The 72,089-nt window shown below is 39.9% G+C and overlaps 1 long non-coding RNA gene across 1 annotated transcript; it reads right to left on the bottom strand.

The window, feature by feature from the left end:
• Positions 1-39,125: 39,125 nt before the first annotated feature.
• On the bottom strand, positions 39,126-42,353 carry LOC137163662 (uncharacterized). Its single transcript, XR_010922768.1, has 3 exons — positions 42,187-42,353; positions 40,086-40,327; positions 39,126-39,252 (listed from the first exon to the last, which is right to left on the bottom strand). It is a non-coding gene; the product is annotated as an uncharacterized lncRNA (long non-coding RNA).
• Positions 42,354-72,089: the final 29,736 nt, after the last annotated feature.

Raw genomic sequence — 72,089 nt, 5'->3', positions numbered from 1 at the left:
CACATAGAATGGATCAGCACAAAAGTGACATACTACTGCATATGTCATATTTAGCAGATAAACGTTTATGACTACATCTGCAATATGACAACTGATCCACCCCCATAGGCTGCAGAAGAAGCCAAAAAAATCCCTAAGGTCACTACCAATCTGACCTAGGGGAAAATTCCTTCCCAGCCTCACATCTGATGATCAGTTAGACCCTAAGCATATGAGCAAAAACCAACCAGTCAAGCCCCTGAGAAAGAAAATTCTTGATGCCACCATAAAGCCCAGGTGCTTCCTACACAATGTCCCATCTCCTGCTATGGACATCCCTAGTGTTTCAGAGGAAGGAGACAAGACAGAAAACAAACCCCACAAACCACCCACACAAGGCCGAACAAACAAACAAAAAAACGCAATCACAGAATACATTGTGAGGCAGGGAGTGGATCCCTTTCTCACTTCTGGACAGCTGAAGCTTGACCGTTTAGGAACATAACGTTATTAAAAACAAAAGTAAACAAGCACTATCTAAAAACAATATACATGTTTTAATGCTTACATTGTAATTAAGACTTAACTTTTAATCTCTATTACATACTAATACAAATCAAAAGAAAATAGTTTTTGACTGTAAGTCTAATTAGAGGTATTTCTCTTTGATATATTTCAGTAGATAAGATTATGGACTTCAAAAGATAACTATTTTTTGAAGGAAAACATTTGCACAATGCCACGTAGTGAGTTAGTTAGTTATTTAATAATTGTTCAAAGTTATTTTACTGCAACTATCATGAAAAAAACATCCAGGGGGCTGATTCGGTTGCTGGTTAAAAACTGACAGATTAATTTATATTCATGCAGCAGTTCAGAGAAGGCAACAGTAGTGTGTGTAAAGTGGTAGTCATCATTTATCTAAGCTAGGAACAGTTTTGTATTGACCTTGCTTACTTCCCAACCTATGACTGAATGATTTCTAACTGGCTCTATCATCAGGATATGTGCTAGCTAGTGAAATCATGTAACATGGGAGCAATAATGAGAATAATCTGACAGCAGATCTTTAAAACCTGAGGCCGCAGCACAGCATCACACTAAGAGATTGCAAATTTCACAGGATTCTTAGCTAGAAATTATGTGTGATTTCTCCCCCCTCATACCCCCATGAGAAACCACTGACAGTTTCTTATACTTAATTCATTTGAGAGAACAGCATGTGGCAGCTATGCCAATTTTAAGGGAAATTTCATTTCCATAGTAGTCAACAACACTAGCATTGCTCCTTACATAGTATTGAGTAAGTGAGCATGCATTAATGTAATAATCCACACTGTCTGACAATATAGTTACCAGATATTTTATTTCTATAATTCCTGAAGGAGCTCTGTGTGTAACATCTGGTGGACAGGTACAAGAACTGACAGCCAATTTAGCTACTTCCCCTATGTGATGGCTGAGCTTGCTCCTTTTATGAAGGTATCCATAATCTGCAAAATAAAAAACAATGTTTTGGCAACGTTTTTTATGGCTGTGAAATATTCATGGGTTCCAGAATTTTCTTTTATCTTTTACATCTGGGTCAGAAAAGCTCTGCTTGAAGCAGAAGCACAGATCAAGGAAAGGCTGAGTTCTGTCTCTCGCACCTGCACCCTTTTTATCCTCACTTCCCTCCTCTCTTTTGTTCTGATGACCAGAGATAGGAGGGAAGCAAGAAAGTGATGGATGTCTAGGTACCCAGCCTTTTCCTCTTCCAGCCTCCAAGAGCAGGGTCTGGCACTGATTATGTTGTGGCATCAACTCCTATTACAAATGTTGTTGCCTGACTATTTATGGCAAACATTGGCCTCAGACAATGGTTGACAGAGAACATGTTCACTTCATGAGGAAAGTAGAACAAGGATGCACAGAACACTAGAAACTAGGATAGCAATGCATCTTGAACAAAAAAAAATTGTAAAAAAAAAATTGATTGTTTAACTGGAAACCCAGGACATGTCAGCATCATAAAAGAAGTTCAGATTAATAGATTTTAAGGACAGAAAGGATGATTATGATCATCTAGTGATTGACCTCGTGCATAACGCAGGTCATAGAGCATTGCCCAAAAATATCTACAGCAAGCATATAACTTCTATTTGAGCTAGAGCATATCTTTTACAAAGACATTGAGTCTTGATTTAAACACTTGAAGTGATGGAGACACTCATATCTGCAGAACAGGAGTTTAAGTATGTGCTAAATTTGTCCCAGTAGGAACTCACTCTTTTTACATTATACACCAGTGGTTGATCTTTTACCCCTTTTTAGTTTTAAGATTAATTTGGTAACATTTACTATGAATGAAAGTGAAATGCTGATGACACTAGACAGAGTAGGGCATAAAAGGTCATCAATCGTATAAACTTCCAGTGTAACTCAAGGTGCATCTACACTTACAGTGGTGTGGAGAGTACAGACACTGCATGCTCAGCTAGTATGGGCATAAACAGCAGCATAGAAGGTGATGCATGTTTTAGGTGAGTAGAGCAGAGTGCCCTACATGCCTTAACCCTAGGGCATATACACTATATGTCTCTCACACACCGAAGCAGTATCTTTCATATCCATACTGTTATTTTTAGCAATGTAGTGTCTCACTGCTTCCCCATTTCTGGAGCCTTTCCCTGCCACCTCCCTCCCCTCCCCGACCAGAGTATTTCCCCACTGCCAGAGCCTTTCACTGGTTTGTGTAGCTACACTCCGATGACAGATGTGAATGCAGTCTGCCTTTCACTGTGGTGTGTAGTTACACATACGCTGCATGCCACCATAAGTTTAGACAAAACCACTGTGCACCTCAGTCCTGTTATTCCAGTACTTGTCTTCACCTGAGGAGAGTCCACCAACTGTACTGGCTTTAATAAGCCACTTCATGGTTTCAAGTGGACCAACATGTACTGGAGACAGTATCATAATATGATAATGTGACATGATTATGAAATCACATTTTTATGTGTGAAAGGTAAGAGAATGAACTCGGGCTACCTAATATACATTATATTAGTGGAACTGATGTAATATATTGAAATCTGTTGGCTTGAGGTACAAATACATTTACATGTGAACTTCTCCATGATGCAGAGGCAATTATATACGATTCTAGCATAAAATATTTTCAACCAATCCACTCAAATACTTTCCCTGAATTTACAGATATTATTGCTGTCGGGTCAGTCTTGTCTCTGAATAGGTTGATCACATTAAGAACTAGTCTATTGTTGTGGGACAGATAATTCTTAATGATTCCTATTTGACTGAGATGGAAGAAGCTTGACATAGCATCATTACATCTATAAAAGTTTGATGAGTGTTTTATAATCCATGTGAATTAGGGATACATGTTGACGATTTGTATAGACTCATAGACTATGAGGTCAGAAGGAATCATTATGATCATCTAGTCTGACCTCCTGCACAATGCAGGCCACAGAACTTCACCCACCCACTCCTGTAACAGATCCATAACTTAAGAATGAATTACTGAAGTTCTCAAACAATGATTTAAAGACTTCAAGGTACAGAGAATCCACCAGCAAGTGACCTGTGCCCCACGCTGCAGAAGAAGGCAAAAAAAAAAAAAAAAAAAAAAAATCCAGGGCCTATGCCAATCTGCCCTGGGGGAAATTCCTTCCTAACTCCAGTATATAACTCCAGGCCTTTACCTGGCTTGTGAATCATTCTGATGAACAATTATTAAATGTGAACTAACTTGCTAATAGCAAGCTATTACTCACATAGTGAAACATCACACAGAGTAGGAGTTGTGACTGGAGCAGAGTTGTATGTCATAAGACCCGAGTAGGAGAAAACTGAAAATTTACTCATAGAGGCTCAATTATTCCCATATCTTACTTCATTGATAGTTTCACCATTGTGTATCGGAGAGCAGAACTGGGTACATCAAGTGCTAAATTTTTCTTTCAGTTTGGCAATCAAGAACATGTATCATATGGAGTTACACCTGAATATGAAGGCCTCATTTCAAAACTCCCATGTGCAATTGTGATAGAGACCTCTGGCTCCTGCCTCTGCTTTGGTCCACAAACTGCTCAGAGACCTGGTGCTGGTCAAACACCTTGTGTAGTTTATTTACAATGTGGGTTCCTACCACCTTAATACTATATACTGCTCAGCTCCAACAGTCCTAGGGAGCCCCCAGCTCATGTAACAATCCTTTTCTATTTCCTTCCTGTGCCTAATGGATTAATTAGCCTTCCAGCTCTGCTCCCCCTACAAAATAGGCCCCCACTTAGTTTAACCAGCTCCATTCTGTGATTGGAACTGCCATGGCCAGAGTGCGGTCCCATCTGTTCTTGCCTAGCAATATTTCCTTTTCATACATGAAAAGTCCAGAAAAATCTCAATAGGTATTTGTTTTTAGATACAACAATAACTACTGTTACTTCTGGAGCTTGGCAAACAATTTTCTGTGAATCTTCTCTTTGAAACTGATTATCTTAGCCTATATTCAGACGACTTTTGTGTTCATTTTTGGTGACCATTCTAGTAAATGACCAAAGTGGTTGGAATATTTGCCAAACTAGACCATATTAAGAGACTGTCACAAAATGAAAAATGAATATTGAATTCATAAACTCAATAATTCACACTGTAAATCTCAGCCAGTGCTCAGCCAGTCAGGGAACAGAACCATGCTATGTTTCCTGTGTGTCTAATCAAAATAGCTTTGGCCCACTTTTGCTCTCATTGACAGGGGTACAACTTCCATTTACTTCTAAGGGATGCTCTCCACCCATTTAATTAATGACAGACTTGGGATATTTAAATATTGAATATCAACTACCTGATACAATTAACTTCTTGTGAACAAGCAACATCAAGAATTATTTACAGAAATTATTCTGTAAATAAAGAATATATTGGGAGAAATCAAAGTCTGTTTGAAGACAAAGAAGAATGGAGGTAAAATAAGCAAGTACATTATTTGTTACAAATTATTCATTCATTACTAGTTATCCCCTCTTCTAAAGATAGAGGGAAACTGTAGGGTCTCAGATATCATGAAGTGGTAACTGTTGGCAAATGTGAATGTTTAATGTCACTACAGTAGATGGTTTTAGTTACAGGAATATTTTATATAATATATTTTTACATGTCTTTGTGCTTATCTGCTGATTTGCTAATGGATAAAATACAAATTTTACTTGTATCCGCAGGTCTTCTATTTACTAAAGTATCTTATTAATGCACAACTTTTGTTTGTTTACAATGAGAACAATACAAAGAAGCTGACACTTCTTAGGTTGTGTTTAACAAAAATGTTAATCACTTAATAAGGTCACCTTTTTTGAAAAATAACTTGCAGTGATTACAGACTTAAAGAAAGGAAAAGAAGTGAAGCATGGAATATGCAAATGAAATTTACATTAATTACATTTCTCTGCATGACAAGTACTAATGATATTATTTGGAAAAGAGGAGAGTTACTCCTGAACTGGTGTTTCACTGCTGACTTTAATTGTCATGGTAATTTTATAATGAATCTTAATGATATTATAGTCACAATACCAGCATGTCTTTCAAGTCTGAGTGCAAAAATAATTCACTTTCTGTTAGATTCAAGACCTCATTATTTTTTATGTATCCAACCATTACCCAAAACAAAATACCCTTTTTTCCCTCAGAAATGAGACCAAAAAGAGCTAGATTCACAAGGGGGACTTAGGCTGTCCTGCTTTCTAGTGGATTTCACAATCTTAAGTAAAGCATCTAGGCTCCCTATTCACTGGAGCCAGCATACTAAACTACCTAAACTGGCCAGTAGAGAATGCTGATAAGGGTGTGGCCTAAGCCTTGCCCCTCAAAAGGGGTTACGCTTGGATTCACAGCTGTGAATTCTCTCCTGGAATTAGGTGTCTAAGTCAGGTCAGCCCTCTCTCAAGAACAAAACCATGAGTAGGAGGAGAAAGTGGTGTTGGTGGGCTTCCTCTTATTCCATTCCACACTCACAAGGTTTTTCACCATGGCTTCCCTTAAGATAAGGCAAAACATTATATATGGAATTAAGATATTTCTTTCAATTCAGGTAAAGACCTAACCAGATTTTAAAAATGTCTCTAGGTACCTTAGACAAATACATGAAGCACAATCATAAAAATAGTAAAACCAATAGCATATCCTTGCCCCCCAAATTGGAAATTACCAATCAGGAAACAAACATGTAAGGACAAAAGTGTGCCACCCAAATCAGAATATTGTACCATTCTTCATCAAACCCTTCCCCAATGTGTGGGGAAATAGATGGGTTGTGCCAAATGCTCTGAAAGTCAGCCAATTTGGACCAAAGTGTGAGGGGGTAGTGAATTGTAAAGTCAACGAATCTTCCTGCAGACTACATTTCTGGCAACCCCCTCATTTTTAAACTGAGGACCTCTGGCTGGAGCGCACCACTGAGTGCACATGCAACAATATCATAAGGGGATAAAAATGGTCTCTAAATAGTCATGTTCCATGCCATGTAGGACACGTAATATTCCATTTGAAAACCAAATAACAACAAATGCAGATACCAGAGCATTTGTGTAATTTGTTCATAGTGGCAAATGTTGCTTAAATAAGTGAACTACCACCTTCTGCACCAACTTCATTCTCAATGCATCTGTGGGGTAGCCCCATGTACAGCATGTTGTATAGTCTAATGTAGAGGTCAAAAAAGTATGAATGACTGTTGCAAGATCTGCATCTGAGAAGAAATACTCAGACCTTGGAGACAGCTGTATATGGAAAAAACATCATCCTGACTATTGACGTTAAGTGAATGTCTAACAGACTCTCAGATTGTGAATCCAAACAACACGAGCCAGACACATACCTACTATCAAAGGGACGTATCTTCAAGTTCCTTCTCCCAACCTACTAGCATCATTTCTGAATTATCAAGATTAAGCTTCAGCCAGCTAAACCTCAACCAAACTTCCATTTCAACTAGCCACTGGCTAGATTTTCACCTATATCAATTGGATCAGATGAGACAGGAATAATAGAATTGGGCATCATCTGCATATTGCAGATAAACCATTCACAAGAAAATTCATGGTGATGGTATTTGAAATTTATATTAAAATAAATAAATGGAATGTATTTTGGAACACATACAGATTTTATATTAACGCCATATATGGTGATAGCATAACAAAGGAGAAAGTGAAGATACATATATCTAGAGACTCAAATAGATGCTATGTTACTACAGAAACAATAATCCTTTCCCGTCTGTTCACTCAAAATAATGAAATATCAATTTTTATCTTTGTCCCAAGGTGCAAAAAAGTGTTTTATTCTACAATTAACTGTACACAATACAAATGTAAACATTATAATGTACAAAGGTGGTATGAAAAAAGCAATCAGCTTATCGCTTTCCTTTGCCAGGATTGTGGTTATAGATACCTTTATTCTCTGAACGATAATCAGTTCATGACTCTTACACTTAGTGTGGATGATCTCAGTACTGATTTTGACCTGATGAGAAGACTCTATTTATTCCACCACTTTGGTGTGCGTGGAAGATGGGGTTTCTTTCATTGATTCAGATTATACTGAGTTAGATTTTTTTTGTTAAATAACTGTAGGCGTTTGATAACTAGGATTCTATTTGAATTTAGAGAGCCTTAAGCATTTATTTCCTTACCCTTTGTATTATATCACTTTTCACTGTAGTTATCCAACATGTAGTGACCCTGGATAATATGGGAAGTTCAGGCTAAACATGCAAAGAGACGAGTAAGACTGTTTTCAAAAAATTCCTGGATTTTCTGATACAAAGAGGTATGAAATGAATTGCCACAAAGGTTAAAAATATATTAATAGAAATTCCTTGTTATTAAATACACACTGTGAATGAAAACTGGTTAGCCAAGACAAATGCCTCCTCCATCATGCTAACTGTTATGTTGCTATATATTTTTTTCTTCTAAGACATTGCATTCTGACTTTTGGAGAATATACTTGATTGACAGATGTGTTAAATGCTGTCAGAAACATGGATTAGGGTTAAAGGCATCAACAGCCTTTCTGTATTTTGATTAATATCAATTTAAGAAATATTCTATCTGATGGCCAAAGAAAGCAAGCCTTATGTTATTAAAGTTTATTAAAGTTTTATTAGAATATAGGTACAGGAGTTTTTCATCTTTTTTATCTAAATTTAACATTTTTGCTTTCTGTCTTTGTGCTCCATCTCTTTGAATGAATGGTCAGGTTATTCTATTCAGTTTCTTTTTCCCACAGATTTTCTTTGTAGAAACTGGACTAAAACATGTATTATTAAAAGAAATGGCAGCTGACCATCAAAGCGGGGTATACACTGAAAACCCAAGTCTGTCTGGCTGTCAATGACCCTTCAAGCATGTGAACTATTTATGGTACTTTGGATATCAGGGGACTATCATGTTTTATGTTTTTATGTTACTCAGAAATACCAGCTATAGGCAAATCTTCTCTGTCCTAGTGTAGTTCATTCTCTAGTTACCATGAAAAATGCATGCTGAAGGAAAATTGCTTCTTTTCTACTTTAGAGCCAATTCTAGCAGAAAAGGCAAGTGGCCTTCTGGAGTGTACATACCCCACAAAGCCATGTATTTTGGCTGCACAATAGGCTAAATTATTCCAGAGTGAGTTTGGCCTGATGGGTAAAGGAAAACAGCTTCGCATTCGCATATAATGATCTCCTCACACAGACAACTGAGTCTGTTACTCTTTATTTTGAGTCCTGTACTCCCACTACTGTGGCAGACAGATCATGAAAGTTACCACTATAGATACACACAGGAATTCCTGTGGGAAGAGGAAGGATGAATCCCAGCTACTTTTCTTTTGGTTAGAAAGATTTGTCTCTTAAAAGCACAGGCTCATCCCTCTAGTCCATTCCTAGCCCATCTATCTAGATCACTTCCAGGCAGTTTGTTTAAAGTGGAAATAACAAAATTGTAACCTTCAATCCCAAACGTTATTGCTTCTGTTGCATTTATCATAGCCATGCCAAAAATGCAGCATTATAAACCAGTCCTGCTTGTCTTATACACATTGTTCTCAGGCAAAACTCCCACTGGTTTTAAAGAGAAGTCTACCTGAGTAAGGAGTCCAGGATGGGTTTTTAATCATGACTCTAGGACCCAGATAAAGAAATTAATAAATAAAATAAGAATTAATAAGGGGCTCAGTTGTCCCATTTAGGCATGTTCTCTGGTTGAGCCCTGTAATGTATTTAAATATTAGTAACATAATATTTTTCTGACTTATTTAAATAATTAAAGAAGTCTCCAACCTTCTCCAAGGTCAAGAGAAAATGAAACTATAGCTTGAGTAAAGAGATTAAGCAATTTTTAGTAAGTTAGCTAGGTTTGCCTAAATCTGGGCCTGCAACAGGTCAAACTTTTGATGGTAAGAATAGATAAAGTACTATATTTTCTCTCAGAAAGACTCTCTTTATGTTCCTAATTGTAATTAGAATCAAAATACCTATTATTATGGTCACAGAACTGATCAAATGCCCCCTGCTGGACAATCATCAGGGTCCTCTTTGTGGATCCAAACACTGGCTCCCCCATGCTTCTAAACCCACTGAGTTTCAGCAGCATCCAGGTGCTGTCTCTGGCACTGGCACCTTAGGGTGTGGACTCCCTGTCTGCTACCGCTACTCTGAAGTGTGGCGCTGTGGTCCAGCTGCTTCAGGCCCTAAGCCTACTGAGCACAGCATCTTAAGACACCCATTCCTAGAGCTCCACCCTCAAGAGAACTCCAGTTAACTGTTTAGCTCTTCAGGGACACAGGACAGTTACAACAAAGAACTCAACGCTCTGCAAAGTAACTCCTTAAACACACACATGCTTTCTCCCAAGAGAACACCTAGAGACTTACAGATCCAAGCAAAAACAAAAAAACCTGCAGCAAAACCCCTCCCTCCAGTATCCTCACCTCTCTGAGAGCACATCAGGCTTTTGTCAATCCTTTCAGGGTCCCAAGATCTTTCTCTTGTCCTGCTCAGCCTTCAGATTCTCTCTCTCTGCAACAATCTCTTGTTAGTTTGTTCAGGTGCAGCAGCCAACAGGTTCCCCATAGCTCAGAAAGCATGTGTCTTTTTAACAGCACCTTGGATCCCTCTTACTTTATTCTCCATTTCTGCTGGAGAATTTCCATTGTTCCAACCCCACTCCCTGCAGACAATCTGGTGGGGAAACCAATCACCTGTAGCTTGGCCAATTTCTTTAGCATATCCATTGTTCTACCAGGACAGAGTCATTGTACATTAACTATTTTTTCTTTTGTCCAGCACTGGCTTCCAGAAAGGAGTGTGTGATACATGATGTGGTACCTGTCAACAAATGGCTGATTCAATTCACATTGAAGGATAAAGTTATACACAAAATTCATAAAATGAATCATTATTCATGAGTGGTACAAAGATTGTCCATACCATCACAATTACTCAACAACACACTGTAGCCAACAGGTAAATATATGGAAGGTGGCACTTCTGGATCAGTCTCCCAAAAAATCTGCATTTATGCCAGCATACCTCTATTTGTTAGTGGTGACCCGAGTAAATCCTTTGGCAGTGAATGGCTATTGCAATAATCCCTTTGGCTCATTCCCTTCAGCTTTTTAAAATATTTTAAATGTAAATATTTGGAATTAATCACATTGGTAAATGCTGCATAAGGCAATCCCCTGCCAAACTGTATTACAATCAAACCAAAATAAAAATTTCTTTCTTCTTATTTTTTATATCTATCTATCTATCTATTTTTTAAAAAAAGAAGTGTCACAAGGTGACTGGCTTCTTTAAGAGGGAGCAGAGCAAGTGCACCTGTGACTGGTCAGCTGACCCCAATTAAGTTTAAAAGAGAGCACCTGGGCCTTGAGGGATGTGAGATCTGGAGAATCTGAGCCAAAGAGCTGCAAGAAGTAAGATGTTTCTTGGGAGAGGCCGCCAGAGGGGAGGCAATGAACCGCTAGGGAAAAAGGGCATTCAAGAAGTTTCAAGGCTTGAATGACATTGCCATGAGGCTCAATAAACTTGCTATAATTGCATCGCAGGCAGGATTCAGGTGTGTCTAAGGGTATATCTACAACTGAGCTAGGAGGTGTGATTCCCAGCTCTCGCACAAGGGTCTATACTAGCGCCTAAAAACAGCAGCATCTACATCAGCACAGACAGCTGCTCAGGCTAGCCATGCCAAGTTCAATCCTGCCTGAACCACTGGGTATGTAGTTGATGGCTAGCCTGAGCCTGAGCCTGATCCTCCACCCATGCTGCTGCAGACACACTGCTATTTTTAGGCACTAGCATAAGCAGCTGAAGCTCAGGTACCTCAATGTGAGCTGGGAATCCTACCTCCCAGCTCAAAAGCAGATTATCCTAAGACATTTACAGGGCCCTCATAACCATAGTATCTGAGTGACTTACAATTCGTGGTGTATTGATCCCTTAATCCAAAATAGAAACAAAGATTACATTCATATTTTGGAGAGAAATACATTTGCTGTTTGGGAACTTTGGCAAACAATAATGCATGAAGGTTTTTAAAAGGGGTAGGATTAAAAAAACCTGAGGAAGCTGGTCAAAAATATCCTAAAATTAAAAAAAAGTGAGAAAATAAAAATCCTAAAATTCATAATGGAAGCTAATTGCCATAATACAGTTACTGAAAATAGACACAGCCATAAAGATTAAAGGAATCTGGAAATCAAGAAACACCAAGCATGTTAAATAGCACAGTTCAAGAGTTATTTCTTAAGAAAATTAAAATCCAACCCTATTGAAGCCAATAGGAAGGAACATAAACCATGGCAGGTAAAATAATAGGGAAGTGAGATGGTTAAGAAGAAATTCCAGCTCTGATGCAATTGCCACTCAGAATGCCACTTATCAGCATCAATGAGTGGGGGAAATTGATGGGGCTAGTGGTGAAAGGGGGACAGTCCCAGTGGCAAGGCAGGGAGATATTTGCCAAGGGACAATAAGTAGCTCCTCCCCCGGAAGTCCCTGGCACCCTTGGGTGCTGACTGGCCAGCATTTCCCAGCTCCAAGATTTAGCTCAGCAAAGGAGCCACATGGATCCCCTTTTGGTTCCATTAGAGCAGCCCCACCCTCCTGCCTGAATTAGGAATGGGAATCCAGACAGAAGACAGACAGATGTTGTAGGTCTAGCCGACTGCCTTTTAGGGGATCAGGAGGGAACTTTTTCTCCCATGGACCAATTGGCAGAGGACCAGGAATTTTTTTTGCCTTCCTCACAGCATCTTCAAGCCACAGTGGGTTAAGTAAGAAGGCACTTAGTACGGAAACGAGGTACTGGGGTGGATATATTTATTTCTTGCAACTTGCCTCAGGTTTCCAGTGCAGTTAAGAGAATGAAAGGAAGGCTCCCAGAGGTTCAAGAGATAGGGAGAGAACTTTTGGCCCTTGTGGGCTGCACCGCCACCCTGCAGTACCCTCAGTTCCCCTTGTTAGAGGAGGGTGCGAGGACTCAGAGAGAGCTGAGTCCTGGGGGGCAGGCTGAGGAGAGCCTACCCCACATTATGGGTTATATAGTAAGGAGACCCGTAACCTTGGCATTAGTTACAAGTTATATGGTATGGAGCTCTGTAAGCCCTGCACTGAAACCAATTAAATGCCTGGTAAAAGAGGGTATGGATGATGGACAGGTAGCACCCCTCTTTTGTATTAAAAGTTAATTGAAGTTGTAGCCTGCCACTTAATTCTGTGCATGTGTCTGTCCTCATTTTGCTGCTATATCCACATCAATCCACTTCCACTACAGTCAACAGGGAGACTTCCAGATAATTCAGTTGGAGGCAAGGTGACAAAAATGATTTAAAGGTGTGGAAAGTCTTCCATATGAAAAGTAACTGGAATGGCTGTGACTTTTTAGTTTAGAAAGATGAATAAGAAGGGACTTGATCTAGCTATACAAAAAATGAGTATTATAGAAAAGGTAACGTAGGTGTTTCTACTAACTCCTGCTCATAATTTAAGAACAAGGGGACAGTTAATGAAATCAAAAGTCAACAAACTTATGGCTGATGCACACAAACTTGTGTTGCACAACACATAATTAATTTGTGGCATTCATAACCAAAGCACCACTGAGGTCGAGAGCAGAGTAGGATTGAAAAAGGATTACATACTTACATGGTCAGTGACAACATCCATAGCTACATTACTCAAGCTATGTATTTTTAAAGGGAAGAATTACAATCCTTCAGATTTCAGGACACTGACTAAAAGGTGCTAAAAAAGAAACTTCCCTTATAGGTGGTTTATTTCATAATTGTTGACTATGAAGCATTTGATTCTGGGAAGGATGCTGTACTAGCTGAACCACTGCTTTGATGCAGTACTGCAATTTCTATGTGTACACATACACACACACACAGAGTGAAATCCCAGTTCTATTGAAGACAGTAGGGGTTTTTCTATTTACTTCAATGAAGCTAGGATTTCACCCACTGTGTGTACACATTTCCCTTTCCAGACTTCAAAAGGGCATTTATATTAACAACAAAGCTCTTCTCTCTCTAGCCCTACTGGGCAGAGATTTCATTTCAGTGTAATATCACAAGCACAAAAGGTAGATATTTAGATCTAATATATACTTCTGGCTTTGCATGTATTTTACTAAATCACAAGCTACAGTATGTGTTTCTAAAACTAAGCTAATCCTACCTTTTTACTGTGCCCTTTCAATTTTTTGTCTGTGTGAGTGTCTGGTTGCACGAATTCTATAGCTGAGCAAAATCTCATCTCCAGTTCTCAGAGCCATGAAATGCAAGTTCACAATACGGTTAGTCTTTCAAAAATGTGAACTATAATGGAAAATAGTAAATCACAAAATAAAGTTGGCCACAACCATTATCCTTCATCCCCCCTCTTTGTAGTCTCTGCAGGTTCCTCTGGTTCATCAACCACACCTGCGTTAGACATGTCTGTGCAGCTGCTTTGTAATCTGTCCAGTCTCATTGGGGTACCATCTATCAAAGGAACTCATCTTGAAGAACAGCACAGTGACAGTGTTACCTATGTACTTGACTAAACCAAAGTTGAGGAGAAAACTGTCTTTTGCCTTAGGGGATACTTGTTTTCAATTTTGGCAGAGCAGAAACCTGCTATCATTCAGGAAAATGTTTTCAACAGAACTTTATTTGGGGAAAACTTTGAAATTTCATTTAATCAATGGAAACTTCACAGTAATAGGAGGAATATTAATGTGAATGTTGCTCTGGTTCCAACTTGACAAAAATGTGTTTGCATGTTCAAGTAGATTGTGTATATAATAATACATGTATATATAATATATGTGTATCTGTTTATTCTTTCCTGTGTGTATCTCCAGAGATTTTTTAGTGGAGCAAGTAACCAAACCCCTCAGAATAACTGTGTTTTGGACTATGTTACCAGATTTGCCCATCACCATGGGGTATGCTCATTTATTAGAGTTACCTTCCTGGAAGGGGGTGTGATTCTAGGGGTGTGATTCTGTTTATGTACTGCTTGTGTTACTTGTATGTTCATATGGCTACAAGTCCCCTCCCCATGGAGCTATCCTGCAGAACCTACGATTTTCAGGGCTGGCTGTGTTTTTGAGCATGTGCAAAGAAGAATTTAACAGTGCCAAATTTTTGCCATTTTCACATTCCCGGCTTTTTGGTGTTGTGCCTAATATAATAATAGATGATTAGGAAGACTGATATTAACAGAAAATATTTTAGATTAAAATTTCTGCATTCTTTGGATGGAGGATGTACTGAAGGTATATTACTCCCTTTCTGTCCTATTTGGGCTTCTTCATATGCTTTGAGTCAGATTATGGTTTTAGTTCTATTATTGTAGTCACTCCAGATTTACACCAATGGAAATTAAAACATAATTCAGCCCCTTTCCCAGTGCCTCTCATGCTTCAGATGACTTTGAGGTATTTTTAAAATCAGTTCTCTGTCACTGTTCCTTTCTCTAGGCACCTCACACGCCTTTCACCGCACACTCCTTTACATACACTGCACACCACCTTGCACATGTGTAAATAGTAGGGTAGACAGTGAGGCACTGCTTAGGTGAATAGAGCAAAGACTCACCTGAACCCTGTGGTTATGTATCCAGGAATACAACCTACATAGTTCTCTATATGCCCAAGCAGTGCCTCCCCATCTACACAGCTGTTTTTAGCAGTATAGTTTCCCACTGCTGGAGTCTTTCCCCACCACAGACTCCTGAAAGCTTTGGAAGGGGACAAAGACTCTGGCTGTTGAGCCTTTTCCCGCTGTTTCCTCCTGCCGGAGCTGGTCACTGACATGTGCAGCTACACATCACAGTATGGACACAACACCCCTTTGGCTTGTAGCTACACATGCCCTACATGCTGTTGCAAGTAGTCTGCAGTGCACACATGCCCATTGCTTCCCTTCGGAAGAGTTATGTTATGCAAACGTGATCCTAAAGCTATTTAGCGCTTAGTTGTTACCTAGCCCAACTGCAACTCTCCTCCTCCCGCTGGGCTCTGCACCTTCCCACAAGCAAGAGCTGCCCAACTGCTCTTGCTTGCAGGGAGCCAAGCCCAGCTGCGGCTTGCATCCCTCACGCAGGGCTCCATTCCTCCCTGCTGCTCGCGGGGAGCTGAGCCATCTACGGCTCGCCCCACTGGTGGAGAGCTGAGCCCGGCTGCAGCTACCTTTTTAACCTTTTACATCCTTATGAGTAAGCATTCTAATGGAAATAGTGGGGAGAAACAAACGCGGCTTGTCTGTGCAAGCACCAAAGCCTGCAGATTGAAAATTCTTAGAGTGGTCTCTTTCTCTTCTTACTCCTTTCTTCCAGCCCCTAGTTCCAGGGAAAGGAAAATAATTTAGCCATTAGCAGCTAGGGATGTAAAAATTAGTTAATTAAGAATCCATTTAAACTTTCTAACAATAGAATATTTAAATGATTAAACGCTGGGTGGGGGGGAAAGCTGTGCTGGGCTCGGCTCCTTACTACCAAGTGAGAGTTGCCGAGCTGCGGTGGTAACTGGGCAGCTCTCACTCGCGGGTAGCAGGCTAAGTTGTGAGGTGTTTGTGATGCTCACAACAGTAGTGCAGAGCTGAATGGGCTCCATGCTTCTTGGGCACTGGCGTACGCATGGCTGAGCCAGGATTTCGAAAAGTGGCGCAAAAAAGTGTTTGTTTGTTTGCTGTTGACATCAGAGGAGGGAGGACATTATATCATGGAAGGCCGAAGACCTTCCCAATAGCCCCTGTGTGGCTAGTTGCATGGTTAGTTACCTACCTACAGTTAGCTCTATTCATCGATACAAGTGCAGCTGGTGGGGACCCACTTCCCCGATGCAATGGGTGTGGTGTGATCACACCCAACTGACTTCATTAGTTCCGCAATTGAACGTCGACGGAAATTAAATTGACTTCATTTTGCATTGGAAGCAGTACAAGCCTCAGGATGGACTGTACTTTGCTTTTGAGGCTTCCTAATACAGCTATGATACTGAACTTTGTCACTGATTTCTGTTTCTTGGTTTCCTAAACAGGAACTGTATTTAAATTAGAAGAATGACATAATGAGCAGTGGAAGTCATCAATAAATGGGTACTGTAGACAGTACACTTAAGTAGGATCCCATTTAGAAAAGAAATGGTATGAATAACACATCATCTTTTATGGATGCCGTTATTTCTCACTGTTAACTGATATTTGTAACATCACTTAAGACCATCCTTTCATTTTTTTTCCTTAAGAAAATCAGTTCTACATCTTCTAGAGCAATTCTACGTTTCTCATTTTGTGGATAATTGGTATTGAAATCTTTCAAGGACTGAATCTGGCGTATGGGTTGGTATCTGGTATCTGTTTAAACATTGTATTCCTTCATCTCTCATCCATAAATTCTTGAAGAATTTTTGGAACAAAATTATTGATCTTGTGAGCCAGTCACTTCCACCCTTGAGAAAAGGTTAGTTAGTCAATGCCAGAATGCACTGATAATGCTTGGCATGGTTTTAGACAGCATATGTTTCTGGTTTTATTAAAAATCTCCATTTTAAAAGCGTCTATGAACAGAATACATACCTCATATGCAATCTGCAAAAGCCTTTAAATTATCCTGCTTGAATTCTTTAGAGAGTTAACCTTCGTTTTCTAATATATTGTTTCTGGATCAGCTGTTATATCTGCATCTGTGTCAATTTCTAGTCTGACTTTATAATTTCAAGGAATACAAGTAACCAAGCAAGTCAATTTGTTCTGTAGTATGAAGGTATCTCCCTCAGGAGCAAATGTTCCCTTTCTATGCTAAGTTTTTGGTTATCACTAAAGTCTCTTTCATGAGAGAATCTTAACAACTGAGCTCCTTAGCTCTTAACTAACTTGATGCAAGAGGAGAAAAAAGTAAACATATTACCTATGTGTCATACACATACATTATCTATGGAATTTTGAGGTTACTATGTTTCATTTGCAATTCTGGACCACAGTAAACAAGCAAATATTTGTTTTTCTTTTGTTTAAAAGAAATCAGGGCTACTTAGCTTATTTTCTTTCTTCTCTTCAAGACCCAGACTAACACATTCTTTCTTTTTCTCTTCCTTTCCTCGGGGTTTTCTTGTGTATGTTTCAGGACTTTTTTAAGGGCTTCATAGAACAACTCCTTGTAGTCTGGAGAGTGAGAGATCTGAAAGGAGAATCAATTTTGATCTCCCACATGGCAGTGCAAAATAAAACTGTGGTAGGTGGAGAGCTGGCTACATGTTCTCCAAGATATAGCACTTCTGACTTCAGAGAGAGATGTATACGTTCAGCACATCGGAGACTCAGGCTCTATGCCTTTCAAAAACAAACTGCCTCTTCCTACCATGATTCAGACTTTTAGGATCCATAACTGAACCCATAACTTGTTCCTTAAATCCTAATTTATCAGTGGATTATTTGATGATATTAAATCACTGTCTCGATCCTTTCAGCTTTATTCAGTGTAAATCAGCTTTATTTAATGTAAATCTTGCATTTTTAAAGTTAGATTCCATAATTCACTGTGGATTGAATATTTGCTTTGTGATCTCAATGTAACAGAACATGTAGTGCTCTGATTTTAGACAGAATGACCAGTTGATTTAAGAATGAAAGGCATGTCTGTGAGAGGTTCAAAAATGTGCTGAACCTTATTCCATAGTATACAGATCACGTGCTGCAACGCATACAGACACAAAAGTGAGCTACTCTTTGTATTTTGAGTTTAAAAAGGGGAACAGAAATGGTCTTTTATAATACTTGACTTTGATACAATAAAGTCCATATTTTCCCTATGCATATGAGGGAAATCCTCTCCTCGGTACTGATTCAGCAAGCATGTGTCTAACTTTAAGCATGTGAGTAACCCCAGCGATTTCAAGGGGACTACTCAAGTGCTTAACATTGACATGTGCTTAAAGATCTGGTTGAATTGGGGCCCTTTTGAGCACCATTTCTCTTATGGGGAGTTACAGTGGTCTTCCCTGAGAAGTTAATAGTGAAATAGCTGCAGTATCTCAGATATCATTTTGGTGGTAACTTTTTAATGACAAAGTACTGGGGTTATGACATTTCCCTAAGTATCTAAATGTTGGTTTCACAGAAACAAAATGTTGTCATCTCCTTCTAAAGCACTTCCACAATAGATTTCCTTATGCTATTGCATAGTGTAGAGAAGCTATTGTTTAACAGAAACAAAATATTGTCATCTCCTTCTAAAGCACTTCCACAATAAATTTCCTTATGCTATTGCATAGTGTAGAGAAGCTATTGTTTAATCACATTGATGTATGGACATGCCCAGATATTTGGCTGAGACCAAGGAATACACAGATCAACTCAGTTTCCTGTTACAGAGGCACTTAGCATCCTTTCATTTTAATAAAATCCTCAAAGATATGTTGGATCACTGCTGGAGAGTGTGGAATTAAAAGTATCCATATGTACTGGGAAAATCCCAGAGCACATTGATATAGGTTAATGACTGTAAACTTAATAACTGATATATCAAAAGTGAAATTACCAGTCGATTCATTGACCATGCTTGTATATGTCCTCAGTATAAAAAGCTAATAACTCTCTAATAAAAAAAAATTGCTCTTACACTTTCTGCTATCATCAATGTGTGTGATCTGACAGGATTTTAGAGTGAATCTTGCTAATATCTCATGATGTAGTAAAGTAAAGAATAAACTCCTGGATAATATGAGACATGAGGATAGTATACTGTCTCTTAAAGATCAGGCTTCCATTTCTAGTATGTGAAAAAGTAAAACAAAAAACAAATAGATCTGAGAAATATGGAAAATTTGTTTTTGTGTCAAACATTTACAGTCTTCAACCTCTCTATTAGTAATATATGAAATTTTTAAAACTGATAGGTTAAACTCTGAGATTGTATCAACTCTTACTCAAAATTTGTCAGTACTGTATTGTAATTTGAAATGTAGCAACAATTTCATATTGTATCTCTTGGAAGGCTGCAAAATATGAATAAAAGGTTGTTAATTTGCACTTCTATAAATTTTATCCAAGGATCTCAGAGCACGTATCCTCAAAACTTGTAGACTATACTGGCTAACACCTGGCTTCTTGGTGCAGTACAAGGTGTAGTTTTTAAAAAAATGTGTAGTGTCCTATATGGACTCTAAGCTCTATCGATCTTAGAGCTTGTCTATATGGTGTGGCAACGTGCACCAGAGGTATGTAAGTGGTAGAATGCTCCAAAGTGTTGTGCCCTAACTGCCCTATGTAGACTCTGCTGATATGCTCTAAAATATACCTAGCATACAATGCTGTAGCCCTATTTCAAACAGTATTAAGTTAACACACCCTAGGAAACTTCTAGAACGTGTCAGCCGAGTCAACACATGGTAGTTAGAGTGCAACATTTTGGTGCAGCTACAATTTACACCCCTCTGGTGCTCATTGCCACACTGTGTAGACAAGCCCTTATTCCCACTAAGCAGTACCTTACTGAGAGTCTTGAAGAATGTTACTCAGCCTAGGAAGGAATGGCAAGGAATCTCAGACATTATGAAGCCAGATTTTGAATTTACACCAAAGTGCAACAAGAATAACTTAATTGAAATCAATTGAGATTTCATGATCATGAGATTGGAATCAGGACCCATTTCTGCTTTGTGATGTAATGTGGCAATTCAGATCAGTTGAGATGTTTTAGTTAATAGTCCCTTTATAGGTATGCCTAAGGATCAAGCAACATGCTCTCAGTGGGGGCCCATAACTTTGGAATTTGCTTTGTTTCTTAGCTCTGGTCTACATTTACCTGGAAATTCGGCAGCTGTTGACGGGAGTTATGCAAGCTATACAGAGTAGCTTCCATAACTCCCATCGTCTGCTGGGCTTCCCTTCTGTATGCGGACTTCACTGCACTGCACCGATGGGAGCCACGTTCCCGTCGACGCAGCGCTACACCACTCGAGGGGGTGGATTTACTGTGTCGACTTCCTGATTTGTTCAGCGGGTCTACACTGACCACTCAATCGATTCAGAAAGATTGATCTGATGGCAGCGACTTTGCTGCCGTCAGTATAGACATACCCTTAGTCTCAATGAGCCTGAGTTCATTGACTTTCATGGCATGCTGCATGTTTACTCAGGAATCTTGTGAGGAGTTGCTCTTAGGTGGTAGGATTTGTGTGGTTTCTGTTGCAATGATGACCACAGTAATACTGTTCATTATTATCAGATGGCAATGTGCCTATTCATATTGGCTGAGGTTTTAAAGCTGTTGTATAAATTTGGCTGCCCAAATCCCCATAATTTTAATGGAAACTAGGCATCCCAATTTCTTAGGCAGCTTTAAAAATCACAGTTAATTTCTGAGATTCCTTTTCTGGCTTTTATTCATGCTAGAATTCATCTAGAAATTGATAGATGCATATTTATGGCCTGGAAAACAATGGAAATGAAATACATTCACCCACAATTTACTTACATTTTATTGTCTAAATGCGTTTGCTGTCACTTTCTTCTAAATATTGTCAATTTTGTTAAATGTAGTATTCTACAGTAATTAGCAAATTCCTACAGTGTTGCTATTGTGATTTATAGCATTTTATACTGTTTCTTCAGAATCCTGTTTTTCATAAGGGATGTAAACAGTGTTATCAGAAATAGTGTTTCTTTGCATTATGAAAGGTAAATTAACAAACTGAAAAGTGTCTCTCCAGATCTTAAATATCATTCTATCAGTGATAAAATTAATTCATTTCAGATCAATGCTCAATCAAGGCACAAGGGTCTATTGTTTATGCTATACACATGCTTTTCATTAACTAATACTTGAAAATAGGGAAACAGTGTTATGTAAAGAAGGAAAAGTTGCAGAAGCTGGAGTATGCCTTCAGGTAACTAAAAATCAAGTGGTTTCTCCAGGGAACCATAGAAAATCTTACAAAGACACTGTATCCAAAGAATTTTCTTAACTAAAATGACTTCAGTGTATGAAAAGACAGTCTTTCTTACTTTAGGTACATCAATGGTTATGAGTTCCACAGTAAGAGAGTATCTAAAGGTCATCAGTTTGGTCAAGGCCCAAGGGAATTAACACTTTCTGGAAGCAGGAGGAAATGAAAGTAAAACATTCTAGGGCATTGGACTGAAATGTCTTAGGCACCAACCTGATTCAGATCCCATAGCATTAAACCAAAAAATATCTTAGGGCACCCATCTGATCCAAATATAGGGCATTTTGTCCTTGGAATTCACAGTATATCATGATAAAGACCCAAGGATACCATAAAAGCAACCTAATAGGGCATACAAAGTGATCTATTTTTCCTGCTCACCAAAAGCTACAGCATGATTCATGCTGTATAGCACATTGAAGCAAGTGGCCATCTGCAACATAGATGGCATTACAGTACCTGTAATTACTGGTACTGTACCAGTAGTAATTACTACAGACCTAGTTTTTCTCTCATTGAAGTTAATGGCATTTTAGCTATTAGTGTCTCCATTGACTTCAGTGAATGTCTTCCATTGACTTCAATGGACTTTGCATCAGGCTTCATATGCTGACTGTCACCCTAAGACTGATTCTTAGCTACATTCAAAAGATACTGGTAACCTTATTGGGGTTTAGGACATTTGTAACAAGGTGTCAATTTCTGGGGCCTTACGTAAAAATATAGGGCTCTTTTGTAGTATTACCCTGCTGGCACCCATTGAGATGTAGTGAGTCAGCAGAAATAGCTCTTCTACAGAGCAGAGATGAATTATATTAGTTGGAACCAAACCCTGAACCAAACCCTAAACCAAACCTATAAACAGCAGGAATTGGAGATAGTGATAGAACATTGGAAATTCCGTACTGGATCTGACCCAGCTTTCATCTAGTCCAGTGGCCAACAGCCAGATGCTTCAGAGGAAGGTGTAGGGACTCCACAGTAGACAGATGTGGAATAGTTTGTCCCCCTCAGGGTGTCTTAGCCTAAACTTTAATAATTAGAGATTGGTGGTCAGGGGCAGAGGAGAAGTGCTTCAGGGCAACATGTTCCATGACACACAAATGCACTTGACAAATATTTACAGCATGATGTAAGTGTGATGGCAAGTATAAAGCCTACACAGTGGTAAGTAGTGTAAAATCCCTCACTGGAGTAAGCGAGAAGCCTTCTGCTTCCCTTCCCCCCCCCCCAAGTACTACTACTACTACTTATTTGTATTATTCTTTTACAAACAGTGAAGCCTCAGTTTGGCCAAACACTGAAGTCACATGCTTACAATTGTGATGTGTTTAAGTGATTTGCTGGCTCAGAGCACGACTTAATCCTCACAGCAGCCTGGTAATGTATGTAAGTAAATACTATTAATTCTATTTTACAGATAGGGAAACTGACACTGAGAGATTAAGTGATGTTCCTAAGGTCAAAGAAGTGATCATAGTCAGAATTAGACTTTAGGAGCTCCTGGCTCACAGTTCTGTGCTGAGTTCTCTAGACTACACCTCTACTTCAGGAACTGTCGCTGTCATCTGGCACAATTTACCTCTATCCTTGATGCAGAGTACTTAGGATCATTGACACAGCCCAACAATGAGGGAATCTGGTGGGTTCACTTAACAAGACTAGAACTTTAAAGTGCAGACAAGAGCTTTCTCTGGATCTCCTTTTTGTTTGTCCTACTTGGTTCTGAAACAAACAAACAAACAGATGAGCTCTAGTGAATGTGTGAGCAGAGCATTAGGAGTTTTAGTCAGCAACCTGAGAGAAAGGTAATTTGTGTAATTAATTTTCTTTTATGTTATAAAGAGCTTTTGTTTTTATGGATAGAAAATAAAATACCATTGAGATATTTAAAATCAAACCTTTCTCATGCAGTGTGGTTAACAATGTAGCACTGATCAATCACTCCTATTTAATAATCACGTGTAGCTGGGATCAAGTCACCAGATTTGGATCTGGATTTAGAACATCCCTGTATTTGGGAGTGTTTAGATTTAGGTTTGATTAAACCCATTATACATAGGCTTGGCAGAATTTGATTTGTATTTTTATAACTTCACTGAATTGTATCTGTTAAGCATTTTTTCAATATTTATCCATTTAAATGTTCACACTTGCAGGAAAGTGTGGGGGTCAAACACTGGCAGGAGGGAACCAATAGATATTTAATGACAAAAAGTTAGTTTTATAACCATTAAAACATGAACTGTCAACATCACATGTCAAAATACACAAAGTAAATATCTTTAAATCAAAAAATCTCATGTAGCATTTCTCTTACTTTGCCTATCTGTAAATTTTAATTATTGATGAATACTTTTGTTTGTTTGTGTGTGTATAGTGAAATCAACATTTACCATCATTTACTGATAAAAAAATCTAATCCTTCCAAGCCTAATGATAAAGTTATGGGCCATTTGCCAATTTTGAATCTAGCTCTGAGTTTCAATTTTGAAAGATCCCCTTCCCATCTAAGGCCCGGTATACACTGCCGGCATTGTCGAAGGGAGATATGCAAGCTATGTACTGAAACTTACGTATCGCCCGTCAACTTACTAACTTTCACTTACCACGGTGTCTTCACTGAGCTGTGTTGACAGGAAATGCCCTCTGGTCAACCCAGCATTACTCTTTTCGGGTGTGCGGGGTGTGGATTTACTGCATCAGGTGGAGAGCACTTCCAGGATCAATTCTGTGGGTCTCCACTGCCTGTTCATTTGATCCTGCTGCATCGAGCCATGGACCCCGACGCAGTGGAATCAGTGTAGTTATATCCTAAGTTTTGGTGGTATTCCAGTTCTGTGTTCATATTCATGCCCATCCCTAATCAGGCATAAAGTGAAAAAGTCTGTGTAGAAACCTACAGTATATCTCTCTCCTGATGCTCCTCCCCGCTGCCCAATTTTTCTTACCTTTCTTTTTCTACTTCGCTTTGTCTCATTCAGAGGTGTTTAGTTGTCATGGATGATAGTCTCCACATCTAACCCTTTTTAAAGAGAAAAGCATCAAGCAGATTAACAATGTGGGACTGAAAGACTCACTAGGTGTACAAACATTAGCCATGGTTTATTGCAACAAACGTTAGTAAGTCCCAAGTTCCTTGTGTGAACACTCTTTTGCTAGTAAGAACTAGCATTACAACTCACCTACCCATGAACTTTCAAGCCAACTGAGTCTGGAGAATAAGAACATCTCCCTCCATACGGCACACCACACAAGAATTTGCAGAACAAGACCTTAATAGACTATAATGCTTCTGCAATATCTAAAGTAATTGTCGTCTGAGGGCTGCCATGTATTTTGTGAATGTAAAATTCAGTCAGGACAGGAGGTAACTATTTTATTCTGGGTTTTGGTGACATATTTGTTGGATAAATGGATTCAACCTTAGTAGTCCAGCAAAGCATTATTTATTTATCACAAAATGCTTGTTATGGTTATGATAGTGTGTACTATGTCTAGGAGAGAAGAACATGACAGCCTCTTGAGACCTGGAAACTAAGCAGTGGGCACAAAAACACATGGGAGATTCATAAGAGCTTTAGGGCATGTTTTCAAAGTAGCTGACCACAAACAGTTCCCACTTATTTTAATTGGCATTTTGCCTACTCCACTGACAACTAGATCCTTAGTTAACCATTGGTGAGGGACTGATCAGAGTTGGCAGAGGTTTCTCTATGGAAAGCCTACTCACATCCAGAACAGCATGCTCAAATTTCCCCCCCAAAAAACAAAAAACCCAAAGCTTACTATCTGGATTTTATGTATTATACAGTAAAATCAAGCTGTCACCAAAACTCTCATTCATCCTGATTCTTTTGAGTGTCATATCATTTGACTTGAATTAATTTTTACATGAATTTGTAATTACAGTAATTTCTCAAACTATGATTAGGTTCTTTATTGCCCTTTAATGTCAGGGATGTCTATTGGCTGATGCTGGCCTCTTTCAGAATGATTTTGCTTAATTGGTCAATTAGCATATGGTCTCAGATGATGAGTGTGTGAAGAAAAATTGTCTGTCAGATTCCAAAATATGCTGCCCTAATTTTTGTTGGGTTTTTTATCTTCTGTAAATTAAGTCACACTTTGTGGGTTTTTTCCTATCTCTGTTTCCTCACCCACCCCTCCATGATTTGTGTAACCTGTCCCAGTGTAAATGTATTGTAGTTTTGTATAACGAAAGACACTTGGATGTAAACAATGAGTATTCTGGCAAAGTTAATAGCAGGCAAATGTGAAAACGAAAACCCTAGAGAAAGATAATAGAGACTTCCTGATGCAGGCAACATTATAACAAGAGGCTACCTAAAAACATTCTTCACCTAATTCAGACAGTGTGGCTTGGTTTTACATAAATAAAGAATAATAAATTCATAGATTCCAAGGGAAGAAGGGACTATTATGATCATCTAGTTTGACTTCCTGTATAACCCAGGCCATAAAACTTTCCCAAAATAATTCTTTTAAGCTAGAGCATATATTAAACTCCTCCCCCCAACATTCTTGATTTAGGAATTGCTGATGTTGCCGAAGCCATCACAACCCTTGCTAAATTGCTTCAGTGGTTAATTACTCTCACTGTTAAAATGTATGCCTTATTTCCCATCTGAAGTTGTCTAGCTTCCATTTCCAGCCATTGGGTCATGTTATACCTTTCTCTGCTATCATGAAGAGCCCATTATCAAAAATTTGTTCCCCACATCGGTACTTAAAAACTATGATCAAGTCACCCCAACCCTTCTCTTTATTAAGCAAAACAGATAGACTCAAGAATCAATCCTTTAATCATTCTCCTGGCTCTTCTCTGAATCCTCTCCAATTTAGCAACATCCTTCTTGAATTGTGGACACCAGAATTGGACACAGAATTCCAGTGCTAAATATAGAGGTAAAAACCTCTTATTTACTCCTACTTGATAGTGCCCTGTTTGTGCATCCCAGGTTCACATTAGCCCTTTTGGCCACAATGTCATACTGGGAGCTCATGTTCAGCTGATTATCTGTCATGACCCCCAAATCATTTTCAGAGTCACTGTTTTACAGGATAGTCTTCCATCTTTTAAGTATGGCCTAAATTCTTTGTTCCTAGGATGTATACATTTAGCTGCATTAAAACATATTGATCTCATCTTACTCAGCGATACTGATTGCTCAGTATCAGTGACCTGTCCTCTTCATTATTTATCACTTTTCCAATTTTTGTATCATCTGCGAACTTTATCAGTGATTTTATATTGTCTTCCAGGTCTTTGATAAAGATGTTAAATAGACCTATCAGTTATTGAGTTTTTATCCATTTAATGTGCCATATTAATTTTGTATTCTAGTTTTTAATCAAAATGGCATGGGGTACCAAGTCAAAAGCCTTACAGAGGTCTAAATTATATTACATCAACACTATTATCTTTATCAAACAAACTTGTAATCTCATCAAAAATTGTCAGGCTATTTTGACAGGATCTATTTTCCATAAATCCATTTTGACTGTCATCAATTGTATTACCCTCCAATTCTTTATTACTCTAATCCTGTATCAGCTGCTCCTTTACCATGCTCAGGATCGATGTCAGACTGACAGTCCTATGATTACCAGGATCATCCCATTTAATCTTTTAAAATAATGGCACAGTGTTAGCTTTCTACCACCCTTTTGGAAGATGTAATGTTCCGAGACTTATTGGGGAAGAAAAAAAAATAGTGATCCAGTGACTTCCTCGGCCAGCACTTTTAAAACTCTTGTACTCAAGTTATCCAGACATGCTCAGTTAAAAATATCTAACTTTAGTAGCTGTTGTTTGATATCTGTCCACATTACTATTGGAATGGCAAAAGAGTTATCATCAGATATCACTACATCTGTTTTTCCCCAAATACAGAACTGAAATATTTATTGAAAACTGCCTTTTTTCATTAGTGACAATTCTAAAATATCCATCCAGTAAACCAACTCTATATTCTTCACCTACACACAAAAAAATCATTCAACTCTCAATTTCTTCTGTCTCCCAATATTCAACCATTCCATACTTTCCCACACCAAATCCATTAGTCTTTTCCCTAGTTGTGTAGTTCTTCATTTACCATACTTCCCAATCCCCAGTGCTTCACTGAAGCTTTCCTACATGGCTTCCCATCCTGCAATCAGTTCATTGTACAGGGGCATTTTAGCAACTAGCCAGTAAAGTAACCAGTATTTTATCAACTTACCAGTAAAATAAAGCTTTAAACTTAAGAGCACTTGGTTTTCACTTGTCTATGCCAGCCATGTAGCAGGTGGAGGTACTACGTTTCCTTTCCTGATTATTTCCTGATACCAACTCACAGAGACTAAAAGTTACTGGTTTGAGGAACCCTGGGTAACATCATAACTACAACAGTTATGTCAGTAGCAGACTTGTCCTATGGACTTTGGCTTTGAGATAGTTGATCAGCTAGATTGTGAATCATCTTGAGTGGTGGTTTGTATGGTCAGCTAGGAAATGGATCCCTTTTAGTTCTTGAAGAGGAAATGTCTCTTCCAAGTATTGGAGGTCTCCCCTACCTAGGATGAGTAAGAGGGGGTGGGAATGGAAAGAGGGAATAGGTCTATGGATTCTGGGCTGAGCAAACGAGCACTGGCAATAAGACAAGCAGGATACTGGACTTCAACTCAGCGTAGTACCAGCCTGACTGTCTTTTCTCCTTTCTTCCTTCTTGTATGTTGCTGGAGGGGTCAGTGTGAGGGAAAGGTTGTGGGGTCCCTGTGGTGCAATATCCTGCCACTGATGCAGAAACTGTGACACACTCAGATACCACAGCATGCTTTAGCAAGTGGATCTGATCTTAGCGATTTGGGACAATTGTGAAACAATTTTTTGCCATCGTCACCTCCTCTTCCCATATTCCATTAATGTCTGTCCATAATTACCAGAGAGGGCCAGCTTAAGTATCTGGAGAAATATTCACCCCATATACTCATTTCCATAACAGATGTGTGTTGGGAAATCTGTATAATTCCCAGCTGCAGAAGAGGAACACACTGCATGTTCCTTTCAGTTCTAGCAAATGGTTAGTGTCGTTATACGTTTTCAAGGCTGACTTAGCAAGAAAAAGAATGAAGTGAAGGGTTAATTCCTGCCTGTACTTGAGCTGAGCCAATGAACTATATGAGACAATGCCAGGTCTGGGAATAGCCAGTCTGTGTAAACAGCCCGGCCATGTCCCTTGCCCCTCAGAAATATTTCTACATGCCCTCTGTGCAGAGGGCATAATGGTCAGTGTGTGGTAACACCTGCTATACCATGGATGCTATATGCTCTACCTACATCAGGGGAATTCCACATGAGAGCCATCTGACAGCTTTACGTCTCGTCAAAGGTAGCCAGGGGACACTGATGAATCCATATTATTAAACTGAAAGCTTTCCAGGACTGAAAAGCAGGCTCTATTAACAAAGAGGCCCCAGGCTCACCTCCCAGCTCATCAGTGCCACAGTGGAATTCATACCCATGTACTTCTATTAGAAGACCCAGGCCTGGCTTTGATGAAATATTTATTAGTAACCAAATGCGCTGTATGTGTGAGGATAAATCCTCTAGGCCAATTTCACAGTTCAGTATTATTTCAGGATAACACTAAAACATCTACTGCATTCCCAGTGCACATTTGTTTGGGTATTAGATAAGGTTGAAGGTAGGCTTAAAATATTCAGATTGTATTGTATGACTATCCTCCCTCTCCACGGAAACATATTCAAAGGGCTATATTCACTCCAGACTATACCAATTTCCATTGAGGTAATGCAGGAACCCTGGCACTGGCAAGTTTGTCTTTCTGTAGGTTGTGGCAGTACTAGCCATATGCAACACATGCTCTGTTGGGAGACTTACACTGGCCAATACTACCCCCAGAGTGGGAAGAGTTAGTTGGAGAATGGCCACAGCTATAGCTGTACTTCTATCTGCAAGGTTCCCATAGTATCTGGCTGCACCAACGCTGCCCTTCACTGGCAGGTCTTCCTAAAGGGTGCCAGTGCAAACATACTTACCTCCCTCCTCTTGGGGTGGAACCCCCTCTCAGCTCAACTGCCCTGGGAAAAACACCGACATACAAGATATCTGATGTCTGGATAGAAAAAAAAAGTGCATCTCCAAGTAACACTAAGCATCCTCTGAAAATATGGCTCAAGAATTGTAAACACCATTAAGGAACATAAACATAAGATTGGCCATACTGGCTCAGACCAGTGGTCCATCCAGCCCAGTATCCTGTATTCTGACAGTGGACAATGCCAGGTGCTTCAGAGGGAATGATCAGAAGAGAGCAATTAGAGTGATCCATTCCCTCTCATCCAGTCCCAGCATCTGGCAGTTGGAGGTTTAGAGATACCAGAGCATGGGATTGCATCCTTGACCATCTTGGCTAATAGCCATTGATGAACCTATATGTTTTTAAACCCAGTTTTACTTTTGGCCCTCACAACGTCCCCTGGCAACAAGTTCCACAGGTTGACTGTGCATTGTGTGAAATGCTTCCTTTTGTTTGTTTTAATCCTTCTGCCTGTCAGTTTCATCTGCTGACCCCTGCTTCTTGTGTTAAGTGTTATTTACCCCTTCACATATTCATTTTCTCCACACCATTTATGATTTTATAGCCCACTATCATATCACCGCTTAGTCATCTCTTTTCCAAGATGACCAGTCCCAGTCTTTTTAACCTTTCCTCAGATGGAAATTGTTCCATACCCCTACTCATTTTTGTTGCCCTTCTTTGTACTTTTTCCAATTTGAAAATCTTTAGAGATGGCATGACCAGAACTGCATGCAGTATTCAAGATGTGGGTGTACCATGGATTTAGATAGTAGCATTATGATCTTTACTGTCTTATTAGCTATTCCTTTCCCAATGGTTCCTAACATTGTTAGCTTTCTTGACTGCCACTGCACATAGTTCTCTGAAAACATCTATTCTATCTACAATGACTCCAAGATCTCTTTCTTAAGTGGTAACTACTAACTTAGATGCTATCATTTTCTATGCATAGTTGGGATTATGTTTCCCAATGTATATTACTTTGCATTTATCAACATTGAATTTCACGTACCATTTTGGTTCCAGGTCACCCAGTTGTGAGATCCCTTTGTAATTTTGCAGTCTGCTTTGGACTTAACTATCTTCAGTCATTTTGCATCAGCTGCAGATTTTGACACCTCACTGTTTACCCCTTTTCCAAGATCATTTATGAATGGTGAACAGCACTGGTCCCAGTAAAGATCCTTGGGAGAGGTAGATATCAGGCTCCCCCCATTTTGAAAACTGACTAATTTTTCCTACCCTCTTTTACACAGTACCAATGAGTTTGTAGTTATCAAGCTAGTTGTTTCCTAATCTGAAAACTCATTTTTGATGCATCAAAAACAATGCTGTTTGCTGTATCACTCATACTCTGTACATTAGTCTTACTATTAACATGTAAAAACATATTTGATGGTGTTGTCTTCACAACTGCAAAACAGCAATATAGAAAGGGTAATATCTTTCTTAAGGAAGAGTGTCCATTAAACTTAGTAAAAAGAAAATAATGCGACACCTTATTTCTGCCCTTGCTCCTTTTGTTGTAGCAACTGTATCATCTGATTATTTCACTGCTGAAAAAGAATCCACAAGCTTACATTTTTTTAAAGCTGAAAAGGTAACATGGTTTAATCGCAAGACTATAAAGTTATTTTCCAGGCTTTTATAAACCTATTGGCAGTTTGTGTGTATATATATCACGATGTGAAACATACAGTGCTTAGAAATACTTAAGTATTAGATCTATATAATTTTTTTTAATAGAGGCCTTGTTACTTCTATTGCCCATATTTTAGATGTTGTTATGCTTCTATGAAATGGCTAAAATATTCTATAGCCATGTCTAGAATATCCATTAAACACTAAATGCTGATTTTACACACACAGAGGGTAGTTTCTATACAACATGCACCCTCAAATGTTAAATGAAACAGTGATTTCATCCTACTGTAGGAAAGGTTGCTTGTAGTTGCCAACTTCAGTCCTTTGCATGTGTTGAAATAATGCAATATAGTATCCTGACCTTAAATTCCAAGTCTTAAAAAACATTTGTCAAAGATAACCTTTATGACAAAATCCACAAGGACTTCAGATGAACTTTCCAGTGAACAGACAAACACAGGTTGAGAAAGCAGTGTTACCCAGGATTGCTCAACCCAGTAACTTTTAGGCTTTGCGAGACGGCATCAGGAAATAAACCAAAGGAAATGCAGTATCTCCATCTGCTATATGGCTGGCCCAGATAAGTCAAAACCAAGTGCTCTTAACTTTAAAGCTTTACTTTATTGGTCTCTAACAATTCCCATTGGAATGCTTTTACCAGAAGTCTCCACTCCAGTCTTAAGCACATACAAATGCAATAGGTATTAGAGTACCCCACACTGATAGTTACCCCACAAGCCTGAGGCAGTCTTTGGGTGAATCAGTCATAGATTTCCAGATTGCTGGATCTTCCGTCTGTTCCTGGAGATCTTTTGAATGTGTCCACGAAGCGATCCGCCTGACTCAGACTCAGTACCCCAAAAGTTAGAGAGAGATGTCAATCAAAATAATGTTAAATAGCTGGCCAAACAAATCAATCACTGGGCAAAAGCGGGAGTTACAGAGACATGTGACTAAAAAAAAATATTGTTAAGCAAGCAGTTAGTCTGATAGCTAAATTTCCCCATACTGACAATTCTAAAATCTATTCAGACTTCCTGTTTTTCACAGACAGTCGCCCTAGCATATCCAGAGAGAGAGAGAGGATGCATGGAGCAAGGCTCACGTCATGTGTTTACTGTCTATCCGCCACCCCGTTGGTTTTGCCTATTTATGCTAAGTTCCTGCAAAGGCCTGAAAATGGCTAAAAGCAGCAAGCAGAATAATTGGTAGTTCATCCCAATAATTGGCAGTGGCTTGGACTCCTAGCTGGTTGCTAAAATGCCCCTATTCAGTAGCTTTGGGGATTAACTCTTTTAGATATGCTACTATATTCTTGGAGCAAAAGCTATTTAAAACAGGGAACTTAATGATAGAGAAGAAGACTGTAGCTGGGTGAAAAGATCACATCAGTGTTGGGAAAAGAATTTAAGTTTTCTTCCTGTGAAAATATGCCGAATGGTGTAAGGATTGTTCTGTACCCACCTGTATTCTACGTTCAGTTGAATGTGTAGGCTCCTATATATTTTTATGAAAATCAGATGCTTTAGGAGGTTTGCAATGTGGACTCTTTATACAAAGTCCTTTACTAATTTTTTAAAATCATTATCAGACACAGTATATGGTGCTTGAGAAGCCATTAACCAGTTTTGTAAACATGTCTGTGGCAGAATAATGGAAAACAGTCAAAATAAATAAATCCCACATGTATTCTTTTAATATTTCTCTCTCTCCTTCCTTTGCAAAATGTAATTTGTCCTTTTTTCAATGGATTACTATGAATTTATAATTTAGGTACCTATAGCACAAGATAAACATTGAACTTTAAAAGCCTAGTAGGTGCTTTGAAGCAAGTTTAAGACAGAAACATCAAAAAGAAAGATCAAGTTACCATGAGTCCCATTTTCCATAGGCCTGGCAGTCCAGAAAGGGAATGTAGAGCTGAGATTTTTTTTTCAGTATTTACTGAGATTTTAATGTACAAGTTGCAAGCTGATTTTATGTTGTTCCTTGATGGCAAACCAGCATTCAGTGCAGTGAGTGATATTTTAGGAGTGTTTGAGCCCTGTCAAAAAGCCAAACATTTTTCAGGTACTTTGATTAAGATAATCAATTGGAACTTTTAAAAAAAATAATTTATGGCATGATGCCATAGTCATTAAGCTGAATCAAATGAACATATGGCAAGTGTCAGGGGACTGGAAGTATCTGAAGTGAAAAAAACCCAAGATTTGGCTGATTTAGATCCTTATGTCTTAAGATTTTGGCTCAGACATACTCATAAAAGACGTTTATCTCAGCACATAAATATCAAGTAGCTTGGACAAACAATAAAACAAACCTTACAACTGAAACCCCTTGTGATCTAAAACTATTTTTTATCTTAAAAAATAGCTTTAAGTCTTTCCCAAAGCAATTCTATCAAATCTTTGGCACAACTATTTTACATATCTCATGGTTGATAGTTTAACTGAATGGTAGAAAGTAGCTTCTGCTTGCCAAAAGTGAATAATAGCTGTCAGCTGCCAGTTAAAATATATTTTTGCATGATTTAAAAAATAGTTTGCCAAACAACCCAAATGCAATTCAGAGAGCTGGCAGGCTTAGGGATCCTACAGATTCCCACCTGCTCATTCATTCACTTTTCTTGTCTTACACATTCTGATCAGCTACTGTCCTTGTTACCTTACTTAATGCTTTGGAACCAGGCACTAAAGTTCCCCATGCTATCTGCATGAATTTAAAGTAAGTTTGTTCATAAAACTCAGAACACCTGACTACCGCTAGCATCAGGTTAACAGCAGGCAACACAGTTTCAATATGGGGAGTTGTTTTTTTAGGTCACATGGCCATTACATGGGCTATTTCCAAGTAGGAAACAAAAGTTTAGCTTGTCCTTGCAGAGTTTAAACCATCTTTTCCTTGGCGGGGAAGGGTGGAGGTCAGGATTTTCTTTCTTACCTCTGCTCAAATGACAGGGCTTCAGCTCCCAGGACCTTGTCTACACTGGGGTTTAAAATGTGTAATATAGCATGCACTAGCTAACAGTGATAACTAAAGTGTTTGAAAAGTCTAATGTAGTCAAGGCACATGGTCTCTAACACATACTAAACTGGCTGGGTTGCAGCCTAATGGGAGAGGCTAGGCTTCAAGTAGAATAGGGCTTCACTCCCCTTTGATTTGGAACTTATTTACTATAATTGTGATAAGTATTTTAATTTTATGAGTATAAGATCCCAGGCTGGTCAACAATGCAGTCAAGGAAACAAGGAGACCAGGTGGGGTGAGAAAATAATTAACATGCAAATAGACTCTTGGGGAGGCTTGCCAAGGTAGCGTTTAAGACACCCAGCTGTTAATACACAAATTATAGAGCCCTTGAAATGACCGAGTAGAGAGAAGGTACTGGAAAGACTGCAGATCAAGGTATACTGATCACTGTTGTATATTTGGTAAATATATAAGGGGGATTGTGTACTCTGAGAAGTGTAATTATGGGGATGAAATCCTATCTCAGTGGTAATTGTACAAGCATGTTTGGTTAGAAGTCTGAGGACTGTTAATGAGGATTATTGACACCTCAAGACAAAAAAACGATCCATGAACTCACACTAGCCCAAGGGGACATAATGAACTTGGAAAAAGGATGCTGTAATAAGTGACTCAGTCCTGCACATTGTTGGCAAAAGCACTGACGAACGTTGCTGTGACTGTAGAACTTTTGATTTTCCTTAAATCAATAGTTTGTAACTATAAAATTCAGCCTTGCTAGCTAGGCTTTGCATAATCTTCAAACTAGCTGCCACACGTATGACCAGAAATTTACACAAAATAAAACATTAAATACTTTTTTCTTTCCCCCAAACACAAATAAATCTTAAGTTATTTAAATTAGTTAGATGCTTTACGAGGTGCTACAGTCCTTTACTACAATTTTTTTCATTACCAGACAGAGTATATCATGCTTGAGAAGTCTTTAACTATTTTGTACATATTTCTATGGTAAAAATCATTGAAAGTGGGAAAAAAAAATATAAAACCCTCATGTAAACTAAATGGCCACGTCTATGGAACCCTCTTGCAGTGAGGACAGAGAGAGGAAGGGGCACACATTTCACAGTGTGAAGGGGAAAGTGGGTATTATGTACTTACAAAAGTCCCATAAAGATGTGAAGGGGTATGGACAGTGCTTAATTTGTTCAAGGGATGAGCCCCAGCATCTCTAGGCTTGGCAGTTCATAGCCCAGGCACCCCTGACTTGCCACATCATCAATTATGAAAGTAAAAAAAATTGCTTGAGCCCTGGCACCTCTTTCTTTACAAATTACACTGGATATGGATGCCATAGACAGCAGCCATTTCCTGTGCCCACCTGTAATCACCCCCACTCCCAGACTGCAGAGCTTTAACTCCATAGAAAAATCTGGATATGGGTTTGGGAAAGGTGGGTGGATAGAAGCTGAATTCTCCTGTGCTGCCCCATTCCATATTAGTCTGTTAAACATCTCCATTTGTGTTAAACAGTGAGGACAGTTATGTCCTATATTAGGTTTCTCTTTCTTGATGACATGAGGTGTCAAGCTCACATGGCACAAGGTAGTCTAACTATTTATGTGCTATAAATCTTCCATAGGGGACATCTTAAGAACATGATCTAAGATGTGAAAATTCTGTATACACACACCTTCAAAATTGAACCTGCATCTCATTGAGCCACATAATTTTAATCTTGTATTTCTTTATCTTGTATCTCTTTATCTTTCCTTATCTAGGTTCTTATACGACCCCCACACCTTGTGCTATCTGAGCAAGTAATCTGGAATTATCCCTGAAGTGACTGCCTTAATTCCATGACTTTTAGCTATTAAAGTCCTTAGGTCTGAGTGCCCACCATGGTAGACCCTTCATATTGCACAGAACTTGAGGCAAGGAAGGATGTGGCTCTAGTTCATTTTTCATAAATGATGAGACCATTTATTCTTCTGCTCTCTTTTTAAGTACTTTTTATGCTTTCATCACACGGAATGTTTGTTTTGAAAGGCATAAGTTTTACATTTTTATGTGCATTCACAACTCACTTTTTGAATATTTTGCCTGTGGATAAACAAACAATTTCTCCTGGGGGCTCATTCTTTTCAAATTCATCACAGAAGGTTCTCTTCTGCCATTGTAGAGTTCAAACAAAGACCCGGCATGAGTTTGCACAAAATATTCTTTTTTATATTTGTACAGTTAGAAGTTGCTCTTTGAAGTTTTTTCCTTGTTTGTAAAATTTATGAAACTAATAAAACATTACACTAAATAGGACTATAGTTTGAGCTATGATGTCCACTGAATCAAAGGGATAAAAGCCACAAGCATACATTCTGAATAATTCTGAATGTGAACAATGGAGGCAGCATCATGGTGAGTGTGGTTTTTTGTTAAAATATCCTATTACAGTGGGCCCGAGCAGGCAACAAAGAGCATCATTTCCTCTTGTACCCCCACATAGATGCTGCCTGGAATCCTAATGGGGATATTAGCCCTTTTCTATCTTTGCATCCCTTTGGGCTCAAGCTGTCTGAGGATGATGGCAATGGCAGGGCCACAAATCCACACAAGTTCCAGCACTGACCAGATGAATAAGGTGCAGGAATATGCTGTAGTGGTGTAGCAGGCACAGTAGTGTGAGGGCTCCAGGGAACACAAGAGGAACTGTGGCTGAGTCATCCAGAATTAGTCTTGAGGAATCTGGCTGCTGGGCCCCTCTGCTCCCCCTCTAAGAGATCCAAAGGCACATAGGCAGAACCTAGTTGAATACCTGTCTACTCTAAACCGATGACATAAAAACTAGACACCATCAGTTTAGAGTAGCCACAGGTACTCAGACTTGTGATCCCAGAAAGAGTAGTTCCAGGAACGATTGGTAGCAATGGCCAACCCACATTATCCCCTACCGTGATGCAATTCTTGGAAATGTGGCTTCTGCCCCCACTATCTCCTCTGAGTGTCAATTAGGAGCATTACGTCAAATTAAGACCCTGAAGCAGCCAAGGACCTTGCCAACAAAGCTGAGTCAATTTCAAGAAACTTTACCCATTGAAGAGAAACCAAATTCCTGGTGTCATCTTTCTTCCTGAAAAGTCTGGGACAAAGCTCCTCAGAGGATTTAAGAGGCTACTGCTATACACCTTCATCAATCCTTACCACCAACAAAAACAGACAAAGGGAAAGGGTGACAGAAGGCTTTAGCCTGGATAATATACCAAGTGGGAATCTTCCTTTCCCAGCTCCAGATATGGTGGTCAGACCCACTGCATAACTGCAGAGCCAAACCCCAAGATACTGTAGAGATGAACATGTTCAACCTATATTGCTATTTTAATCAATCAAAACTATTAACATAAGTTTACAGAGCCGATATCCTGCCCCCTCTGCTCTTGCTAACCATGCTCCATCTGCTCCAACTGCGAAAGGAAAAGGGGCTGTGGCACTTTTCACCTCCCTCTCTGCTTCTAGCTAGGATGGGAATTTATAGCCAGCCTCACTTCTGTAATATAAACTAGTTCCATGATATTGTGAAAATGCACCTTTTTCACTGTGATGATATGGGCATACATATAATCCCCCTGGCCTGAAGCCTGCAGGTATGTCTACACAGCAAAGAAAATTGCTATTGACCTGGTTGGGAAGCACAAGGACAAGACACAATGTGTTGGGAGTCAGCCTGACCAAGACTGCTATCAGGCCCAGTTGGGCTTGACTGCACAGAGCTGAAGGAGGAGAGAGAGCAGAAGGCTCCTATCTTCAGTCAGGAGTGACTCACTGGCAAGGAGAACTCTGTGAATGGTCCGTGATACCACTGACTCGTGAGCTGAGGCTGCTGCAGAATAGAGGCTGGCACAGAGTTGAGGGTGGTTTCAAGGCATCTGCAGCAGTCTTGAGGGGACAGATGGTGGAGAGCAGTGGTGGCTCGAGCACAGCTGAGGGAGTTTGGGCCAAAGGCACAAATAGAGCAGCCTTCCTGAGGACTCTGGTGCAGCCCTCCCTACCCAGCAATTAAAGTGGCAGTCATCCCACCTGGTCAGGTAGTAGAGCCCACAGAGCAGGCCAGGCAGCACTGGCCAGATAGCATCCTTGGTCTTTTCCAACTCAGCATGGCTAACTGCAAGTGGGCAGGTGAGGAGGCGGCAGCTGGAACATATCAACCTCTTAGTTGCCAGGAAGACTAAGGTTGGGACTCCGTTTGAGGCAACCAAGGGGGTGGAAATCTTACCTCATGGACTTTGTTGATTAATTGCTGATTTTCTCAAATTCATTCTGTTGTCTCCCCCCCCCCCCCCCAAAAAAAAATTCCTTATTTTAATCCCTAGAAAATTGAACCCAGCCCTTTTTGCTGCCATCAGCACCTGGCAGAAGGGTTACATATGCAATGCACTGTGTAACTAACTGTTTAGCCACCATGATTAAGCATGGTTTGAGCCTGGCTGTGGCTGAACTGGTTTCTAGAACAGCTTGATAGGGTCACTCCAGGTCAATTTCCAGGTCTTTGTAAAATTGCATGGCAGACAACATTAAATTAGAGCAAGAGCCAAAAATCTCTTAGAAGTTATTATTAAATCCTGTCAAACCAGTGGGTATTTTATTAGCAAGAGTGTTTGTTTCACATGTTCAAGTTTTAATTAAATCTATTATGAAGAGTTTTATGGACCAGTTTATTATGCTGTTCTATCATTTTGACACTTATATCAGAATATTTACTTATCTTTTAATAACATACAGGAGTTTGTACTCTAAAATAGTAAACACTGATGACATTCTAAAAATTCCTTAGTCTATAAGAAAATTATTTTAAAGTCATACTGAAAAAGACAAGGTTACTGGAGGCATCTCATTTTCAGAATGATTTATTCAGGCTACTAGAGGAACAGTCACATGCTATGCTGTACATATACATAAAATAGCCAAGATGTTCTCTTAATGCCGAATCCTGCTCACTTTATCTGTGAGTAGTGCCACTGTAGTTTATGGGGAAACTGTCTTGTCAAGGAAATTCAAAGGGAAATCTAAAATGGAGTCACAAATACACCATTAAAGATAGGGTAAGGGGCACATTAGGCAAGGAGCAGGAAGAATGATCACAAGGGAAAGGGTTTACTGGAAGATGCTAAAAGAAATGCCATATATAGAAATTATGCTTGCAGCTTTACCCGTGAGGCAGGAAACCACAGCTTCTGTTACGCCACAAGAACTTGTGTACTTACTGTTATATAAACCTTTGTAATGAACTACTGGGGATCCTTCCTCTCCGAGGAAGCACCTTATTCTTAATTAAGAATAAACTGTTTTGCCACCCATTGCCTGGTTATTTGGACCTCTGCTGGGAAACGGACTTGGGCATGTAGTCTCCTATCCTTGACAGTATCATTAAGGAGAGAGGAATTTGATCTGTAGTCTATACATGAGCAAAGAAATAATGTATCAGTGCTCAAAAAAAAAAAAAAAAAAGTTCACTGCAGATTCTTTAATATTCGCTTATATGTTGTTAAATGGTTCGATGTCATCAATGATGTAAGGGTGCCTCACAGTTTACTCAAGCTACCAGACACAGTATAACTTTAATAAGAAAAATGTAAAGCTCTTTAAAAAATGCTTTAAAAGAGTTGGAAGAATGTTTTTGTAAACAAGTGGCCTCCTCCCAGGCAACCCCTCAAGGCAGTTCTGCAAGTGGCCCTTTACCTCCGTTTCCCTTTGAATCCCCAGTAACTTCATGGAATTTTGTCCTCTGTTCCAACCGTTTATTAACAAACATTGTGAAAGTAGTCCCTCATGGCCCATATCACCTCAGTGTAAGTAGTCCTTAATCACATATTCTCTTGGGCCTTAACATAGAACATACCCCAGTCCGGCATCTTCTACCAGGTCCGGAGTCTGTCAGTCATCCTCCTGACCTTCTGCCAGGACAGCTACCTCAGCCCTCTTTCTGGGATGCAATCTTGCTTTTCCCAGTGGGAAATCCCACAGCCTCTCTACTGGGAATATCTTCTTCTCACAGTGCCTCTGGGTCCAGCTCTCCAGCAAGGAGATGTCAGCAAGTAAGCCCCTCTATGGCTCGCAGCCAGCTGGCAATTCCCCTTGCTGCTGTAAAGGATATATGGAAGATAGATGTCTTGACTGATTAACAACGATTGCTTCCTTCTGGCCCCTAAAAACTATAAAAGCTATCCACCTTTTTTTTGCTTATCCTAACATGGGATCCACCTAGGAAGACAATAAGAAAATGGTTCAAATCATGTGAGACACTTTGTCCTAAGGACCCACAGATCAGCAAAGGTCAGGTGTTTCTGTCCCCAAGAATAGAAACTAAAATGGCTAGATGAGAGAATTGTTAAGCACCTAGGGAAGATTCTTTCAAAATTTACATATGGATAAAGCTTCCCCTGCCTCACAATTTAGCTAAAAATAACTTCAAGTTACCATGCAAGGGTCATATCCTGTTTTTCTTATGCAAACTGGCCCATTGCACATTGAGTGGGTCAAGAGATGGGTGGGAAAGCTGCAAGTTAATCAAACAAGAAATATGTCTGTAAATTTGACCTTCAAGCTTGCTGAATGGCCTGTTACTCCAAGAAGTCCAAAGCACGTTTTCACTCAAAATATGAGCTATACATAGATTATTTGATTTACAAGGAAAACAGTCTTTCATCCTGAATTAGAATACACACACGTGTTTGCCTGGTGAGTCAGATCTACATCCTTCTACATGTTGGAAATACCTTGTCCTATTGTAAATCCTAAAGAATGAAAAATGCTTATGTATAATCAAACAGTGTATGGATTATGTTCTCCAAACTTATAATTTAAGGAATTGTCTGGCACCAGGAAGAAGAAATGTTGAAAGACAAACCAAGGTATAGCTTTGGGATATTAAAAAATTGCTTAGAAGGGGGGGGATCCTAATCATTAGTGGAGGCTAATAATTACATACAATCATTGAAATGAATCAAACTTTAAAAACCTGTGATAAGGATTGAACAAATTTGTTAATTGCCAACACTATCTACCGAATAATAATGGTAGCAGTCAAGAAACTGGGAGCTAAAACCAAAAACACTCACTTGTCATATATCCAATGTGAATAAGGGGGGGGGCTCCTACAAGTCCTGAGACTAGAGTGTATAACCTGAAGTCACCATGTGCTCAAGAGAGTTCACTGAATGCAACAGAAGAAGCTGCAGAATCCTAATTATGACCAATGCCGGACCAGCCATGTGGAAAGGACTCTCCCCTATCCCAGGGTTAAGAGGATAAGAAGTGATGAGATTGTATTTCTCTGTCTAGTCTTTAATATAAATAACTGTAGGTTTTCTTGCTGAATTTACACTATCTAGTTAGACCTCAAATAACCATATTTCAGATTTATATGTCCAAGCAAATTGGGAGTCAAGAGATTGAAAATAACTTAACTAATTGCTTTTAATACTCTGAACGGGACAAGTTTAGACCAGTCCAGTCAAACTGTATTAACCACACTTTTCAAAATGCCTTAAAAACAAATGCAGCCTTTGAAGTGTGATAAATGTTAGGTACAAAATTGATTCATATGTAAATGTAATGAATCTTAGTAATTTGCATTGTTTTTTAATATACATCTGAACCTCAACTCCAGTTTGATACAACTGCTTGCAAGACGGTAGAGTGTGTAATACAGACCTAGAACATCAGTTGTCTGTACTTGAGTAGTGAAGTATTGTTGATTATATATTAATGTGGTTCTAGGTGAATTAATAAATTGTTAATTGGTTAAGAATAAGTAATTGTTCTGACTGAGAGATACTGTTCAAATTAAAAATTGACTTGAAAAGAACCTAGCAAATCTAGTAAACTAATGCCTCCTGGAATCAAAGAGGTTATCCTAAGGGATTCTATTATATATGGGCAAACCTAGTTTGTTAAAGTTCAACTTTTAAATTCATAAGCTGACTCCCTTTCACACTTACAGCTGCTCCTCCTGCATTCAGCCTTCCCCAGCTCACTAGCCCTGGCTCTTTGACCTGGGGATGCCAACCAGTAAACTCCTCTCACTGCTTTCCTTTCTTTAGCCTTCCCCTAGGAGCTACCTTCTGTCTGTGGCAGCTCTCCTCTCCCCAATTTCTCCTGACTGAGTCAATCTGCTCTGACCCTCTCACAGGATCTCGTCAGGCCTCTTATAGTGCCCCAGGTGCTGTTCCACTCTCTGAACTGCCCTAACTAGGGGCACCTCGACTGAAACAGGAGAGTTGAGCCCAGTTTCATTGAACAGGTCACTACCCTATTAGTTTTCAAAAGCTCCCAGTTTTGCAAAAAACATTCCATGAACATTGTTCACTATCATCCAAGCAGCTCAACTTGAAAATATTCAATAAATCTTTTTTTTGTGACTGTATTTGAGGATGAGCTCCACTTGGGTCTGATACACACACCCCTCTGATAGTTGCTTACACCACATCCTTTCTCTCTCTCTCTGGGATTAGCCATATTCTCTCTTCATGACTCAGCCCTCCAGCCTGGTCACAATATAATCCTCTTTTTTTCCAGGGAATCAAAGTCCCACCAAGTAGCTATCTACATGCCATTTCAAACAGCTGCTCATAGTTGCTCAGGCCCACCCACTACTCCACATTCCAGCTCAGGAACCTTTGATTCTGCAATCAAGGTCTGCACTATCCCAAACCTTGCTGCTGTTTCCTGAACCTTACCTACTCCACTTCTCACACCTTTATTCTACTAGCTATCTGGGTGCATCTTTTTATCAGGGTCAGGATCCCAGAGTTTCTACTCTCACCCTGGCTTTTCCCTTTCTAAGCCTAACAGTGATTGCAAGTTTTCATGCTGTAATCCTCTTATGCTCTCAGTTTGCTGTCTTTCTACAAGCTCACGCTGCTCCTACCCAGTTGGGCTTCATCATCAATTAGCCTTTCAGTTCCTGGCTGTCCCCCATGTGCAGTCTATGAGGTTAAATATCCTAACAACCTACTCTGCCTTGTGTGGCATGGACACCCCATCATAACTTGATGTTAGATTAACTCTTAATAAAATAATTGCTTAACTCACGGTGAGATGATAACACAGCAGTCATTTAAACCCCTGCTGTTAAGAAGGGAATTCTTCTACTGGGACACTGTAGGTGTGGTGGTGGCTGAAAGATACAGCCATTATCTCTGCTGAGATAAGCTACTTTTAGCCAAGGAATTAATTTAATGCACATAGTATCTGATCCACCCTTATGCTACATACATATGGGGAGCAGTTTTCAAACACAGTTGCTGGTATTCTCTCTCAACCTATTCTCCGCAGTGAGTCACACACACTAAAACCTCAGAGTTACAATAATACAGTGGTGCACTTCCTCAGTAGCTATTACCTTTCACTAAATAGGCATATTGATTGGAGAGGAAGCATTTATCCATGATCAAAGCAATTGCTGAAGTGCAATTATTGTCTTCCTCCCAAAATGTATAAGCTAGCACAATGCAAAGTTTAAATAGCCAGTCCTTTTTTATTATTAAATGTTTTCAATACTGCTGAGCCTTTCTTTTGTTGCATTTACATTTAATAATTCAAGGTTGTCAAATAACAAGTTCAAATGGACTTATTTAATCAAAGATTATTAATCAAACATTAATACAGCACTATACAGAAAGAATAGATACTTTACCCCTCCCTATACAAGGTCAAGAGAAGGTAACTTAGTCATGTCCATGGTACCTAATGGAATGCTGACAATATTAATTGGCACTCCAAGATTCCAACCCTCGTTCCTTTTATGTGTGTGAGACAAAGAAATCCCTTTTTGAAGGGAATAGTCCTTTCCCAAGATTAATTTTACCCTGTGTTCTATTTTCTTAATTACCGACAGAATTTCTTTTATGGGTCTCAGTTTACCTGATTGAGTAAAAAGGAATCTCTAACCCAGTCATTATTACTAACAGCTGTGACAACTGACAGTTCTTAATGAGCTAAAACATCTTTCAATGGGTTATTTATTGAAATAAATAACACCCATCAACCCTTAACCAGGGGGCAGGACTATGTAGGGAGAACTAGGATTTAAAAAAAGCTCATTCCTAAGCAATCAGAGGCTCTAGTGACCAGAGGTAACTAACAGTGGAGTTTTGTGAGGGAGTTGAGTGTGAGGGGTAGATACACTTCATTAACATTCTGTAAACTAAAGATAATAACACCCCCAAAATAAAAAACAAACAACAATGAATGAAAGAGCGACAGGAGTAAAAAGAGAATGCAGGCAGAAGTTTAGTAACAGAGTGGGGGCTATCCAGTTTACTGCACCGAGTATAACATGTGTAATTACCTGCCCTATGGGAGGGTGGTGCAAGGAGCTTGTGGTCCTCAGAACCGCATATGGGCTTTGGAGACCATGGTGGCTAAACTGAAGGAACTAAGGAAGACAGAAATGTACATATATGACACTTTTTGGGACACTGTAGAATGGTCCCAACCCCAGTATGACAGACTCTGTACTGTTCAGGAGGATGAGTCTCAGGGAAGAAGAACATCAAACTGGAATGGAGGGAAACAATCCCATAGTTGGGACCCACCTTCTGGATGATGTCGTGGTATCCTCTCGCACTGACAATACCTCTCTGGGGGAGGGAACTCCAGTTATTAGGAAAAGACAGGTAATATTAATGGGGGACTCGATTACTGGAAACATAGATAGATGGGTTTGTGATGACCAGGAGAACTGCATAGTGAGTGGCGTGCTGGGTGCAAAGATTGCAGATCTCTCGAAACATCTAGACAGACTTATAAATAGTGCTGTCTTCACTGCACTGCGCCGATGGGAACACGGTTCCCGTCGAAGCAGCGCTATGCCACTTGAGGGGGTGGATTAACAGTGTTGATTTCTGGATTGATTGACCGCTCAATCGATCCAGATAAGTTGATCTGACGGTGGCAAATTTGCTGCCATAAGTGTAGCTGTACCCTGTAAAATGCTCAGGGAGATTAGAGAGGCTATAAAAATAAAAATGTCACCTCAGGATGGGATGCAGAGATGAAACTTCTTGATACCTTAAATGACTGATTCTTGGAGCAGCTAATCCTGGAACCCAGAAGAGGAAAGGCAATTCTTGAGTTAGTTCTAAGTGGAGCACAGGATCCGGTCCAAGAGGTGAATATAGCTGAACTGCTTGGTAATAGTGACCATAACATAATAAAATGTAACACCCCTGTGGGGGCAGAAACACCAAAACAGTCTACCATGGTAGCATTTAATTTCAGAAAGGGGAGCTACATGAAAATGAGGAAGTTAGTTAAAAATAAATTAATAGGTACAGTGCTAAAAGTGAAATCCCTGAAAACTGCATGGAAACTTTTTAAAGACACCATTATAGAGGCTCAATTTAAATGTATACCCCAAATTAAAAAACATAATAAGAGGACCAAAAAAGTGCCACCATAGCTAAACAACAAAGTAAAAGAAGCAGCTAAAGGAAAAAAGACATCCTTTAAAAAGTGGAAATTAAATCTTATTGAGGAAAATAGAAAGGATCATAAACTCTGGCAGGTGAAGTGTAAAAATGTAATTAAAAGGCCAAAAAAGAATTTGAAGAGCAGCTATCCAAAGACTCAGAAAGTAATAGCAAAACATTTTTTAAGTACATCAGAAGCAGGAAGGCTGCAAAATACCAGTGGGGGGCCATTGGGCAATCGAGATGCCAAAGGAGCAATCAAGGAAGATAAGATTATTGTGAAAAAATTAATTAATTCTTTGCATCGATCTTCACGGCTGAGGATGTGAGGGAGATTCCCAAGGTGACAGATATGAGGAACTGTCCCAGATTGAGGTGTTATTAGAGGATGTTTGGAACAAATCAATAAATTAAACTGTAATAAGTCACCAGGACCAGATAGTGTCCACCCAAGAGTTCTAAAGGAACTAAAATGTGAAACTACAGAACTACTAACTGTGATATGTAACCTATCATTTAAATCAGCTTCTGTACCAGATAACTGGAGGATAGCTAATGTGACACCAATTTTTATAAAAGGCTCCAGAGGCCATCCTAGCAATTACAGGCCAGTAAACCTAACTTCAGTATCAAGCAAATTGGTTGAAACTATAGTAAAGAACAGAATTATCAGACACATAGATGAATTTGAATTGTTGGGAAACAGTTAACATGGTTTTTGTAAAGGAAAATCATGCCTCACCAATATACTAAAATTCTTTGATGGGGTAACAAACATATGAACAAGGTTGATCCAGTGGATATAATGTACTTAGATTTTCAGAAAGCCTTTGATAATGTCCCTCACCAAAGGCTCTTAAGCAAAGTGAGTGGTCACGGGATAAAAGGAAAGGTCCTTTCCTGGATCAGTAACTGTTTGAAAGATAGGAAACAAAGGGTAGGAATCAATGGTGAGTTTTCAGAATGGAGAGAGGTATATAGCGGTATCCCCCAGTGGCATCTACTGGGACCAGTACTTTTCAACATATTCATAAATGATCTGGAAAAAGGGGTAAAGAATGAGGTGGCAAAATTTGCAGGTGATACAAAACTCCTCAAGACCATGAAGAGTTACAAAGGTATCTGACAAAACTGGGTGATTGGGCAACAAAATGGCTGATGAAATCCAATGTTGATAAATGCAAAGTGCACATTGGAAAGCATAATCCCAACTATACATATAAAATGATGGGGTCTAAATTAGCTCTTACCACTCAAGAAAGAGGTCTTGGAGTCACTGTGGATAGTTCTTTGAAAACATCCACTCAATCTGCAGTGGCAGTCAAAAAAGCTAAAAAGTGTTAGAGATCATTAGGAAAGGGCTAGATAATAATACAGAAAATATCATATTGCCTCTTTATAAATCCATGATATGTCCACATGTTGAATACTGTGTGCAGATCTGGTCACCCATCTCAAAAAAATATATATTGGAATTGGAAAAGGTAAAGAAAAGGGCAACTAAAATGATTAGGAGTATGGAAAAGCTTCCACATTAGGAGAGATTAATAAGACTTGGACTTTTCAGTTTAGAAAAGAGATAACTAAGGAGGGATATGATAGAAGTCTATAAAATCATGACTGATGTGAAGAAAGTAAATAAGGAAGTGTTGTTATTTACTCCTTCTCATAGCACAAGAACTAGGGGCTCACCAAATGAAATTAATAGGCAGTAGGTTTAAAACAAAACAAAACAAAAAAGAAATATTTCTTCCCACAACGCACAGTCCACCTCTGGAACTCCTTGACAGAGCATGTTGTGAAGCCCAACACTATAATGTGGTTCAAAAAAGAACTAGAAAAGTTCATGGAGGATGGGTCCATCGGTGGCTATTAGCCAGGATAGGCAGGGATTGCTTTTTGCCAGAGGCTGGGAATGGCCGATGGGATGGATCATTTGATGATTACCTGTTCTGTTCATTCCCTCTGAAGAACATGGCATTGGCCACTGTTGGAAGACAGAATACTGGGCTAAATGGACCATTGGGCTGACCCAGTATGGCTGTTCTTATGTTCTTATTTTCTTCATTACGGAACCCATCTACAATGAAAGTGTCCCTTATTAATCACCCAGTTTTGTTTACAAATTACATTTATAGATACTTTTATTAATTTGAGAGGCCTTTTCCCTGAACACTGTATTCCCTCAGACTTGGAGATGCTGAGGATAATTACATTTGAGCCCAACACTCAATCACATAAAAAATTCCTGAGTACAGGTCACTCACAGGTTAAGAACTAATGCTCTGGGCCTTAGAATTCAAATACACTTTTTGCTAATATAAATATTATGGGAGAATCATTAATATGCACATTAATTTAATATACAAGAAAGAGGACTAAAAAGATTAATATTTACTAACACTTTCCATGTTTGATCTATAAACAAATAAATAGAAAATGAACTTAATAAATCACTAGTGACAAGTTCGAGAGAACCCTGCTGTTCTTTTTAACTGAATGCTAAATTAATTTGGTTAAAGATATAAAAGAAATTTGGTAATGAGGGTACATTATTGCTCTGAACTGTTTGTAACCTTTGTGGTTCTTTTGTAAATTGTAATGAAAATCCATTGCCTGCTCTGTCACACTGAAGTCAATTTAATCCATTAAACTGAACCTAGTATACATTTATCTTGCAGGTGTTTACTTGTTTTGTGAGTGATTCATTATTTGGTGGTCTGTTAACTCGGAAAGAGCTAAACTTGGCTCAGAAATATTCACGTATCTTCCAGCAGGGAAGCTATGTTTTATCTTTTTTGAGAATGAGTGTCTTATTCACTCATAAGGCATATGAGATTTGATCCTGGGTTTGCCATTGATTTCAATTAGAGCCAAATCAGGTTTTTAAAGCCTGAGGAATATATTATCATCAGATTTATCAATGGATATTCAATCTACCTCTAAATGACCATTAAGCACATATGAAATGTTTCCAAGCTAAAATCTTTGTTCGACAAGAAAAAATGAGAATTGCTGATAAAGGTCTTTCTTCCCAAAAAAGTCAGATGCCTTTTCCAGAGACCCAATATTAGATTCAGAGGGAGATTTATATGAGTGAGGACTGTAGGATCAGATCTGTAATTATTTCCATATACACTCCCAGGATGCAGCTGCTTATATTTTTATAGGCAAGCAGCTATTTCAGCACATCACATCTTTTGTAAGATCCTTATGCTGGCATCCTGCAAAGTTCAGCCATGAAGTTGAGCTCTCTTCCATTAAACCCCAAAGGAATTTGTCCCTTCAGTGACCTGCTACAGCCCTACTTCTTCTCCCTAAATAATAGGAGTATGAGTATTCCCACACTTTTAAACCTACAGACTCTAGAGCCCTGTTAGTGCAGTAGGTCATGTCTGCAGTAGGTCATGAACCACTTTGAAAGGGACCTCTCTGCTCCAGTGCAATTACTGAACACCTAGGTATCCCATGCATAAACCAATATTCTCTGCTCACCATTTTCCCTTGAGTATCAGAAAAAAATGTGTGAATTTCTTAAGAGAACACTAAAATCCCAGCTGATTGTATTTCTGTTTTATTGGGTCATGATCCAGGAGTTTGTATTCCTTTGAGATTGAAATAATGCACTGAAACTCTATAGAGAGTTAATCTGCCAGAAGGGCAGCTGCATTCCCATCTCCACACTGCTAGCCACCTTGATTGGGTGACAAGCCCTTGAGAGAACACTGGAGAACCTTGCATGCGGACAAGTAGAGGTTTGTAGCTATGTGCCTCCACTATGAAGTACTTCTCAAGACCCCGTTATTTTGGTTAGGCTTCCAAGGAGGATCTCCACTTCTTCACAGCTGCCTTCCTGTTAGACTTAGTTCCTTCAAACTATTTATTCATGATGAGCTTGTTTGTGCCTTTTAAGCACATTCTGTAGTAAGAGGCTAAATGGAGACACATTGCAACACATGAAGCCTCAGGTACCATGCTGATTGCTACAGTGCTCTATGGGAATAGCTTACTATTTCCCCTGAGTGGCCAGCCATATACACCTGAGAGAGGACCATGCAAGCCTGGAATGAGTGACTGGTCACATAGGAGTCATGTGGGTAATGTCAATGATCATGTGCATGTCTTAACAGAATGAGAACAGTCTTCTCAGGTGAGAGAGAGAGAGAGAGAACGAGAGAACCTGGGGTGATTTTGCCCCTCACTTTTATAGTCCAATCACCATTTGAAATGCCTTTTCCTGAGGGTTATCTCTAGATAAAGTTCTTTCCAGCTGTGAGGACAAAGACATGGAGTCTTGTGGTAAAAAAGCTTCCATGTTGTTCCTTGTTAAAATTTAGATTGATCTGTTTGTCCCTCCCTTTGTTGCCAAAGAATGGCCACTTGACTAGTGATTGCCAATGAACTTTGATGACACCTGGCTAGAGGCATCAGCTTGTCCTCTGACATTGAGAAACTAGATTACCCCCTCTTGCTGTCTCGAGAACCCAGTTTGCTACTTATATGTAAATTGAGGTAAACACCCATTTATTTATTTGGGATAGACCTGTTAAATAACTTCTGCCCAGTCAGGGCAATGTGGATTTGAACATGTGCATAACAATTTCATAAAGGGGGAATTCATAACTTTGCATAATATGCTGCTACACACCTTTTACCATGACATTACTGACCAGCAAATTATTAGTTTTCAAATGATATCTCACAAGGTGTATGTTGTACAATAATTATTACAATACTGTGTACGGTGTGAATACAGGGTTGCATTCAGTCACATATGATTCTCCTAATTACGGCTGAGAGTCATTTTAAAAAAAAAAAGTCTGAAAAGATTTTAAATTAGATCCTCTACTAGACAATAATGCAGTAATAAAATGACATTCACTGCATTTCAGCTGTATTTGGTCTTTTTTTTTCTTCTTTAATACAATATTTGTAATAAAAAAAAAAAAAAACCTTCACGTTGGTGTTCACCTGGCACACTTCTGCTTTTCATAGCAATGGTGGTTGTGCTCGGAGCAGACCCTCACACAACATAGTGATTAGAATGTGATGGCATCCACAGCGCCTTGTCTATACTGGTGCTTCCATTGCTTCAAGCCCAGTAGAGCCACACCTGTATTATAAGTGAGAAACTGTTTCCAAAAGCCTCTAAGGCAAACAAGGCCATAATTTTTAGCTGTCTTCTGTTTTACGTGGGAGCCTGAATTCTGCTCCCGGTTACATACAAGGTTGGATTGAGGAAATTGGGAGGCCTCAGCACATTGTGACTTGGGTCTCCTCATGGTTCCACAACAGTGGTCTCATCCATACTTGTCATGGAAGTGGCTGGAAGCCCCCAACCCTCCTAGACTTGTGAGGGTAGCAGCCTGGGGATTCCTTCTCTTCCTTCAGGAGCAGCATGGGTCCCCTGTACCTCTCTGGAGAGGCAGGGGTGGAGCTGGGGGATCCCAGAATGTACCCCAGCAGCAGAGTATGTCTATATGTGTGTGGGCCTGAAATCGCTGTATACTTCATCTCCTGACCTCACACAATTTTCTGTGGGACCTCTCCAACCCAATCCCAGCAGAGCAGGGGATCTTGGGGTTAACAACCCATCAAGTTGCAGGGGACAGTGCACATCTCTCAGAACCATTGCTTCAAGCTGCCTGTAGACACTGGCAGACATCACTTTATTACTGTGTTTGGTTCACATTTTCAAGCTTTTCTTTAATAGTCGGAGAACTAGAAACTTCTTTTTTTATTTAAATGAAAGCTTAGATTCTGTTGTAATCACATGACTCCAAGAGCTTCGAGTTTAGGCATGGTCATAGGCCTATAGTACTTATGTCTTTGTCCAGCCTGAGGGTATGTCTATACTATGAGCTCCACAGTGATCGATGGGAGTTGGACTCTCCGGTCAACGCCATTAGTCTACCTTCCTGAAAGAAGTAAGGCTGTGTCGATGGGAGGGCATCTCCCCTCAATGCAGTGCCGTGATGATGCCGCAGTATGTCAACATAACTACGTCAATGGGAGATACACAAGCTACATTAAGTACATTAAGTAGCTTGTGTATCTCCCATTGACTGCCTTCGCCAGTGTAGACCAGCCCAGAGTTATACTTGTAAAACTCCACAGACTTCAAGATACATAGATGTAACAGATCATACTTTGCCTGGGAGTTTACAATTTCACATACATTTAACAGCTAGTTAAACAGCCCTTAACTTCCTGAGCACTGTCTGAATGTAACCCCATTTGTAGACTTTATGCTAATATTGTGCCTATTAAATAAGTCATTGACTTTCACTATCATTAGGTTAAATGGATAGCAGAGAAGACATCCCAACTAAGCCTATTTTCAAAGTAAGTATGGCCAACTAAGTACAATATACTTTATTAAGTAAAAAATGTCACAACTTTTGGCCATATATGTGGTCCTCTTGCTTTTTTTTGGTTGCTGGAAGCTTCTACCCCCAGGGTCTCTGCCAATCTGACCCAGGAAAAAATTCCTTCCTAATGCCAAATATGGTGATCAGTTAGACCCTGAGTATGTGGGCAAGACCCAGCAGACAGACACCCAGAAAGAATTCTCCGTAGTAACTCAGAGCCGTCCCCATCTAAAATCCCATCACCATCCATTGGAGATATTTGCTGCTAGCAGTCACAGAACAGCTACATTCCACTGGAAGCAGTCTCATCATACCATCCCCCTCCATAAACGTATCAAGCTCAGACTTGAAGCCAGTTAAGTTTTTTGCACGCACTACTCCCTTGGAAGTTTGTTCCAGAACTTCACTCTTCTGATGCTTAAAAATCTTTGTTTAATTTCAAGCCTAAATTTATTGATGGCCAGTTTATATCCATTTGTTCTTGTGTCAACATTGGTGTTTAACTTAAATAATTCCTCTCTGTCTCTTGTATTTATCCCTCAGATGTATTTATAGAGAGCAATAATATCTCCCCTCAGCCTTCTTTTGGTTAGACTAAATAAGGCAAGCTCTTTGAGTCTCCTTTCATAAGCCAGGTTTGCCCATTCTTCTGATCACCTGTTCCAGTTTGAATTTATCTTTCTTAAACACAGGAGACCAGACTTGCACACAGTATTCCGGATGAGATCTCACCAGTGCCTCGTATAATGATACTAATTCTTCCCTGTCTCTGCAGGCAATACCTCGCCTGATGCATCCTAGGACTGCATTAGCATCACATTGGTGGCTCATAGTCAGACTGTGAACAACAATAGACCCAGGTTTTTCTCCTCTTCTGTTATTTCCAACTAAGTCCCCAGCTTATAGAAAAAATTCTTGTTGTTAGTCCATAAGTGCATGACCTTTTAAATTTCATCTTGTTTCTATTACTCCAGTTTTCAAGGTCAACCAGATTTTCTTGTATGATATTCCAGTCCTCCTCTGTATTGGCAATACCTCTCAACTTTATGTCATCTGCAAATTTTATTAACACACTTCCACTTTTTATGCCAAGGTCATTATCAAAAAACTTTAAATATGATCGGTCCCAAGCCAGATCCCTGAGGAAGTCCACTAGTAACCTCTGTCCAGCCTGGCAATTCACCTTTCAGTATCACCCGTTATAGTCTCCCATTTAACTACTTCCAGCTGTATTTGAACAGTGTATTTGGTTCTTCACAGGCACTAACAACATTTAAACACAGAAGCTTATCAACTTGCAATGAATCCCAATGGAATCGGTAGCCAATATGAATAATTTTACATGCTTGATATAAGTGTATCTTAAAGTGATGAAGGGCATGATCCTGCTGCCATTCTTGTGCAAAATTCACAGTGACTTCATTGGAAGAATTGAATGTTGAATGACAGCACAGACAGGCCAAATCTACAAAATACTTGCATGTTCCATCAGTATTCACAAAATCAAAGAAAAAATATGGTTTCATTTTTGGCTAGTAAGTCTGCTTTCAAGCAGTTAATAGTTATCATGAAATATACAATACTAAGCATATTACTGTGTAGCACCTACAGCATCTAATTTCCCTCAGTTGGAGACCTCTCATTTTAGAGATGTTTTTCCTCATTCCTTTGGATCTTGTTAAATGCCTAGATATAATAATTTGGCCTGGACTGATTCTTGAAACAAATTATTGTATTCTACAGTTCCTCACTCATAGTAAGCCACAATTTATAGCTAACAGGTTGATTTCAAGAACAAGTACTGTTGTAAGTGAATTTTTCTAAATCTATACAGATTTCTTTTGCATCCTCCAGTTTGTTTAGGTCACTTGTACAATTTGAAGGAGGGTGCGCCTTATAATAATTTGGGATATTATTGTACTTTCCTGCATTTCAGAAACAAATTTTTCTAAATCTATACAGTTGCTTTCATAAGTTGAAAAACAACATGTATGCAATTAGGATTTTAAGAAAGCATTCACATTTAAAAGTAGATTGTTTCATAATTTTATTTATACTCTGTCATTGGTTATATCTATCTATCTATCTATCTATCTATATATATATTTCCCCCTCAGTCCTTTGGTGTCTCCATTTGGCTGCTCAAAATCTGATTTTATTGATTAATTCTAAGAGTACAGTTACTTTGAGGTTAGCACAGATATTTTCTTTCAATGCAAGCACGGAATTTTTTTCCCCAGGAAATCATTATTATTTGTGTCACCTTGCCTTCCAGATGTCCCCATCAGATCATGGTCCCATTGTGCCATGGCATGTGCAAAAAGCAATAAGGGCTAGTCCCTCTTCTGAAGAGATTACAATGTAAAGTCATGATCTGGAAATACTTATGGACATGCTCAAGTCTTTGGGAATGTTCACATGCCTGAAGTGAAGCACAGAGTGTTTACAATTAGTGCCTAATTTACAATGGACGCTGGGCCTAATTCACCAGTATCTTGCACCTGGTGTAGTCATTTACACAAGTGTAAAATTGGTGTAAAATCTTATCACATCAGAATATTAGTATTTTACACCAACTTTGCCTCTTAGTTTGCACAAATGTAAATGACTATACGGAGGGCAAAGCATTTTAGAAATGGACTTAAGTGTCACTTTGACTAATCTGTGTAAAAAAAAAAAAAAAAAAAAAAAAGAAAGGCTAAAAATCTAGGACTTGGACTCACCATAATAATTTCCATCAATCTTATTAATTGATAGAAAATGTCTGTAAATTTAAAATATTCTATTATATTCTAAAATAACTTCACTTTACAATTCTTGATAAATGGCCCAATTCTCCATTATGTTACACCAATTTCAATTTCCATAGCTGTCATAAGAGTTGCACACTGGTGTAAAACTGGTGTAATTAAGTGGAAAATCAGGCCTATATTTACATGGAGAAAAAAATCACATCCTCATTTTATAAGAAACACTCCATTACAGTGCTTAGGATTTGGAAAAAAATAATAGCAAGACAAAACTATATTATATTTATTCACATTCTTTTGTCTGTGCCTGGCTTTGATTTTTTTCAGTAAATCTATCATTTTCCTTCAATCAGTCTGAGCTGTTTTATAATACGTCCTTTGTGAATAATTCTTATAATATACAGTTAATGCTAGCATATTTGTCTCTCTGGTCCCTCTAAAGAACTTGGACCCATCTACAATAGTTGCTATACAGCTGCAGGTTTCTAAAATTTGTAACTCATAATTTCCTACTTAAAGGTAAGAGACAATAAATGAGCTGGAAATCTGAAATAAGAAATGGAATGAAAATCAGTCTTTAACTCCTTCTTGTCCCCCTGCAAAGAGGAACATACGGATCTGAGATCAAATTCACTGCTTTTGTATGTAAAATGTATAGGGCCTGTATCTAGAGTTGTGTGAGTTTAAAAAAAAATTCAGTGAATGATCACACTTAAACTTATATTGAACCACCAGTGCTCATTTTATTAAGCTTGCAGGTCTGTTTGTAAACTAATCAAACAGAAAAAAAAATATTTTTATGAACAAAAGTGAAATTCATAAGGATTCATGGCTATTTGACAATATTCATGCATCTTGAAAGTTTCATGACTCTTCCTATGACACTTTGTACTGAAAGTGTGTAATTCACTATTGTCCTGTCTCACAGTAATTTCATCACTATGCAGAAACAATACAATACCACCTCAGTGACTAACCACACAACACAAATAATGAATAGCAAATGGCTGAAGCAAACAGTTGCAAATACTCGGATGAAAGGTAGGAGTCTAATGTACTCAGTAGCAATAGGATTTTGCACTTAGGCCAGAAGGAGTGTGAGCAACCCGGATGTAAGCAACTAACATTATGCACATGTGCATAATGCAAATTAGCTCCATCTTTTAGAAAAACAGTGAAATGAACAATTTTAATGCTTCACACAGTCAATAATTTCTGCGATGCTAGCTGTCTTGCAAAGCAGCCCTTGTCTTTTCTATGAGTCTGTCAGTGTCAGGTTAACTCTGAATCAATAAAATTGAACACTAGTTCATTCAAATGGTCCTTAGTCAGTGTAGGGGGTCAATAGGCTTTTAACTAAGCAACAGTCATTCATAGTTTCAATATTGGTATAGGTTATGACTTCCTTTCCTAGTCAGTATTTTCTCTGCTGCAGATATTCAATAGATACCTGATGTTAAACATCAAGTATATATGATAAATAGAAGTTAACTGATTGTTCTGGTTCACAGGATTTAAACTCTGAAATACAGTCATCACAGAAATAAAACTGGGGCAATTTTATTGTGAGCTTCAAATCTGTCATTTTGCTGCATTAGTAAAGCATCTGTAAATGTAAGAAATAATTAAGTCTGTAGTAAATCTGGCTGGGGGAAAGGGAAAGCAATTCCCTAAAAAAAGGAAGTGTGTTTGTTTATACAACCTGTCAGCTTTCCAGAAGGACAAGGAAGTGGAGGATTATCCACCTATCTTAGCGTTTTATATGGCACCCATCACTGGAGTAAATGAGTGCCTTCCACACAAAATTGATAATAATAGTAAAGTCCATAATGGATTTCATGCAGTTTCTTGCACTTCTCTCCTTTTGGGATAATAATGCTGCTTAAAGGGAAAGTTTTTGGTTTTAATCTTTAGATATTATTATTAATATCCTCTCCATTTTGGATGGAAGGGGTTTAGTGTGTAGAAAGTGTGTCAGAGTTGTGAGCCTCATTCTTATCACAGAAACACTTCTGTGAAAAGGAAGGTTTTGTAATTTCCTTACAATGGTCAGATTTGCCTGAGCTACTCTGGAAGTTTGTTCCATTGTTGGATCCAAAATCTGGATCCAAGACCTTAAAGTGGCAAGTGGAGAGACTTGAGCCCAGGACTGATGGAGTAGTCTAAGCCATGTAGAAGGTATGTAGTCACATTCTGAACCAGCACAAGCCTGTGCATCATCTTCACATTTAGCTTCAGATTCAGTGAACTACAGTAATCCAGCCTGGAGGTGACAAATACATGAATCACTTTGGTTAAGTCCTTTTCCAGGAGGAAGAAATATAGTTTCCTAGTATGCTGGAACTGAAAGAAGACATTTTAGGTATCAGTGTTACCTGGTCAGGATCCTGTGGTTCCGCCCCACTCTGACAAATGGGGCTGAATGCCTTCAATGGAAGAAGACGACAATGTCTCAGCTGGTTCTTCAAAATGTTTCTCCTCTCCAACCAGAATTGCCTCAGTTTTGCCTGGGTTTAGCTCTTCATCCAACAGTTAATTTCCTGTAGGCATTCTTATTTTTTGGTAGTGGTGGTGACTGCATCAGTTGAGAATTGCATATATAGTTGAGTGCCACTGCCATACTGTTTGTGTTACCAATGGATTTGTTGAGGAAACTATCATGAGGGTTCCTCCACACCATCAAATCGGTGGCTCAAGGCGATCGGAAAGACCACGCTATCAAGTTCTTTTCCAAAACAAAGGTGTAATTTATTTGGAGATAAACAGGGTCAGAACAAGTAACAGGGGTTAACCCAAGGTCCCAAAACTACCCCAGGGGCTTCCCAATGTCTCTGATGTTAAACAGTCTCTCACAATTGTTCTTCGCCTTCCTGGTGTTGTCCTTTCGATTCGTCTGCTTCTCGTCCTCGATGTTCACCCGTCTGCTTCGGCTCCAGGTCCTGATGACTCCTACCCACACTACAACCACTGTCTGTCTAACCACCCTTCGCGCAAACACTGTACCATAAGGACAGCACCAAACCTTATATAATCTCCTAAGAACCCTACAGAACCAATCAGCAAGCTGGGGTTTCCAACACGACACCGATACTGCACACGGCACTAAATATGTGCACACAACCCTCTAGACCAGGGGTGGGGAACCTCCGGCCCTGAAAGAACCAATGGGCAGCAAGCTGGGCCGCCGTCTGCCCATTTTCGGCGGCGGGTGGAGTCCGGAGGCAGTTACTGCCCCATGGAACCCTCCGGACACTGCAAAACCGCGCCGCCGAAAAGGCAGAAACGGCGGCGGCACGGCACCGCCCCACACGTAACTGTGCCGCCGCCGAATGTGAATCCCCGCCCGCACACAACCACCATCAGGCCCTTGGCAACAAAAAGGTTCCCCACCCCTGCTCTAGACCTTCTTGAATGCTCTGATTGGTCCATAAACATCTTTTATTCAAATCCCTTCCGGGTGTGGCAGTTTGACTGCCCTGAACTTTTGACCTCTGCCTGTTTGATTGACAGATCTATCTTAGTCCTGTAGACACTCTGGTGGCTACTCGTACATGAGGTCTCTTCAACTATATACAAGCTATTTACATAGGGGGGTGATACAGAGGGCCAGAGCCACACCCTACATTTGCACCTGAGCCGATGGTGTCTCACTCTCTCTCCCAATGGCCTTGTGGAGACACTGAAGAGAAGCATGGATAATATGGATCCCAACTGGACCCAGCCGTTGAGAGACTTTGGAGAGGAGGAGCAGCAACTCACCACCACTCTGAATTCTGTTGGAGAGGAGCAACTGGAGCCACTGTAGTGCTGGGCAATCTGCTCTTGCTCTGTCATGTGGGAAGGTTAACAGTACCTTGTGGTCCAGTGGGTCCAAACACTGCAGAGAGGTTCACACTCCTTTTATTCCCCTACCTCCTGCCCTTTGTTCCCTAACCCTTAAAAACTCCTTGCTCCTTTTCCACTTCTTCCAAATTCTTCCTCTCCTATTGCCTCTCTTGCTTCTGTCTTCCTTCAGCTGTTCAGTTCTGGGTATTGACTTCGTCAGAGCATTAGTTATGGCCAGGGGAGATCGGATGGGCTATGAATTCATTTCATGGACATGCCACATACATTTGTTCCAGAACACAAAATGTTTCTCCATGCTCATGGGTCACCTGAGCCTAGGTGAACCATGAGATGGAACAAACATTTGTTTAGTGTCTAGATTAGTATTTACAGTTGTTAGTTAACTTGAATTAACTGGCAAATCAATTAACTCAAATTGCAACAGGACCAAAAGGTTTACTACAGACAAGACCTCTAGATCTCTGAAATCATATCAGTTTGCTATACTGATGTCTCCATTTGAAGAGGTAGGCTCATGTTCTCCCCTCTCCCTCAAGCCCCTGCCTGTAAAATATACTGATGACAAAAGAGACTTTTAAATTGTCCTTCAGAGACAGCCTTCTCAGATTGAATACCCTTATGAGATATTATCACTATTATTTCAGGTTCTTGCCCCGCAGCAGATAGCATCAGTTTGCACTCATGTTCATGTCTGGGAGGTTTTCTTCACAGCCTTAAGGGTTACAATACAGAATTAAAATATATATCTAAGTTCTTACATTAAAGCTTAGAATGTGCAGATGCTGGTGAACTGCATGAGACAAGGTGGACAGCTGCCGCCTCCATTAAACTGAAATCCACTGTTGAACGTATTTGGACAATATTTATTACTTTACACCAGTTATGTTTATCCTTTGCCTTAGTGTTATTACTGCGAATTACAAGGTGTATTGTAAAGGGATGGTAAGAAACATTGCATTCCTTGTCTCTGCTGCCTTCCAACTACAGAATCCCATCCCATTCCCTAAACATTCAGATGACTGAAATGACAACCTTCATGTCATGTTCTATTTATTTGAGTAGATGAAAGCTCTACCCAATAGAATCAACCAGGGGACTGCAGAAGGCAGGATTGCCAAATGTATAGGATTCTCCCTTTTCCTCCAAATCCTACGGAAGCCCCACTACAGGTTCACAACAGGAGATTTAGGAATGAGAAAGGGGGTGGAGCTGAGAATAAGAGGTCTGGGACTGGGAAGATGCTGTTTGCTATGGCACACTCTCTGATGCCATGTGAATCTATTCATGTATCTAATATAAGGCAGCACAGTCACAGGATCCACTCCAACATTGTTACTGCATAGCCTTGGAAAGAGACAGCCAATGTCTTTAGCAGACATCCTGCAAGGTAAGAGGGTAGGCAGTGCAGAGAGGATGGGAAGGAGCACAGGAAATCCAGGACTCTCAGGGCTGCAGACAGTGTCTTGTGGTTTCCCAGCCTCCACTCAATGTAATGGCTACGTACTGATTACTTGATGTTAAAAAACCCCCAAAACGAACAGCATGAACCAAGGAAAAATAACATCAACCTACTACTAGTAAAATAACCACCAAAAGAGTTTGGAACAGTTTTTGAAGATCACTATTCTCAGTAAAAGTGCATTTTAAATATAGTTGTTACAGCTTTTTCATATAAATGTGGCCCATGTGAAGCACATGCTATATGACTATTGTTTGGTGATTCAGCCAGAGGCACAGGGATCAAATATATATGTTCTGAGTATTTGTTCCCTGTCTATTCAGAACATGAGTTTTGGAGTATTATATGGCATATAATGAAAAAGCAGAAGGATTTAACTCGCTTGAGTAATCCTATTTCCAAACATTCATTATCAGTAACTTCACAGCTGCTGTATGGCTTGCTTATTAAACTAAAAATTAAGAAGAGAAATCTGTTGATGTCAGATTTATTCCGTGTGGGGAGGCTTACCACCTGACATATCTGGGTAATTTGAAGGGGAATGGTGGCTTTAATAGAAGGTTAGAGTTTGACCATTATATAGGGTTTATTGCTTGTCACTCTAAATTGTAAACTTGGCTAATGCAAGGGGTTTTTCAGTAATTTTCAGAACTGTCAATGAGTTGAGATGTTGTAACTGTTTCTCCTTTTAGTCTTGTATTTAGTCCAACTATTCTTTCCCTTATCCACTTCTTTCAGAGGTCCCAATTCTGCAGTTCAACTTTACACAGCAGAGCCCTCCAGCGCATGCTTAAATATTTTCCTGAATTAGGGTTTGTGTCATCACTGAGATACTCGTTTTGTTCCTTCACTACTATATTAACCTTCCTCTGAAGTAAAAAATACTTTAAAAATAATATCCCAAAGTAGCCATCTAGTCATCCCCCCCTGAAGCAGGAATGGAGAAACCTGCATTGGTTTGGGCTGTGGTGATCTCTAACTTCTTCTTTGACCTGCTCTATGAGAATGAAGTTCTGGAGATCCAGATTGTTTTAGGTTTACCAAACGAGCCCCATTGGGGCAAATCCCCTGGCCAAGATACGTTTAACACAGGATTCGCGCAAAGGGGCTTTACAACATTTGTCACTCCCTGACCCTGACGCTGGCCAGCAGCCAGTTGAGTCCCAAAATGAAAATTACATTTATATTCAGCTCCTTCTTGCCCCAGGTGTCATTCTGGGGGCCTGTTATCACACAAGTGCATGCTCTGACCATGCCCCTATTTCCAACCACTTTCACTATGATGATGGCTGGGAGGGGATGGTGTTGATCCATTGCACCAGCCAAGGATTGCTGCACCACTGGGGGAATGCACAGGAAGTCAGTTATCTTGGATTTATGATACCTTTACACCCCCAGAGATGAGCACCTCTAATGGAGCAGAGCTGCAATGGTCAAAAGTGGACTGACTCTGTAGGAGCATTTCTAGGTAAAAAGCACAGGAAAGAAGTTATTGCAGGGAGTAGGGGAGGTTACAAAGCACACACCATCCTCAACTACTCTCAGGTTGCAAACTCTGGTTCTGTGATGACGGACAAGAGCAGAGGGGCATTAGTGGAAAGTCAGAAGGCATTTCTAGGTGACTACAGAAGACAGGAATGGTTATGGGGTGGGCATTTATTGGGGAAGCTCTAAAGTGGGCATGGTAAGAGTGGGAAAGGCAGAGAGGAGTAGTTGTTGGGTGACCAGGTGTCAGACTACCAGAGCTGATAGCTCCCCTCCTGAAACAATGTCCACTCTCCTGTGGTGGAAAGGCTATTAAACCATGTGTCACTCACCTCCAGCCACAATACATGGACAACTGAGCCTGAAATGAAGGAGCAACACTCTCCTCTTTGAATAACAGAATAAACGCAAAGCAGGTGGAACGGGGGCTAAGACTTGCCCTTCATCTTTAGTCATGAGGCAGGAACCAATTTCTTTTTTGATTCAGTAATCTCAATTAACGATGTTCTCAGAAAATACAATCTGTTGGTGGCAAGACTCTCCTCTCCGGTATTTGAGTGATTTGAGAATTGAGTGATAATGTTTTAATGATTTCCTCCCTCTGGAATGTCAGATAGAACATTTGTCACCAGCAGAATTTTGAGTGTTTAAAAACAAATCAAATCTAAAAAATAATCTCCTTTCTCTGCAAAAGATGTGATTTTTTTATTTATTTAATTGAGAAGGGAAAAGTTATAGGAATGAAGCTATAAAGTTGAGAAGACTTTAAGTGTTCCTAGAAGGAACAATCCTGCATTGGCAGAGATGGACTGGATGACCTAATAGATCTTTTCCATCTTTAATGCCTATAATTCTTCTATGATTCTATAGGAACAGCATAAACGTTTGTAAATAATATCAATATTCTGTATTTTCAATATTTACAAGAGAGACAAAGTGGGTGAGGCAATACCTTTTATTGGACCAACTACTGTTGGTGGAAGAGTCAAGCTTTCACGTTTCCAGAGCTTGTCATCTGTATGCAGTAAAAGATACTTCTTCACCCACCTTGTCTCTCTAACATCTTGGGACCAAAATGGCTACAACAAAACTTAAACAGTATTTACAAGTCAAACATTGTATTGTGAAAACTGGATTCAAGACATCTCTGTACAGAAGCTTAACTGTATTTGAGGAGTTGACCCAGGAACAAGCTGGAGCAAAAGCTTTAATTTCTAAGATATATACAATTTTGATTGACAAAGATGTTGGTAAGAAAACAACACAGATGAAATGGTGGGAGAGAGATTTGGTCAAAGACATTGATCTTAATGAGTGTGTCTCTATATGAGAAAGAAAATAAATATCTTCAGTGAGTGTAGCTCATGAAGAAATTTTTTTATAAATTGCTATATATATGGCATCTGACTCCAGTTAAGATCCATCATGCTTTTGCTACTAGGAAGAAACTGTTGGAGGGATTGCAGGGAAAGGGAAATATATTTGCACACATGTGGTGATTGTGTCCAGGAATTAGAGGGTTTTGGGAGGAAATTATTAAAGAGATTTATTTTATGACACTATGCTAGCTTCCTAGAGATTGCCTGAGCTGCTTACTTAATGCTCCAAAAGAAGATCTACATTTTAAACAGAATGACAAATTAATTTATTTTTTATTGTTAGCAGCAAGACATTATTGGAAAAATCTGATTTCTCATATGGAATTGTGGTATAGCAAAATATGAACAGCCCTTGTAATGGAAAAATTTTCACACCAAGTATATACATAAGAGAAGCACAAAAAAGAGGATAGGTATTGATATATTTGGTCAACCTTTTTAGCATACTTTGAGGAGGATAGCTCACCAGCCAGCAAGCCACAATCTTTAGCTAGGTTCTTTAAATATTAACCTGATCCTGAATAAAAAATAAGTAACATATGATGTAGTATGTTACCGTTTTATTCGGAGTAATTTGAAAAGCCAACTGTTTGGTTTTGATTTGCTGGTCTGCCTTTGATATATTGATTCTGTTTTATTTTAATATATTTGATTTGCTGTTATCCCTGTCAAATGCATGCATGGCAGCATTCAACGGAAGCTAGTGTAGCGTGAGTGTTCCGACTCTGTAGCTCTGCTCCTGCTCATTGCTGATTTATAGTATATAGTATCTGATTAGGACTGTTCAGTTTATCTTTAAAATTGTTCTTTAAGTGGAGTCCTTTTTACCATTTCTATTTCTTGCAACAACTTCAACCCCAAGATTGTTATTCAGCACAAAGATTAAATATTCTGGGGAAGTCATCCACTCTCCTTGTTTTCCCTCTTGTAAATTGACCGTCATGGAAATACTTCACAAATAATCATTCTAATGTGTTTTCTTGATACCTGCTAAACATATTTCAGTGAGAAGAAACATGTGTAGGGCAAAATCCTTTGATGAAGTCCAGTAGGGCAGAAATGAAGGCTTGCATAAGCTGCAACACTATAATGTTCCTTCTCATGAGGTTTCCATGGTCCAAAGAAGAATTTGCACCATCTGCAGTAGCAGAAACTGCTCTCCAAAAAGGGGTGTGTTTGATCTCAAAGGGAGGCATTTCTACTTCAATTTTTCAGTGCTGATATTGGCTGAAATTAAGGCTCATTCAATTTACTTTTTAGGTAAATATACAGATATATAGAAGAACCCTTAATGTGAAATTGCTAGAGAGACACCTATTAGGAATTGACACACTGGGTCCTATTTGTAAAAATTTCTTTCCAAACCACACCCACAAATAAGCGGACAAACTTTTTGCTGCACCTGCATAGTTCCACCAATGTGCAGCTGACTCACTATTTCCACAAGCAATAGGGGTATTTGTGTATGCAAATGTCTATTTGTGTATTCAAATGCAGGTTATATGGGCTACATGTCCCAGTGCAAACAACATTTCGCAACAAACCTTTAGAGGGAACCCAATTGTCTTGAAGTTCACACACACCTACAAAGAACATATGTGTACGCAATGTTTTAATATTAATGCATGTGTAGTATGTCAACTGTTTGAGCATATGCCCATTATTTCAAATTTTTCAAATGTCATTAATTTTTGGGTTTTTTTACAAATATAGGAAGTTCAGTTATCAAATATGGTCACATGTCAGAAGTAAATTCCACATCTGGGCATTCAGAGCAGCCAGTAGAGTAGATGTCTACAGTGGACATTATGGATGCCTGCATTGTCATTCGGGCACTCTAATATCTTAACTGAGGGACCCAAGTTTGAAAATTGGGGTTCAGTCTGTATGAATGCCTTTTTCTGTTGTAGACACAGAGACACCTTTTACTATATTTTCCTCTTGCAGATGGCTGTGATTCTCATTAATAAAGCAAAAAGGGCTAAATCCCACTTCATGTTGTATTATTGTATAAGAGGATGGTGGAAGAATGTAGCAAATCTGCTCTCACACAAGAAGCAGAGCAGTATCTTTCCCTAGCAATCACCAGAATACCAGAAAAGATGGTCTACTGTGGTTGTGCTATATGCCTTGTTGAGGCAGTGTCTGTGTGTTACAGAATGTGTCCAGGCCTCGGTCAATTAGTGCACACACTGTAATCAACAGCAGGCACCAGTTTGGGGAGAGGCAGGAAAGTATGCACCACATCATGTCTCCTCAGTTTTCCTGTAGAGCTGCAGCATTAGGTCTGACTTTATTAAATGTCTTCATTCATAAGACAAAGAGAGGGATTAAACATCCCATCAATGAAATTGACATAAAATATTGAAGTGGGAGGAGCTGCAAATAGCAGTGAGGACAGAAAAATAATACAAAGGGTTAGATGTGAAACCTAAACAAAGTGAGTTTGGAAAAAATGAAAGCTGAGACACATGAAAAATAAATTGGAAACACAAATGTTCAGTTGGAAAGAGAAACCCAGAGAGCAGTCATGCCAAAAGAGATTTAGCATTTAAGTGAACATTAAATTAGACATTAGTTTGCAATGTGATATGTCAACAACAACATCAAGCCAGCACAATGTTGGTCTCCATAAGCAAGGGCATCATGTCACAGATTTGGAAGGTAATAATCCCTCTCTATCCAGTGCGGTGTGACCACACTTGGCACAATGCATTCATTTCTGGGCACCTCATTATAAGAAGGATAATGATAAATTGGAGGGAATTAGTCCTATGATTATCAAAATGTGCAGCATCTAGTGCTCTGAAATATACACCCTTTAGGGTGCGTCTACACTTTTGAGTGTACATGATTACGGGTGTACTTGTGTTATAACCATATTGTAGTGGCCTGACACTGGGCGCCCCTTGATGCTCTGTGCCTCTGCTCCCACAAACCACGTGCAGATCACAGCTTCGTGCTCCCACTAGTGCTCTTTATTCAGAGGCTTTTTCCCCACCACCAACTATTTACAAGTACAGTCCAGGCTCAGGGGCCACAATCTCAGCCTCTCACCTCCCCTCCACCTGAGGCTTTTCCTTCCCAGGCTGATCACTCGCCCCTACCTCCAACCCTCCCTCCCTCCCTTCCTTCCTTCTATTGCTCAGGCTACCTCTCTGCTGTGAGTCTCTGGTGATCCCCCTTTCCCCTCTTGAGTTCCTTCCTGTAAGCCTTTGTAGGGCTGGTCTAATAAGCATAACAGCTGTTTCCTGTTAGCCCAGTCCCCACAGGCTCACTCAGCTGGCTCCACTCCCCCTCTAATTAGGGCTCCAGTGGCAGAGGGCTGGCTTAATCTTCAGTTCCATGCCCACACCCTGTCACACATATATTCTTTTGAAGCCCTGCAGCACATTCGTGAAGGACAGTCTAGCGCAGGAAAGCTAAAGGTGTGGGTATGTATACACTTCTGCTGTGGCATAGCCTCATACCTATTCTACAGTGCAGTGTGGATGGGGGCAAGTAGTGTGCACCAGGTCACAGGCATCGATAGTCCTCCAGGGCCATTCCTACAATGCATTGATCCCTTTACTATCTGACCCTTACCCAAGTATAAAGGTCCCTGACCACCCCACTTGCCATGAAATAGTAGAAATCAGAGCTGAGTACTTCAGAACAGTTTTATGCTGAAGTCTGTAGATCAGTAAAGGTGATCATGGAGCTGGTCAAAGCGTAGTCAGAGTACACCATCCTGTAGGACTTTACCTGAGTTGGCATGAACCTGTACCAGGAGATTTCACAGAGGGTGAAGGAGGTGGTCCTTCACCAGCCTCTATCCCAGTGCTTAGAAGCATGGGAAATACCTCTGGCTCTTGTACTGTACACTGAAGGACTCCAATCATCGCTCCAGGAGAGTACCTAGCACATCCCCATGTTACAATGAGCTGGACTGAGTGCTCTCCAGGCCTGTGAGTATGGTGTCTTAAGTCACAAGCCCCACTTCAACCCTGCTAGGCTCATCATACGAAGGCACAATAAGAGAAAGAGTGAGAAAGCTGTGGGGACTTTTCAGGAATTCTTGGAGGAAGTCCGGGGAGACTTGGAAGAAGAGGAGCATGTAATTCTGCATCTCTATCCAGTGTACCAGGTTGAGGAATAGCCTGAGGACAAAGAGCCACTGCTAGAACACGAATCCAGTGCTGGAAAATTTTACAATGGACCCCTACACACCCCCACAATAGCTCCTCTTGCACTGGTGCTAGATGCCTCAGCCAGTCGTCGTCCCCACTTCACCCCAACATGGTCCAGGAACAACACACGGCTGTAAACCAATGATTTTGAAACCTCATGAAACATTATGAAGCATTTATCAGAAACTAAAATGGGTTATTAATGAACAATCACTGTACCCCTGTGTCTGTCGTTTCTTGGTCACCACTGACAATGACAATTCCTGGATTGCATAAAATGGGGTTGGGGGCTGAAGGGAGGGAAGGAAGGAGGAAGGGAGCGTGAGGGTTTTAAAATGACCTGGATAAGGGAAGTAGAGTTTAATGATACTTTATGGAAAGACCCAGCACTGTCCCTCTTCTACCCCATCCCTATCATTCCCTCACCTTATGATCAGGAGCCATGCAAATGGGGGCTGGGATGTTGGTGTGTGGGCCTGCCTAGGTATGGGAAGGGAAAAGGGAACTGATTGGCTATACAAGGAAAGTCAGAGTTCTACAGTCTCCCTGTGACCTTTTCAAATGTTTTTTAACTTTCCCAGTCCCTGGGGCCTGGCCTCTCCCTGCACTGAAGCACTCTACAGAAGTTGGGAGAGGCAGTGGAAGGGGCAAGTAAAGCATCTGCTCCAGTGGTTGCACAAACACAGTGTCATGCCCCTTAACAGCCAAGTGGTGACTGGCTTGTGGTGTTAATCCAAAACTACAGGGAAGAAAATGCACTTCTGGAGTCACTCTTTATTTCCATTTTCCTTTCAGTGCTGTTTGTTGAACGCAGGGGCCAGACTTTCTGGTGATATGGGCAGGAGTTGGGGGGTAGGTGGACATTTTCTGTGGTTTTCTGCCCCTCTTCCCTGGGAACCCTGTCTGCTACAATAGAATATAGTCAATTTCCTCTTGAATTGCCACCCACTCCTGTTAGCATAATTCAGCAAACTTTTGTATAGCAGAAATTCAAGCTGGTTCTTCAGGTTTAATGTTAGGGCAAATGTGCTTGCTCCATCTTTGTAGCTCATCAAACCCCTTCACTCAGCAATATACAGAGGGATGATCATCAGGGGAACATTTATCTGGCATATTTGGTGGGTGTCCTCCTCAGGACTGGGAAGCCACTTCTCTTTTCCATTCGGTACCCTGAAAATGGTTATTTTCTCCAAATGTTGGCCAGGCTTTAAAGACCAAAAAGGTGACTTGGGAATGTCACCCCCAAAGTAACATTCCCACCTCAAGCAGTCCATCCATGCACCGTAAACTTTACAACATTTAAATAAAAGGAATGCAGGTCTCTTACCTCTTTTTAACCTTAGCTCTTTCCTTGTGGCCTGCAAAAGTAGTTTGAATGGAGGAAGCTGTAACAGCTGCATTCCTGAGATTCTTAGAAGTATCAATAATGTGGTCTTCGACAGCAGAGTTGGGGAGATTTTGGTACCTTCCACCGAAAAATGAAGTATAATGCTACTCTTGTCTTTGACTCGTCAGGACATTTCATTGCTGAAAGGGAAACCATTCTGGTGGAAGGGCATGAGCAACATCACAGAGACAGCAGAGGAAGGTGAAAAAGCACTCTGGAAAACCTGCTCTTTTGCATATATAGAAGACGTCAGGAGCAGTTCCAGCATGATAGGGCAATGGAGGCAATGGGAACATGCCCACAGGGAATAGGAGCATGCACAGAGGGAATGGGATCATGTACTCATGCAGTCCCTAGACCAACTGGTGGCAGAATGCTTCTGGGCACCGGCGGCCACCAGAGCCACTTCTTCTCTCTTGGAACAAGCAGTACCACATCATCCTCTCCCAATCCTCCTCCATCTGCCGGCCAGACTGCTGCTGAGGTGGTGAAACTCACCCTGTTTCCCAATGGGAAGGATGATGTTGGATGTCAGCACAATATTCCCTATGAGCATCCAAAACCCCTTGCAAGGGAACCCTCCAGAGCATTCAGAAGGGCAATGATGAGCCCGATCCTGTCCCTATAGCTCAGCGTGGGTTCAGCCCTCAACCCGCAGGCAGGAAATTTCCTTGTTTGTCGTCCTGCACAACACTCCACAGCCGTTCCCCCTTTTTCAGGCTGAGGGGGAGGGGAAGGGCGAGGAGGCATGTCCTCCTCCAGACATTAATGGTTGTCCACTTCTGTGAGAATTTTACCTTTTTTTCATTGATTTTTTCCTGTTGCAAACTGCTTTTAGCTTTGTGTTCAGTGTAGGTATGTCAATAAATTATAGTTCACGTCACTTGTGTGTGCACCTTGCTCTTCAGGTATAATTCATGTGATATTTTCCATGCTTTAGGGATGGGTCAGCAGGACTCACAGCATATTACCGTGATTTCTGTAATATGTGGTCCCAAAGAAGTGCAATGAATTCTGTCCCTCCCACACCCCCATCTGCCTGCAGCTATGAATTTCCTAATATTAAAAACAAAACAAAAAACAGGAATCTTTACAATGAAGTGGGCTATGAAATAACAGTTGCAATCCAAAGCACCAGAATGGAAAACAAGATAAGCAAAATGTAACATCTTTTTGGCTTTGTTATAGACTTCATTAACAACACAGAAAAGGAAACAAAAATAAACTAATGGTTATGATATCTGACACTGAGCGGTGCATTTACAACCCTTCCTCGACCACCACCAAACAGTCACTATTCAAAACCATGGAAGCACTCATGCCCTGGAGTAATTATGTATAGTACCTGGTAGGTGCACTTTGCAATGGTGTTGTAGTGTGGAAGGAATGTGTGAATTCCCTCCCAAAACCTTGCAAAATTTTAAAAAAGTATATTACCAATGCTTAAGTGCACCCCAAACAGAGCAAATCCAAAAAGAGCAGTTAATATATAACAAAAACTTTGCTCAGTGATGTCCTTAATGTGCATTAAAACTCTCTTCATCACAAAACCATAGCCAAAAGTGGTAATCTTGAAGGCCCTCCCCAGCTGTCTGCTTTCAGTTTGTTTGTTAATGTCAGCTTCAGGGGGTCAAAATCCACCAAGGTGTCTCCCAACAGTAGTATATGGCAATGGTCTATTGAACTTTTTCAGCAGCACCATAGCATCACAATAGTGTCTCCCTACACAGTCTCAAATCACTTCCTGGATCCCCACTATTCCATGATGTTCAAGCACACAACATCATGAATTTCCCTCGCCTGCCATGAACCAGGAGCTCTGTTCATGGGTGGGCTACCTGTACAGGCACTGAAAAACAGATGTGTCTTGCGCCCACTTGTTGAGTGAGTATTCTCCTTTGGCCTCACATATGTCATGCGAACAACAGCACACCACAATAATCTGAACCATATTAGCATCTAGACAGGTCTGGAGGCATTGCTAATGAGCTTTCAAGTGCCCACAGCTTCGCTGCACCACCATTCTGCAGCTACTCAGTCTGTACTTGAATTCCCTTTTTCTGGGGTCGGGGTCGGGGTTGGTGACATTGAGGCTTCATGAGCCACAATTAGAGTGGGTATGCAGGGTCCCTCAAAAGAAATGTCAGCACAGAAACACCATACATAATCATGCCATTTCAGGGGAATAAAGCCCATTCTTTCCCCCCATGACATGACACCAACCTCCTAAGCGCTCTGGCCTCCTGGATCTTTCCCATATGTCTAACGTTCATGTTCATGAACTGAACCCTGTGGTCCAGTAAGCCTGAGAGAACTAGTGAATAGTAACCTTTTCAGTTCATGTATTCACTGGCCCCTTTTGATGGGCAATATATAAGGATGTGTGTTCCATTGATGTGTGATCTTCTGAAATCCCAAACTAATTTCAGAGACTTGAGTAATGGCAACCACCTTTGTGTAAATCACAGTTTTGACAGACTGGCAAAATGTACAAATATTGTCTCAACAGTTGACTTCCCAACGGCAAGCTGATTTGCAACTGACTGGTACCTGTCAGGAGTTGCCCTTTCCCCAAGGGCAATAGCCACCTGCTTCTGTACAGGTATGGGTTTCCTAAATTGAGTGGCCTGACACTGGAGGGTTGTTGCAAGCTTATTTCACAAATCAATGAAGATCTGCTTTAATATTCTGAAGATCTGCAGTCACTGATCATCATCCCAGGTTTCCAAGATGATATGATCCCACCATACCATGCTGTTTCCCTGAGATCAGAGGCAGTGGTCCATCTATGGCCCACCATTCCAATCCCAGCACTCAACACATCTGTTCCATGGAATCCAAGTGGATTTTCATTCCCCCTCTGAGTCAGCCATCTTTTGCCATTTTAAATCTCCCTGGACTGATTCTGTCCAGTATCCAGAACTGTACCTCATGAACATGTTCAGTGAGCATCAGCAGAAGCACATCTTCATGGACTTGCTTCATGCCTCCAGTGCAGTTTGGCAGAAGGAAGAGATGAGCAGGTACTCTCATCATCAAATGCGTGAAAGAGAATCAAGAGAATTTTTGACAGAGATGTAGGTGGGAGGAGTTTATCAGTGTTTGGAAAGCTCAGAATTTGAGGCCCTGGTTCAAGAAAGCATTTAAGCACATACTAAGTCCATCCCTACTCAGGAAAGGAGTTAAGCACAATCAAGATACTTTCGTGAATTGAGCCCTGTATCTTGAACACTCTGATAATGTAAAGGAACAAATCCACAAACTGCTATATTTTTATTAGTGCCATAATGCATCTATGCTGCAGCTACCTTGAATTTAGTGAAGTTATTTCAGGGCTGTTCAGAGGGAAAGTACATCTTTATTTTGAGAAAAAATTGCACCTTCCGAAAATGGATATGTTTAAGTCTAGAATCTTCTAATGCCATTCTAATTGCATTTTTATTTAGAATATTCTTTTATTCAGGTCGGTAAATATTAAATTATTGATAGATGTAGAATCTATATTGGCCTGAACATCTGAAATGAAATTATTGCAACATTTCTGATAACTAAAATTAAAGAGTAAGTCAAGTAAAAACAGTTC

Source organism: Emydura macquarii, unplaced genomic scaffold, assembly GCF_026122565.2.
Source record: "Emydura macquarii macquarii isolate MOO-44397 ecotype Brisbane River unplaced genomic scaffold, CSIRO-AGI_Emac_v2 contig_2636, whole genome shotgun sequence".
In the NCBI taxonomy this organism is placed as follows: domain Eukaryota; kingdom Metazoa; phylum Chordata; order Testudines; family Chelidae; genus Emydura; species Emydura macquarii.
The sequence above is the reverse complement of the archived record's forward strand: the minus strand, read 5'-3'. Positions and strand labels throughout refer to the sequence as shown.